At 43.8% G+C, this 72,089-nt stretch overlaps 1 protein-coding gene across 1 annotated transcript; it reads left to right on the forward strand.

The window, feature by feature from the left end:
• Positions 1-18,290: 18,290 nt before the first annotated feature.
• Positions 18,291-18,578, forward strand: LOC308623858 (small ribosomal subunit protein eS21-like; the record flags this gene model as incomplete). The annotated part of the gene is made up of 1 exon (XM_081246628.1): positions 18,291-18,578. One exon carries the CDS (start codon positions 18,291-18,293, stop codon positions 18,576-18,578), a length of 288 nt encoding a protein of 95 aa, XP_081102754.1.
• Positions 18,579-72,089: the final 53,511 nt, after the last annotated feature.

Genomic DNA, 72,089 nt, shown 5'->3' on the forward strand with positions numbered 1-72,089 from the left:
GGGCTGTGGGGGAGGGCAGAGAGGAGCGCATGGGGCCAGGGAGGGGCTGCAGGCAGGGAGGAGGGAGGGAGACCAGAGGGAGGAGGGGGCAGGAAATGCGAGGGGTGGGAGGTGGAGGGAAGGAGGGAAGGAGCCGATGGGGCCTGAGTTCGGATGGAGGGAGGGAAAGAGGAGCCAGCTGGATGCTGTTGGGAGGCTGAGAGGACGTCCCCATAACAGAAGAGCTGGCCCCAAGTCCACCTGCAGCCATAGGCCCCGTGGTCACACTTAGGATGTCCTTATGTCCCCGTCCCCGAGTTCCCCAACCCCTGGGGAGGAGGGTTCCGAACGGAGGGGGAGAGAGGCCACCTGGAGAATTCACCCCAATCAGCCCTCTGAACCAGCCTACTCTGCCTTGTTGACCTCCAGCCGGTAAGGGGGGATGCGGGTGGACAAGGCACTTCACCGAGTGGACCTCTGACCAAGAGAAGCAGATGGGGATGGGGGAGGGTAAGGGACTGACCCTCCTGGACTATAGTCACCTCAGGGCCAGCACCGGGGTAGGTGGGTCTGCAGGTGTGGACGTACCTTGGGGATCCACTTCCACCCACTGAGGCCACACACGCTGGTTGAGGCTGGGACCAGGCCACTGGGCGCTGCGGGCACGATGCAATGGAGCCCTGGGGTGAGAGTCTTGTCTGCTCCAGCCCTGGGGTCCAGTGACTCCAATGATGGACAGCGGCCAAAGCTCAGCCAGTCAGTCAGGTCATCTTCACATCCAGTCCTCTGACCACTGGGCTCCATGGTCACATTCAGGATGTCCTCATGTCTCCGTCCCCTGACCACTGGACCCTGGGGTCACACCCAGGATGTCCTCACATCCCCATCCTCTGACGTCTGGCCCCCGAAGTCACACTCAGGACATCCTCACATCTAGTCCACTGACTACTGGACCCCAAGGTCACACTCAGAATGTCTTCATGTCCCATCATCTGACCACTGGATGCCATGGTCACAGTCCAGATGACCTCACATCCCCTGTAAGGGTCTGGTCCCCGCAGGCTATGGACCCCAAGTCCGGCACTGCTGTCCCCACAGAGCGGCTCCCTCTGGAGCTAGAGGCTTGCTGCCCTGCTGGGGTTTGGGCCGGTCAGCTCCGGGAGGTGGCTCCTCCCACACCCTCACAGGAGTGGGTGTTTCACGTCCAATCAGGACTCAGAGTGTTTGAGGGCGAGCCCGAGGCTCCCGAGGCTCCCGCGGGAAGAGACGCGAGAGGAGGTCGGAGGTGCCGCCGGAAACTCTGCTGGACTCAGAGGTCGCGGTAAGGACCCCCTGCCTGTCTGAATTCAGAGTCTCTGGGTGGGGCGGGGGTCGAGGGTGGTCCACGCTCCCCCAGGCCCCAGCTCCTCCTTCCTTGCCAGTCCCCAGCGGCTGGAGGGGCAGCAGGAGGGGCTGGAGGGCCGGGGCCGCGGGGGAAGCGTCCACTCGCAGACTCCCGTAGCCGCCACACAGAGGGTGGGAGCCCCGCTGGGTCGGAGCCCTGAACCCGCAGGAGCCCCTGGGCTGCAGCTCCCGGAGCTGTAACAAGCCCACCGTCTCCCGTGCCGCTGGCCGACTAGGCAGGCCAGGTTGGGGTTGGGGAAGAACTTGCTGACTGAGGTCTCCTGTCCTGTCCTTACGCTGTGGCGACAGGGCCATCAGGGCGAGTCGGTATACGTGAGCGTTTGGGGGACCCAGTGAGCATTTGGGGGGCCGGTGAGAATTAAGGAGACCCAGTGAGCATTCAGGGATACTGTTGAGCATTTGGGAAGCCCAGCTAGCATTTGGGGGGCCTGGAGAGTGTTTGGGGAGCCCAGTGAGCCCTCTGGGGGGGGGCCTGGTGAGTGTTCAGGGGCCTGGTGAGCATTTAGAGAGCCCAGCAGGCATTTGAGGAGCCCTCTGAGCGTTCAGGGCTGGGGGAGGAGGAGAACAGGAATGTCAGGTGGGTTTGCCGGCTGTGTGCACATCCGTCCGTTCTTTCACCTGAGAACTATGTCCTGAGTGTCTACTGTGTGTGTCGCCACCTTCAGATGTGCATGGGGACGGAAGAAGCCTGCCTGCTTCGTCACAGGTAGGTGGCTTAGGTGTCTCACCTGGCCAGGGTGGGTCAGTGGGACTGGAGCCTTAACTTATCCTAAACCTGTGTGTTTTGTGAAGCCCTCTCCTAGTGCTCACCTGAGCCCCATGTTGACTGAGAAGGCAAAGGGTGGAGTGGATCCAGCTGAGGAAGTGCTCAGTGGGGAAAGGCTTCAGGGTGCGCAGGTGCACGCGGCTTACTCCCAAGGGTGCTGTCTCAGGGCTCGAGGTTGGAGCTGCACCTGGGGAGTGGGGATCGCCTGGGCGGTTCTGGCTTTGCCCTAGTGCTGAGCACACCTGAATCTGTACTTGGAAACCAGAAGGTGGGGTCTGCTGTCAAGGGAGAGGGCGAGTGACCCACACCCTGTGCACCTGGGAGGAGGCGAGTGCCTGGCAAGTACAGGATTGGTGTCCACAGTGGTGGGACGATTTTCCCCTCACCATGGATGAACCCACCACCATCTCAGATGAGGGCAAATGGGAGGATGAGGGACTTGTTACAAAGTGATCCAGATTCTGATGAAACAGAGGCATGGGGACAGGAGTGGACAGGACATTCTTAGTGTCATGTGACTTGTGTTTGGGGCACACGTCTCCTCTGTGATGGGGATGCATATGCACACCCACAGGTGTCCCCACAGTGGTAACACAGACACACCAACAGGTGCCCTACGTGATGGGGGACACACATCCACAGGGGCCTCTAGACCATTCACACCTGGGCCCTGCAATAAGTGTTTTGCTCTATGTCACCTCTGCAGTGACTTTTATTTCAAAAGAATTATTGCAAGGAGGAAGGGGGACTCTTACAAGGGGATGAGAATATACTACTAGGGGGAGGGACTACTACAATAGAGGGGGGACTATGACAGGAGAGGGAAAACTTACTCTAGAGGGTGGACTGTTACTATATAGGGGGACTATGACAACAGAGGAGTATTATTACTCTATGGGGAGACTATTACTGTAGTGATGAGATGTAACAATTGAGGAGGACTGTTACTATAAAGGGGGTACTGTTACTTTGGAGGGAGGATATAAAAACAGAGGAGGACTGTTGCTCTAGAGGGGGGACTATGACAATAGGAATAACTCCCGACAAAGTCTGCAAGCATCTGGAGAGTTGGAGCAAAGGAGGTTTCTCCATGGAGACAAGTAGACAGAAGTGTAAAGAGGCCCAGGCATGGGGTTGGCGAGAAAGGTGGCCTGACGGCACATGGATCAGAGGCCCCGACTCAGGAGGTGCCCTGAGCGGGGCTTCCACCCAGGAGGTGGGCAGTGGCCACAGTTCGGGCTGGGGAGGAGGGGAACGCGCGGGTAACCAGCCCTTCTTCTGACTGATCCCGGGAATGAGTGGGTCAGCTCCTGGCTGATGAGCCCGGGGAGGGACTGGCTCCGTGTGGCCGGGTCAGGAAACAGGGGCTGCTGAATCTCAGCTGAGTCTTTGTGGGGAAGGGTCTTCGCAGGAAGTCGTTGCCCAGACACAGAGGGTGAGGGGGTTTGGACCCTCAGTCACCTTTAACATTGTCCAGAGGGCTTTTGTCCCTCTCACAGGTGGGCAAGCCAAGGCACAGAGGCTCAAGAGCAAGTTCAGGGTCCAGGCAGGGAGACAGGTAAAGACCCAGGGTCGGCAGTGGAGGGAGGCTTCTGGACCCCCAAGACCTCAGCATGTTTGGGAGACGCAACTCTGCTCACCAATCACAGTTTCTGTCTCCTTGGAAATTGGTGATTGTGGTTAAAGCAGGACTCCCTTCAGTGTTGGAGTAAGGGGTGCTCAGTACCCAGTAAGCAAGGTTCCAGTGTCTTAACCCCACCCCACCCCCAAGGACCCTTGGCCTGTGAGGAGAAGGAGGGACCACCCAGACCCAAACACCATTTACTCTGGAACCAGCGTGAAAGCACAGTGGGGCGCGCATCACAGGCGGCATCATGGGTGGCCCACTGAGAGGCTCCAGAGACGGAAGAGTCTCACCCTTCTCCGCCCATGCTCCTGGATAAAAAGTCACTGATTTTTTCATGAAGGAGAGGGTTCTGTGTTTGGAGCCAGGCCCCACTGGAGGCAGGCCTCTACTGCCAGGAGCCAGGAGATGGCATTTGCTTCTCCATCACGTTTCAGAGATATGCCCAGACCTGCAGGAAACATTCTGAGCTGTGATAGTGTCAGAGGCGTGTTCAGCCTTTAAAAGATGTTCATACACTTCGAAGAGACAGAGGAGGAATCCCCACATTTTCTTAAGCAAATGTCTTAAGAAAGGGGAAGGGGAGGAGTCTTCCCTTATTCTCAAGGGGGAATGAAGACCCGAGGTTTGACTTTAGATTTGCTCTTATACTGCCCAGTGTTGAGTCCCAGGTGGGCTGTGTAGGAACTGAGTTCCCCAGCCTGCTTTGTGAATTCATCTGCACTGTGGATGGCTGTTTTCTTTTCTGTCTCAATGTAGATGAGGCCCCAGGAATTATTTTACTTTGTCGAGGATTAAAATTGCAAAGCAGGGCTTCCCTGGTGGCGCAGTGGTTGAGAGTCCGCCTGCCAATGCAGGGGACACGGGTTCGTGCCCCGGTCCAGGGGGATCCCACATGCCGCGGAGTGGCTGGGCCCGTGAGCCATGGCCGCTGAGCCTGCGCGTCCAGAGCCTGTGCTCTGCAACGGGAGAGGCCACAGCAGGGAGAGGCCCGCCTACCGCAAAAAAAAAAAAAAAAAAAAATTGCAAAGCAATATGCTAGTAATGGAGCAATGACCACCACCACTCCCACTTCTGGAACAGCTACGGCTGATATTAGTCACAGACAGATTGACTAGGTGTGCAGCCCTGAGGATGCTGAACAGATCGGGGGGCCTAGGGGAGGTACAAGGTAGGTACAGGGAAGGGGGATCTCTCCATTTTCAGGTTCATGTTTTAGCTGGATTTTCTTGGAGGAACGCTGAATCTTGTAGGTAGAAGTGTCTGTGTGCCTATAAGGTACAGGGGTGACCTTAAATGTAGGGGCTCCTGTGACTGTATCTGGGGGTGATGTTTGTTCATTCACTCAACAGACTCGTGGTTGGGGTCAAGGAGTATGTGTCCAGGGCCTGCAATGCAAGTGTCAAGCGAGCTCCCTATTGGGAGTGACTCTGGAATTTCTCTGGCAAAGGGGCTGGGGTCCCTGTGGACCCCTGCTCGGTCACTGCCCTTCCCTTCCTTCATTTGTTCATTCCTTCATTCACTCAGGCCTGAGTGAGGCTGAGGTCTCTTAAGGTGATCCTTCCTCCCGCAGTGATGGTGCCCAGATGCGGATGTGCTGGAGCACAGCATCCTTGTCTGGTTCTCTTGTGAGAACCACGCCTGGCTTCACCACAGCCCTAACTGTGGACCTGCCGGTTGGACACGCTGTGTTCCTCCTCCTCCGTCTCGTAGGAGCTCTGCCCGCTGCCCTCACTGACATCCGAGTGTGCAAAATGGCTGTATTTATCCAATTCAGCAAGTCGTGGAATTCAGGTGAAAGTCTAGAAAATCCATACCCCTGGACACTTATGTCTTGGGTGCAAGTCCAGCTGATGTTTCAGGGTCCAGGTTCCATGAGGGGTGGTGACAGGGTCAAGGGCAGGGGCATGCTGGCCAATGGTCAGGACCTGGCTCTCCAGGGAAAAGAACCAGCATGTGTGCACAGTTTAAAAGCTGATGTGAAGGACGGTGGTACACAGATAACAAAGATGATAATATGCTGATATCATGTAATAACAGATAACACACAATCCTCTATTGTCAACGGGCTCCCCCAAAAGGGCGTATATGGGCATATATGTTTATTAGCTAAACTGATACACAGGCTGTATAGTACACAATTCACAAAATATACTAGTAGACAGGACTCTGGTGTAGATTCCAGAGAACCTGGGGCCTCACGGATGCTTTTGTGGATGTTTGCTCAGCTCCCATTTCCCAGCCACGCGTGGTCCCCCAGTTGACACACGAGAGTGGTCCTGACGTCACAAACATTCTTTGGTATTTTCTTGTAATTAAGGAATAAGACTACGAACCCAACTGAGCTGAACCTCATTTTTTCCTCCTTGATGTCAACAGCCTCTACTGAATCGCATCCTGGGTTTTGGATGTGGAAGAATATTCTCTCAGTCATTACAGTGCAGCACCGCAGACACACAGCTGTGCATCTGGTCTGCACATGTCACACTTTCCCCATCACTTTCTAAGTCTAGACCATCAACAAAACAGCCAACCAAGACTGTGGCATTTGTGGCATTTGCCATTTCTGTGGTGTAGATATTCCCACGGTGGCCAGTTTCAAGTTTCCAACGTGATGTTCCTGAGAGCGGAGTTGGGAAGATCCCCAGCGAACGTTTCCACCACACACATTGTGGGCGGGAGGGAGTAAGAGCCCGAGCAGAGACAGTAATCGATGCATTACGTGGCCAGCGAAGTCTACAGGGATAGTGGTGAGTTTTTAGAATTTGCTGCCTTTATTCTTCATATAGTGTATTCAATTGTAGGGTAAGTTAGTTTCTAACACTGGCTGTGTTTAACAACCCACTCACGCCATTCTTGAAGATTCCAATATGGCTTTCACGATAGGTGGCAGCCACTTCCAGTGCCCTCTCCCCTTCCGGGTTCAGTGCCTGGAACCCAGAAGTTAAACTGAGAAAAAAAAATACTGAGAAAAGACAGACTAACAAGAGAATGAAAGATCACATGACATATGTCCATGTGGAAGTTGATGAAGAAATGTTACTCAAGGGGGCAGTGAGAATTGAGGACTTAAATACCATCTTGGACTGGACAAAGGAAAGGGGTTTGGGGAGAGTAAGTTATGGAAAGACAGCCTGGAAAGCCCGGTGAACAAGGGTGTTTAGTGGCGGTGATGCAGATTCAAGTCGGTGCTGTGTCCATTGATGAGAATTGTTAAGATGCCTCCTCTTCCAGCTATGGGAGAAGGAGAGGTCGCTACAAGTGGGCATTTCCTTTATAAAGGTGAATTTCCTCTACGGAGAAAAGCTTGTGCCCTGTTCTTTCTTTTTTAACATCTTTTTTGGATGTGCCCTGTTCTTAAAGCTTCTCCTGCATCTGCTGGTTTTCAGTGGCCTTCCGCTCAGAATAATCCTTATGCCAAATGGGCACATTTTGGGTTGATGAGTTCTGGTTTCCTTCATTTGAAACTCAGTGGTTTTCCCTTAAAAAGCAAAATGGGGAATCCCTGTGAGAACCCAGGAGTCACCTGAGCCCCTCGGTTTGGAATCATTGAGACCTGGCCCAACTGGAATAGGATCTAGGAGGGTCAGTACTCCATTTGGCTGCGAAGGAGGTGTGACAGGGTGGGTGGTTGGGAGGGATGCAGACCCACCCCTGTTCTCCTAATAAGGACAGCAGATGTGTGTGTCCCTATGTCAGAGCCGACCACACTCCCACATGGGGGCCCTGTGGTGCAGTCATCCCACACTGCAGAGTCCTGAGGGTGGGGTTTGGGGGTCTGAGCCCTGGCCTGAGACCTGTGTGGGGGAATGTGTGGGCCATCGTGGCTGGATGGCACCAGGATGCAATCACTCCCATGTGTGCTGCGTGGCAGAGTCGAGCTCCAGCCACCTGGACACCTGCTGTCTGAGTGTCACATGCCCCCAGTGGTCTGTGGTTCCATGCTCACTCCTAGGGGGTGGTCATTTATGAGACAGGGCGTGAGCTGAGAGAGCCACAGGACAGGCTGTGAGGGAAGATGGAGGCGGGGTGCTAGTTGAGTATCTCTCATAGATGGGGAGAGGTATGGTCTCTGCTGCTGCTGAGGCAAAGCAAGAACCAACGGGGGGTTGGCTGTTGGTGTGCTCAGTGCCGTGTAGGGGTGGAAAAACTTTTCCTCTACCCGCTTATGTTCTGTACCAGAGATCAGCAAATTAAACTGACAAACGACAGATTAACAGGAGCAAGAGGTTTATTATGTCTGTGTACAGAGCCCTTCACAAAAAAGAAGTGGAGACCCAAAGAGACAGACTTAAAAGACTTATGTGCCATTTTAACCAAGTGTGATAAGTTAGTAGAGAAGTGACAAGACAAAGGAAAACAGGTTTCAGCTTCTAATGGCCGTAAGTTGTGGGACGGTAAATAAATGGGAAATAACGGAAGACAAACATGATTTAGTGAGGTTTGTTCCGCAGACGGAAGTCGGAACCTTCTCAGACGATAAGATTTCTTCTCCCCTTCCTGGTACAGGAGAGGGAGGGGGACATCCTGACAAAGGGATAAGGCAGATGGGGAAGGGCAGAGTTCTTTTCGCTGCTTCTCAATTGCCTTTGGCTCAAAATGACCCTTATGCCAAAGTGGTATGTTTGGGGTGGCAAATTCTGATCCTCTTCAGCTATATACAGAGAGTTTCTAACCGCTGGAGATGGTCCTGGTGCATGGGCCTCCTCCAGACTAGAGGGAACTTTTCCCCCTCAGAGGAGAGGGTCCGAAATGTCGGGGTGATGACCAACACACTGCATGGTTATCATGAACCTCAGTTCTGAGGTCCTCACACGCTTTAGCTCACGGAATCCACCCTCCAACCCTGTGAGACGGGCACTATCACCAATCCCATATTACAGGTGAGAAATCAGGGCATGGATGCTGGGGTGACTGGTGGAGCTCAGATGCAAACCCAGCTCTTCACCGCTTCTCTATAGAGAATGGTGTCTGAGTTTCCTGGGGCTGCCATAACAAACACTGCAGACCAGTTGGTTAAACAACAGACATTTATTGTCTCACAGGTTTTGGAGGCTAGAGCTCTGAGTTCAAGATGTGGGCAGAGTTGTTTCTCCTGAGGTCTCCCTCCTTGGCCTGTAGACAGACATCTTCTCTTCCTCCTGTGTCCTCTTTCGATTAGAACCTGAGCCAGACGGTGATTAAAGCAGCAAAAACAGATTTTATTCAGAAGCTATTGCAATGGGGGAAAAGGAGCCCCTGTATAGAACCGGACTCCATCCTGAATTCCCCGAGGGCAAGGGGTTTACAATTGGTGAGCAGAATGAAGGGGTCACGACGGACACTTGCTAAGAGTAGACATCAGGGGTCATCGGGGATTCTGACTAAACTGACCTACCAGAATCCTTGCGATCAGGCATTACCTAGGGGAGGTGGGGGGTGAGGAACCGATCAGGTATCTGGGGTGACCTGTGTCACACATACGCACGGGGGCAACCGGTGATGATCACCCCAAGGGTGAATAGAACTTGGGCTGGTCACCCATCTTGGACTGTTCAAAGAAAGAGGTTTGGGCTTCTTTTCAGGGGAGTAAATTACAGAAAGGCAGCCAGGAAACCACAGTGAACAAGGGTGTTTAGTGAGGTTTGTTCAGTGGGCATCTCCTCTGTAAATGTGAAGCTCCTTTGCAGGAGGAAAGCTTGTGCCTTGATCTAGAGCTTTTCTTACATCTGCTGGCTCTCAGTAGCCTTTAGATCAAAGTTACCCACATGCCAAAGAAGCACATTCTGGGGTGGTGTGTTCTGGTGCCGTCATTTCCTCACAGACTCGGCAGGATTCTTGCTGAGACTCAGCTGTGCAGGCCCAGCAAGGATGGGACCAGGGTTGAAGCCAGGGATGGGACCTGGGTGAGATATACTTGAGGAGAGTCTTGGTCACCTCGTGTGGTCCTGGGTGTGCATCTTGTGTCTCTGTGTCCTGATATCCTCTTCTGATAAGGACACCGGTCCTATGGGATCTGTTATTTCAGAGTGAAGGGGGATTGTGTACCCCCCAGGGAAAGAGACATCCACATCTTGACCCCAGGGCCTCAGGACGTGACCTCATTTGGAAGTAGGACCTGGTTTTGTAAGTGGGTAATACAAGGGCATTAGGGTGGCCCTAATCCTGTGTGACTGTGTCCTTATAAAATGAGGGGAGACACACAGAGGAGGAGCCACATGAAGATGGAGACAGAGGTGGGAGGGATGCAGCCACAAGTCCAGGGACTCTTGGAGCCCCCAGAAGCTGGAAGAGGCAGGAAGGACCCTCCCCTGGAGCCTCAGTCCTTTCCAAGTAGACAGTCGCCATGAGTGAGACCATAGGGCGCTGGCCCCCTAAGCATGCAGGCCCATCTTGCCCTTCCTACTGGGATCTGGTCACATGGAGTGTCTGTGCACCAGGTAGGGCTGGGCTTTCGGCCTCTGCACAGGACCTCTGGGTGTTGGTTAAAAGTGCAGGTTATGCCCCAAGAATAATGGAAGGTAAACTTCTCATTGGTCCTATGCAGTGTGGGCAGGGAGTCAAAATTAATTATAGAGTTAAAAGCAGAGGGAGTGAATATTACTCAGCCATGAAAAGGAGTGAAGCACTGACACAGGCTATAACATGGATGAACCTCAAAAACATGATGCTCAGCAAGAGAAGCCAGACACAAAAGGACAATTAGCGTGTTGCTCCATTTATACAAAACATCCAGAACAGGCAAATCCATAGAGACAGAAAGTGGATCAGTTATGTCGGGGCCATGGGAAATGAGGGGTGACCTCTAAGGGGTGGGCATTTGGAGGAGACAGTGGAAATGTTCTAAAATGGATTGTGTGAATGGTTGCACAACCCTGTGAATATATAAAACACCACTGAGCTTTATACTTAAAATGGATGAATTGCGTGGTATGGGAATTAAATCTCAACGAAGTTATCAAAGGTGAAAACCTGGAGGCTCCAGTTTTGTGAGGTCAGACAGAACCTGCATGTCTGAAAGCCCCATTACATCCAACCAGGCAGTCTGGGGGCATCTCATGAAGTTCTCCCCATGGCATCAGACACGTGGGCCCTAGCATGGTTAGACCTCAGCCAGTGAGGCTGGATTTTGTGGCCCCGCCGTCCTCTCTTAGAAACGGTGGCATCATCTCCGTAGCAGGAGGTGGGTCAGCTTGAACCCCGCTTCTTTCATCTGCACATTTCTTCTTTCTCTCCCAGCAGTGGTGACAGCCGAACTGTGCCAGAGCAACCAAAGCAAGGGCATCATGCACAGAATGACCGAGAGGTTTGACCAGGAGGGGTGGGCTCCTCAGAGGCCGTGACCCAGCACTGAGGTCCCAGAGCCTCCTTCTGAGTGTCATGGCCCCAGTGCCTCACTCACGGGAGTTGCCATCAGGCTTGATGGTTGAAGAAGCCACGGCATCGAGATTTCACTGGTAGAAACCATCCTACTTTGCTTCCCTGGGAGAAGCAGGCCTCCGTCTACTTTGTTGGGGAGGCCCCTGTTCTTTATAAACAAAAATGATAAACTTTAATATTAATAATTATGTTATATACATGTAAGGAATTCCCTGGTGGTCCAGTGGTTAGGACTTGTGCTTTCACTGCTGAGGGCACAGGTTCAAGCCCTGGTCGGGGAACTAAGATTCCATAAGCCATGCAGTGTAGCCAAAGGAAAAAAAATTTGTTATATATACAAGTAAAGAATAATCATAAAGATCAAGAGATAGAACATGACGAGTGGGCACCCAGGAGTACCCTTCCCTTGTCAAGCCTCCTCCCCACACTGAGGCAGCTGTTCTCCCAATCCTGTGACAGTAATCTTGTCCTCAGAGTTTACCCCCAGGCACACATCCATAAATAACGCAGCCCAGCTTTGCCTAGTTCCCAGCTCTGTACACACGTTTACTGCACGTGTTGCTTTGTTGCTCGTGGTGGCTCAACATTGTATCCATGAGATTCTTTCATCTTGTGGATATAGTTTTTTAAAATAATTTTTATAGTTTTTAATAACTTTAAATTAAAACATAATTGCTGTGGAATATTCCTTCATATGAGCGTGCATAGTTCATTTCTGTATCCAATTGTGATGGCCTTCAAGTTGGTTTTGGCTCTGGCTCCTGTGGCTATGTGTCCTGGTGTGGTGCTCGTGGGTGTGTATTTAACTGGGCGCAGCACTGTGGGTCCCTGTGTGCACGGATTTCACTATCTGAGGCCGGATTGTTTCAGAAGTGGGTGCATCCTCGCCATGTATTAGGCTTTCCATTGCTCCACATCCTGCTGATATTTGATACAGTGTCTTTCATGTTTGCCGGTCTGGTACGTGTGTGCATAGTTTTTTCTTATGGTTTTAATTCCCTGGGTTATTAGTAAAGTTGTGCATCTTGTTGCATTCATGGACTATTTCCTGTTGTTTTTTTAAAAAGTTTTAAAAACTGTGGTCAAATACACATAACTTACAATTTACCATCTTAACCATTTAAGTGCACCTTTCAAGGTCATGAAGTAATTCATACTGTTGTGTAACCATGACCACCATCCATCTCCAGACTTTTTCATCTTGCAAAACTGAAACTGTTCCCATTAAACACATGAACTCCCCATTCCCCTCCCCCAGCCTCTGGAGCCCACCATCCTACTTTCTGTCTCTATGGATCCAACTGCTCTAGGGGCCTTGTATGAGTGGAATCAAACATCATTTGTTCTTTTGTGTCTGGCTTACGTCACTGAGCATAATGCCCTCAAGGTTCATCCCTGCTGCAGCCTGTGTCAGAACTGCCTTCCTTTTTAGGCTGCAGGACATTCCATTGTATAGATGGACCATGGTTTGCTTCTCCATTCATCCGTCAAGTGGACACAAGTAATATGTACATTAATTTCTCACATCATAAATATTTGTGGAATAACTTCAGAAAGTCCTATGAATCAAAAGTTATTTACCATTAACTTTTTCTTAAACTTTTTATTTTGAAAAACATCAAAGCTAAGAAAAAGGGAAAAATACATATGAGCTTCACTCGTTTTTGGGAATTAATACTTTATAGTATTTACTTTATTCCCTGTGTGTGTGCTGTGCCTGTGCATGTGTGTATACATGTGCTGCGCATGTGCATGGGCATCTGTGCGTTTGCACACACTCGTTAGTATGTGCATGGGCATATGTGTGCTATGTATGCGTGTGCACGTGTTTTCATGTGCTAGTGTATGCATATATTTGTGCTGTGCACGTGCATACGTTAGGGTGTGTGCCTGTGCATGCATGTGTGTACACCTGTGTGTGTTTGCCAGAACCACTTGCAAGTTGATTACAGGCTGAATTGGGCCCCAAATAACGTCAGCACGCATCTGCTCAGATGATCCTATGTAGCCATGTAAAGGTCATGGATCTCGGGCATTTAAATGAATGGAGCAGAATGTCCTAACACAGAGTCTGTCTTCTGATGGCTGTAACTGTCTCAGTAAAGTCCTTCACACCTTCATTAAGTCCCATTCAGGGTCCACCTGAGGCCCCCATTACATTCAGTCATCTGCCCCAGGTCCCCTTTAAGCTACAAGTCACAGTTGGAGAACCCGGCCAGGGTGCACCCCTCCTGTTGCCCTGGCCTCCAGGGCCTGAACTTAGGTCCTGTGTTCCCATCGCTCAGTGTGGCCCCAACTTGGATGGGGCTAGCGCCTCTTTCCTGGGAGGGTCCTGATGCCCAGACAGGAGGGTTTATCCATTCGTCCTCCACTTGGATGGCCTCTGTGCCCCAACCTCTTCCCCCTGTTCTTCCTTCAGAGACAGCGAGGTACACGCTCTGGGCATCATCCCTGGTACACGAAGCCACCTGACCAGGAGCCATCAGCCCTCCCTGCTGCTGGGAAGCAGGACCTGAGTGTGATGCTCTTGGCTGCCCTGAACGTGCTCCACCTGAAATCAGATGGCGGGATGGACTGTCCTGCCTGGGCTTCCAGTGCGGCCGCCTCCTGATAGGAGCCCGGGGCACTGGAATCAGGCCACTGCTGGTCTGTCCTTGCAGGAGACTGGGCCACACTGTAAGAAGTTCCTGGCTTACTCCAGGATCCTGGCCATCACGTGGCCAGAGAAATTGGTATCGTTTTTGTTTCACACGTTGAAATGTTTGATGACAGAAAGATTTTGTTCAGTTTCCTGATGTGGGTGAAGTGTGGAGTCTGACGTTTTCCAAGATGTGTACATCCTGGTTCCCACAAGAGGGTGAGCCCCTGTCTAGAGATGAGAGACCCCACGTGTGTGACCTGTGCCTCCTGGGAGAGCAGCCCTAAGCTAGTTTAAAGGTGGCCAAGTTCTGTCTACACGGTAGGTTTAGACCTTCCCATGTTCTGTGTATACTGAATATGCTTAGATCTGACCATATGCTGTCTGCAACGAGAACATTTAGACCTGACTGTGTTCTGTGTGCACTAGGACGTAGAGACCTGAGTAGACACCAGGCCTGGCCTCAGTCCTGGGAGCTTCAGGGCAGACATGGAGACCTGGGTAGTCAACAGGCCTGGCCTCAGTCCTGGGAGCTTCAGGGCAGACATGGAGACCTGGGTAGACACCAGGCCTGGCCTCAGTCCTGGGAGCTTCAGGGCAGACGTGGAGACCTGGGTAGTCACCAGGCCTGGCCTCAGTCCTGGGAGCTTCAGGGCAGACGTGGAGACCTGGGTAGTCACCAGGCCTGGCCTCAGTCCTGGGAGCTTCAGGGCAGACGTGGAGACCTGGGTAGAGACCAGGCCTGGCCTCAGTCCTGGGAGCTTCAGGGCAGACGTGGAGACCTGGGTAGACACCAGGCCTGGCCTCAGTCCTGGGAGCTTCAGGGCGGACGTGGAGACCTGGGTAGTCACCAGGCCTGGCCTCAGTCCTGGGAGCTTCAGGGCGGACGTGGAGACCTGGGTAGAGACCAGGCCTGGCCTCAATCCTGGGAGCTTCAGGGCGGACGTGGAGACCTGGGTAGAGACCAGGCCTGGCCTCAGTCCTGGGAGCTTCAGGGCGGACGTGGAGACCTGGGTAGAGACCAGGCCTGGCCTCAGTCCTGGGAGCTTCAGGGCGGACGTGGAGACCTGGGTAGAGACCAGGCCTGGCCTCAATCCTGGGAGCCTCAGGGCGGACGTGGAGACCTGGGTAGAGACCAGGCCTGGCCTCAGTCCTGGGAGCCTCAGGGCGGACGTGGAGACCTGGGTAGAGACCAGGCCTGGCCTCAGTCCTGGGAGCCTCAGGGGGGATGTGGAGCTCTTAGGTAGACACCAGGCCTGGCCTCAGTTCTGGGAAGCTCCATGCCTGTGTCTGAATGTCCGTGCTCAGATGTCTGGGGTCTGGAGCTGAGGCGGGCTTGTCTGGGTAACAGCCTCTGCTCTGAGTGTGGTTCACGGCCCTCCCCGGGGTCAGTGCTGTGGTGAGGGCCTTGGTCCTTAGCCCTGTGAGGTTCACCTTACCTGGGGCTCATGGAGACTCCTCAGGTGGGCTCTGTGGTAATGATTCCAGTTCACCAGCACATACAGGGTAAGGAGAGAGTCAGGGTCACCTGGCGAGTTGATTGCTGGGCCCGTGGATCGCGGCTTAAGGCCGAAGCGCAGCAGATGAGACGTGCCCCTGCGGTCGCCTTCCAGCCGACCGTCTCCGCTCCACAGAGTCCGGACCTGCCCCTCCTCTTTCAGTGCCGCTGTCTCGTGAGTTTCTCAACACCTCAGAGAGGGGGGCAAGGGCCGAGCCTGTCTGAACCAAGGTAGTGTGTTCAACTGTAGCATGAAAGTTTTAAAAACAATGAAAATCGCACGGAACCCAAATGAAAAGAGGAGGGGACTGACTTCTCTGGGACTGGCGTGGGGGGAGGAGATGGATCCTACACTTCTTTCTACAGTCCCAGGAGGGCCCGGGGACCCAGCTCCTTCCCATGTTGGGGGCTCAGCCAGCACAGCCATGGTGTCCTGACCAAGGGGACGTGTGACCCCAAGGTGTGGGGTCCGAGGAGGTGGGGTCACCCTGGTGAGTGTGGACGTGTGACCCCAGGTACAGGGTCTGCAGAGGTGAGATCACCCTGGAGACTGTGGTTGTGTGTCCCCAGGTGTGGGGTCGGGATTGTGTGGGTCTCACCCCATCTGTATGGGTCAGTCTCGTGTGCAGGGGGAGACCCCATATCTGCTGTTTGCCTGCAGTGTGTCTCTTCCCTTCTGGGATTTCTAACAACTTAATAGAGGGTGTTGCCCTGATTAACCTATGGACCCTTTTCTCCTCTTAATCTTGGCACGTTCATATGGAGACGGGTACCTTTGAGTGGGTTGCTGCTCCATGTTCTGCTGAGTGACAGCCCTTAGTGGTATCATATTAATATCACAGCATATCATATATCATATCTAAACCATGGGGATCACCACTGTCTGGGTTCCCCTGGACACAGCTCAGGTAGCACAGACTAGGCCCCTAAGAATGGTCCCCCCACGTGCCATGTGAGGGTACAATGATGGCCCCAGAGGTGTAGGACGGTGCTTGGGCCTCACACATTTGTGTAAAGGGGAGTCAAATTGGAATCTCAGTTAATAAGACATCACTTTAGAAATTTATTTTAAGTGAAATTAAACATCACATACCCTTTACCATCGTCACCATTTTAAGTGCATGTTTCCAAGGTATCAGCTACATTCACCTTGTGGAGCCATCACCTAGAACTTTTCATCTTATAAAACCAAAATTCCACAACCATGAAAGTCTCACTGCCAGCCCCCTCCTGCAGCCCCAGCACTGCCGTCCACTTTGGTCCATGAGTTGTCGACTCTAGGGCCCCCATTTGAGTGGAATCCTGCAGTGTTTGCTGATAGGTCATTTTGGAAGGGCTGACTTTCAGTCTGAAGGTCTGCCTGTTTGCATCTGAAGAATCTGCATTTAGGGACAGGGTGTCCGGGGCACAGATGAGCTGGGACCTGACCAGTTGCCTGTGGGGCCCTCTGGTCCTGTCCCTTGAGCTGTGCCTCATCTGTGTCATGGCTGTCCCCGCTGGCACCCCTGGGATGCTGGTGTCTGAGTGAGATTCCTCTGGTGCCCTGCTCCCCTGCCCTCTTCCTGCCTGTTGGGGAGGGGGCTGCTTGCTGGGGGGTCTCTGCTTCTGTGGCAGGAAGGACCCTACAGGGCAGACCCACAGTGTGGGGCATGATCCCAAGAGCATGGGGCCCTCATAGGACACAGCATCAGGGCCATGACTAGTGCTCGGACCACCTCATCACTGACACGGAATGTTCCCAAGATCCCGCTCAGGAGGGTGTGGCAGGTGGCCTGGGACCCCAGAGGCCCCATTCCTATCCTGGGGCTTGGAGAGCGCATCCACCATGGGCTCTGAATTCACCACACATCTCAGCCGTCTCCCTCTGTCCTGTCTTTGAACAGAGGAAAACAACTTCTACTGATTATTGTCCACAGCATAGGCCTGGTCCTGTCGAGATTAGAGTTCTTTAATTTAGGTGCCCTGGGATAGCAGCTGTTTTTAGGCCTAAAGAAGGTATAGCTCATGAGTGTAAAACATTTTCCGTTGAAACTAATACTTGATGACTAGCTCTATACTACTCGGTTGTTGACTTCTATTAGTCATAATTCTCCTGGTTTTAGATCTGATGTGGGAATTGTAGAGGAGTCAGAATTAAAATCTTCATAATCTGTGTATTCATAGCTTCAGAATCATTGATGGCCCATAGTTTTTTACGGTTAGGGAAGGGTTACTGATTTCATGTATCATGAAAAGGATTCATACTGATAATAGGGCAATTATAATGATGGCTGATAAATGGTTCAAATTGTCTTGTGCATCTGGTGTACGTGTATGAGTCAGTTTAGTTGTCAATATTAGTTAAGTTCTATTTTAAAAATGCATATTAATGTGGGATCATGAAAATGTAAAAGTTCTTCCATGACAGGTAACGTTGCATCTTGAGAGCCTAGTTGAAATGGATGTGCCATAGTGATATACAAGATTTTTGCCTGTGATTTAACTTTGATGCAGTTACATAACTTATTTTTATCTCATTTATTGAGAAAGACAATTGTCATGGTGTTGGCTTGAAACTGGTTGAAAAGAATTCGATTCCTTCCTTCCTTATTTTAAACTTACATAACTAGGATCTTCAAACATAGGATATGGTGGACAGCATCCATGTAACCATTGTAGGTTAGTAGTTGTTACTCTACTGAGACTTCTCATTTGAATGCAAGGGCTTCTCAAATTATAAAGATTATTAGCATTACTGCCGTTAATGAGACGCATGAGCCTATAGATGAAAGATTTCATGTTGTGTGTGCATCAGCATAGTTGGAGTAATGTAGTGACATCCCTGAAAGGCCAAGAAAGTGCTGCGGGAAGAAGATCATATTTACTACTGCTGATATAACAATGAAGGGAATTTTTGCTCGTGTTAAGTGTATAACCTGAGAATAGTGGAAATCAGTGCATGAAGCCTCCTATAATAGTGAACACTGCTGCTTTTCTTTCCTGCGCTCACACTCATTGTGGTGCCACCAGACGCTCCCTCAACATGCAGAGCAATGCCAGCGAGTTCGTGGACCTGTACATGCTGCGGAAATGCTCCGCCAGCAACCGCGTCATCAGCGCCAAGGACCATGTGTCCATCCAGATGAAAGTGGCCGAGGTTGACAAGGTGACAGGCAGGTTCAACAGCCAGTTTAAAACCTACGCTATCTGCGGGACCATTCGCAAGATGGGTGAGTCAGATGACTCCATTCTCCGACTGGCCAAGGCAAACGGCATCGTCTCAAAGAACTTCTGCCTAGAGAGGAAGCTGGATGTGGAATGTTTGTCATAAATAAATAGTGAACACTGCTCCCATTGACATTACATAATGGAAGTGTGCTACTTCGTAGTATGTACCATGGAGGACGATGTCCAGGGATGAATTAGCTAAGACCATTCCTGTTACACAACCTACTGTAAAAAGAAAAAGCCTAAAGCTCATAATAGAGTGGGAGATCATGTAATATTACCTCCATGAAGAGTTACTAATCAGCTAAATACTTTTACTCCTGTCAGGATAGAAATAATTACTTTAGCTGATGTAAAGTATGTTCATGGGTTGACATCTATCCCTACTGTAAACATATGATGGGTCCACAAGATAAGTCCTAAAAAGCCAGTGGACATGACTCACACTATTCCCATATATGCGAAAGGCTCTTTTTGTCCTAAATAGTATGTAATATGTGAGATTATTCCAAACCCTGGTAGGCTACAAATAACAGACTTCAGGGTGACCAAAGAATCAGCATAGGTGTTGGTATAGGATTGGGTCTCCTCCTGCAGGGCCAAAGAAAGTAGTGTTTATATTTCTTTCTGTTAACAATATGGTAGTTTCGGCTGCTAGAACTGAGAGTGATAATGATAGTAATATGGCTAGAATTAGGGCAGCTCAAACAAATAATGGTGTTTGGTACTGAGATATGTCTGCTGGCTTTATAGTAAAGATTATAGTTGTTGACTGAAAAAAACGCACAGTGTGAGAGTTCTGTGTTAAGTTTTATTTTGGGGCAAAATGAGGACTATAGCCGGGGAGACAGCATTTCAGATAGCTCTGAGAAACCGCTCCAGAGAGGTAGGGGGAAGGTCAGTATATATGTGATTTGGGTGCAGGGGGAGTACATGCGATCAAGCACATATTTTTTTGCAGAAGGATTCTGCTAGTCACGAGGAGCGAAGTCACCCATGAAGGATTTTAGTGCTTTTCTAGATACGAGGAGATGCAAGAATTGGACTCATAAAATCTTCTCCTGAAAATATCTGTCTGAAGACCTGTTCTTCCAGTTTTTCCCAGGGCATAGAGTGCCTCATTCCTATCTTCACCCTGAAATCCTTTCAGGTATTAAAGGTCAGCAGCTGCTGCGGCTCATAATCCTTGTAGAGGTAGACGGCAAGTGCCAATTTGTAGTTGTCATAGTGATAAAATTAATAGCACCAAGAATTGAAGAGACATCTGCTAAACCTAAGGAGAAAATGGTTAGGCCAACAGAGGCTCCTGTGTGGGTCAGATTGCTGGCTAGAAGTGGATATGCACTTCAACCAGTACCAGAACCAGCTTCTACTGTTGATGATGGGAGTAGGAGTAAGAATGATGGGGGAAGTAGTCAAAAGCTTATCTTACTTTTCAGGGAAATGCTATATCAGGTGCCCCAGTTATTAGTGGGACAAGTCAATTTCTGAACCCTCCAATCATAATGGGTACAACTCTACAGAAAATTATTACAAATGCAGGGGCTGTTACGGCTACATTACAGATTTGGTCATCTCCAAGGAGCGCTCCAGGTTAGCAGAGCTCAACATGGATTAATAGACTTAAGGTGTTGCCTACTATTCCAGCTCAGGTACCAAATAGTAAATATAAAGTGCCGATATCTTTGTGCTTTGTTGAAAATGGTCAGCAGTTTATGAACATAAGTAAAGAGTTAGCATTAGACTATAAATCTAAAGAAAGAGATTGAGCCCCCTTTTTGCCAAGCCCTGTGTTCAGTCAACAAATTGAATTGCAAATTCAAAGAAGCAGCTTCAATTCTGCCTGTGCTTCTCCCATCTTTTTTTTTTTTTTTTTTGGCGGGTGGGGGGAAGGCGGGAGAAGTATTCAATAGATTGAAGCCAGTTGATTACAGTATTTCCCTGTTAATTAACATTTCGTGGGGTGGAAGCCCATCAATCTAGTGAGGATTTAGCTTAATTAAAATGTTTTATTTGCATTCAATTGATGTAGGATAGAGTCTTGCAATGCTTATTTTCAGGAATTAAGAAAATTATACTTGCTTACGGTTCTGAAAGCTCTTGGTCTAAACTAACCTAAATTCCTAGCCCAGCACTGATAGAAATGTGTGTTACAGGTAGTAACAGTGTAGATATTACAATTAGTAATGATAGGAAGGTTATTTGTTTTGTATGTTGGAATTGTCATTTTATGTTGTTTATTGAAGGGAATATAGTTGGTGATGTGGAGTATATTAGCTGCATGTAGAAATATATGTTAAGTAGTGCTCTGATGGCTATTAGTGTTGGTAGAATGTTCTCGTTTTTTATCTCCTAGTAATTATTCATTTGGATAAAAACCTTGATAGTGGTGGGAGACCTCCTAATGATCCTTTAGTGGTGTGGGTAAGGATTGTGATGGAAACTGTTTTCTTTCATGTGTGTGATAATGATAGTTTCTGGTACATGAGCTGGCCATAAATGGTAAGAAGATAGTGTTATCATGATATAAATTAGTATGTTTAGAATTTCTGTTGTTGACTTATACATTATAATAACAATTATTCATCCTATATGGGCCATTGATGAATGAACAGGCTATAATTTTGGGGGTTTTTTTTCGTTTTGTTTTGTTTTTTGTTTTTTTGCGGTACGCGGGCCTCTCACTGTCGTGGCCTCTCCCGTTGTGGAGCACAGGCTCCGGACGCCACAGGCAGGCTCAGCAGCCATGGCTCACGGGCCCAGCTGCTCCGCGGCATGTGGGATCTTCCCGGACCGGGGCACGAACCCGTGTCCCCTGCATCAGCAGGCAGACTCTCAACCACTGCGCCACCAGGGAAGCCCCAGGCTATAATTTTTGTAGTTGAGTTTGGTTGAGTCCCCCTCAGCCTCCAATTATGATTCATAATATAGCTATGATTAATAGTATGTTTAGGGTTATGGATGGTGAGACGTGGTATAAAACTGATAGGGGTGCAAGTTTGTCATGTTACTAGCATCAGGCCTGCTGTTCATGGAACGCCTTGTGTTACTTCACGCACTCAGAAGTGAAATGGGGAAAGCCCTAATTTTGTGACAAGGGCTATTATTATGATGGTGGATGCTTTGGATTAAAGATTTTTGTAATGTCCATTGACCACAGTATATTGGATTAATAATTATAGCCATTATAGTAGTATTGGTGCAGTGGGTTGTTTTAGAAAATATTTGTGGGATGTTTCTATAGCTTATGGGTTAATTTTTTTATTAGAATGGGGATAACATTAACCAGTGTGAGCTTGTTACTACAACTATGGTTCCTGAGATGACGGTCAGTAGAATGAAAGTAAAAACAATGGGGCTTATTAGTTCTGGAAGGATATAAACCAACATTCTTGGGGTCTGGGCCTAATAGCTTACTTAGCAGACCTTACTATAAAATGTACTATAAGGTGGTAGTATGAGGAAAGTAAAATTCTTTTTTTTTAACATCTTTATTGGAGTATAATTGCTTTACAATGGTGTGTTAGTTTCTGCTTTATAATAAAGTGAATCAGTTATACATATACATATGTTTCCATATCTCTTTGCTCTTGCATCTCCCTCCCTCCACCCTCCCTATCCCACCCCTCTAGGTGGTCACAAAGCATCAAGCTGATCTCACTGTGCTATGCGGCTGCTTCCCACTAGCTAGCTATTTTATGTTTGGTAGTGTATATATGTCCCTGCCACTCTCTCATTTTGTCACAGCTTACCCTTCCCCCTCCCCGTATCCTCAAGTCCATTCTCTAGTAGGTCTGTGGCTTTATTCCCGTCTTGAAGAAGAAAGGTTCTTCATGACCTTTTTTTTTTTTCTTAGATTCCATATGTATGTGTTAGCATGCAGTATTTGTTTTTCTCTTTCTGACTTACTGCACATGTATGACAGACTCTAGGTCCATCCACCTCACTACAAATAACTCAATTTCGTTTTTTTTATGGCTGAGTAATATTCCATTGTGTGTATCTGCCACATCTTCTTTATCCATTCACCTGTTCATGGACACTTAGGTTACTTCCATGTCCTGGCTATTGTAAATAGAGCTGCTATGAACATTGTGGTACATGACTCTTTTTGAATTATGGTTTTCTCAGGGTATATGCCCAGTAGTGGGATTGCTGGGTCGTATGCTAGTTCTATTTTTAGTTTTTTAAGGAACCTCCATACTGTTCTCCATAGTGGCTGTATCAATTCACATTCACACCAACAGTGCAAGAGGGTTCCCTTTTCTCCACACTCTCTCCAGCATTTATTGTTTGTAGATTTTTTGCTGATGGCCATTCTGACCAGTGTGAGATGATATCTCATTGTAGTTTTGATTTGCATTTCTCTAATGATGAATGATGTTGAGCATTCTTTCATGTGTTTGTTGGCAGTCTGTATTTCTTCTTTGGAGAAATGTCTATTTAGGTCTTCTGCCCATTTTTGGATTGGGTTGTTTGTTTTTTTGTTATTGAGCTACATGAGCTGCTTTTAAATTTTGGAGATTAATCCTTTGTCAGTTGCTTCATTTGCAAATATTTTCTCCCATTCTGAGGGTTGTCTTTTGGTCTTGTTTATGGTTTCCTTTGCTGTGCAAAAGCTTTGAAGTTTCATTAGGTCCCATTTGTTTATTTTTGTTTTTATTTCCATTTCTCTAGGAGGTGGGTCAAAAAGGATCTTGCTGTGATTTATGTCATAGAGTGTTCTGCCTGTGTTTTCCTGTAAGAGTTTGATAGTTTCTGGCCTTACATTTAGGTCTTTAATCCATTTTGAGCTTATTTTTGTGTATGGTGTTAGGGAGTGATCTAATCTCACACTTTTACATGTCCCTGTCCAGTTTTCCCAGCACCACTTATTGAAGAGGCTGTCCTTTCTCCACTATACATTCCTGCCTCCTTTATCAAAGATAAGGATGTGCGTGGGTTTATCTCTGGGCTTTCTATCCTGTTCCATTGATCTATCTTTCTGTTTTTGTGCCAGTACCATACTGTCTTGATTACTGTAGCTTTGTAGTATAGTCTGAAGTCAGGGAGCCTGATTCCTCCAGCTCTGTGTTTCGTTCTCAAGATTGCTTTGGCTATTCGGGGTCTTATGTGTTTCCATACAAATGGTGAAATTTTTTGTTCTAGTTCTGTGAAAAATGCCAGTGGTAGTTTGATAGGGATTGCATTGAATCTGTAGATAGCTTTGGGTAGTAGAGTCATTTCCACAATGTTGATTTTTCCAATCCAAGAACATGGTATATCTCTCCATCTATTTGTATCATCTTTAATTTCTTTCATCAGTGTCTTATAATTTTCTGCATACAGGTCTTTTGTCTCCTTAGGTAGGTTTATTCCTAGATTTATCTTTTTGTTGCAGTGGTAAATGGGAGTGTTTTCTTGATTTCACTTTCAGATTTTTCATCAGTGTATAGGAATGCCAGAGATTTCTGTGCATTAATTTTGTATCCTGCTACTTTACCAAATTCATTCATTAGCTCTAGTAGTTTTCTGGTAGCATCTTTAGGATTCTCTATGTATAGTATCATGTCATCTGCAAACAGTGACAGCTTTACTTCTTTTCCGATTTGGATTCCTTTTATTTCCTTTTCTTCTCTGATTGCTGTGGCTAAAACTTCCAAAACTATGTTGAATAAGAGTGGTGAGAGTGGGCAGCCTTGTCTTGTTCCTGATCTTAGTGGAAATGCTTTCAGTTTTTCACCATTGAGGACGATGTTGGCTGTGGGTTTGTCATATATGGCCTTTATTATGTTGAGGAAAGTTCCCTCTATGCCTACTTTCTGCAGGGTTTTTATCATAAATGGGTGTTGAATTTTGTCAAAAGCTTTCTCTGCATCTATTGAGATGATCATATGGTTTTTCTCCTTCAATTTGTTAATATGGTGTATCACGTTGATTCATTTGCATATATTGAAGAATCCTTGCATTCCTGGGATAAACCCCACTTGATCATGGTGTATGAACCTTTTAATGTGCTGTTGGATTCTGTTTGCTAGTATTTTGTTGAGGATTTTTGCATCTGTGTTAATCAGTGATATTGGCCTGTAGTTTTCTTTCTTTGTGACATCCTTGTCTGGTTTTGGTATCAAGGTGTTGGTTGCCTCGTAGAATGAGTTTGGGAGTGTTCCTCCCTCTGCTATATTTTGGAAGAGTTTGAGAAGGATAGGTGTTAGCTCTTCTCTAAATGTTTGATAGAATTTGCCTGTGAAGCCATCTGGTCCTGGGCTTTTGTTTGTTGGAAGACTTTTTATCACAGTTTCAATTTCAGTGCTTGTGATTGGTCTATTCGTATTTTCTATTTCTTCCTGATTCAGTCTTCGCAGGTTGTGCATTTCTAAGAATTTGTCCACTTCTTCCAGGTTGTCCATTTTATTGGCATAGAATTGCTTGTAGTAATCTCTCATGATCTTTTGTATTTCTGCAGTGTCAGTTGTTACTTCTCCTTTTTCATTTCCAATTCTATTGATTTGAGTCTTCTCCCTTTTTTTCTTGATGAGTCTGGCTAATGGTTTGTCTATTTTGTTTATCTTCTCAAAGAACTAGCTTTTAGTTTTATTGATCTTTGCTATCGTTTCCTTCATTTCTTTTTCATTTATTTCTGATCTGATTTTTATGATTTCTTTCCTTCTGCTAACTTTGGGGTTTTTTTGTTCTTCTTTCTCTAATTGCTTTAGGTGCAAGGTCAGGTTGTTTATTCGAGATGTTTCGTGTTTCTTAAGGTGGGATTGTATTACTATAAACTTCCCTCCAAGAATTGCTTTTACTGCATCCCATAGGCTTTGGGTCGTCGTGTCTCCATTGTCATTTGTTTCTAAGTATTTTTTGATTTCTTCAGTGATCACTTCGTTATTAAGTAGTGTATTGTTTAGCCTTCATGTATTTGTATTTTTTACAGATCTTTTCCTGTAATTGATATCTAGTCTCATAGCATTGTGGTCGGAAAAGATACTTGATACAATTTCAGTTTTCTTAAATTTACCAAGGCTTGATTTGTGACCCAAGATATGATCTATCCTGGAGAATGTTCCATGAGCACTTGAGAAGAATGTGTATTCTGTTGTTTTAGGATGGAATGTCCTAATAATATCATTAAGTCCATCTTCTTTAATGTATCATTTAAAGCTTGTGTTTCCTTATTTATTTTCATTTTGGATGATCTGTCCATTGGTGAAAGTGGGGTGTTAAAGTCCCCTACTATGAATGTGTTACTGTCGATTTCCCCTTTTATGGCTGTTAGTATTTGCCTTATGTATTGAGGTGCTCCTATGTTGCGTGCATAAATATTTACAATTGTTATATCTTCTTCTTGGATCGATCCCTTGATCATTATGTAGTGTCCTTCTTTGTCTCTTCTAATAGTCTTTATTTTAAAATCTATTTTGTCTGATATAAGAATTGCTACTCCAGCTTTCTTTTGATTTCCATTTGCATGGAATATCTTTTTCCATCCCCTTACTTTCAGTCTGTATGTGTCTCTAGGTCTGAAGTGGGTCTCTTGTAGACAGCATATATATGGGTCTTGTTTTTGTATCCATTCAGCCAATCTGTGTCTTTTGGTGGGAGCACTTAGTCCATTTACATTTAAGATAATTATCAATATGTATGTTCCTATTCCCATTTTCTGAATTGTTTTGGGTTCGTTATTGTAGGTCTTTTCCTTCTGTTGTGTTTCCTGCCTAGAGAAGTTCCTTTAGCATGTGTTGTAAAGCTGGTGCTGCTCAACTCTCTCAGCTTTTGCTTGTCTGTAAACGTTTTAATTTCTCCATCAAATCTGAATGAAATCCTTGCTGAGTAGAGTATGGTTGCAGGTTTTTCTCCTTCATCACTTTAAATATGTCCTGCCACTCCCTTCTGGCTTGCAGAGTTTCTGCTGTAAGATCAGCTGTTAACCTTATGGGGATTCCCTTGTGTGTTATTTGTTGTTTTTGCCTTGCTGCTTTTAATATGTTTTCTTTGTATTTAATTTTTGACAGTTTGATTAATATGTGTCTTGGTGTATTTCTCCTTGGATTTATTCTGTATGGGACTCTCTGTGCCTCCTGGACTTGATTAACTATTTCCTTTCCCATATTAGGGAAGTTTTCAACTATAATCTCTTCAGATATTTTCTCAGTCCCTTTCTTTTTCTCTTCTTCTTCTGGAACCCCTATAATTCGAATGTTGTTGCGTTTAATGTTGTCCCAGAGGTCTCTGAGACTGTCTTCAGTTCTTTTCATTCTTTTTTCTTTCTTCTGCTCTGCAGTAGTTATTTCCACTATTTTATCTTCCACATCACTTATCCGTTCTTCTGCCTCAGTTATTCTGCTATTGATCCCATCTAGAGTATTTTTAATTTCATTTATTGTGTTGTTCATCATTGCTTGTTTCATCTTTAGTTCTTTTAGGTCCTTTTTAAATGTTTCTTGCATTTTGTCTATTCTATTTCCAAGATTTTGGATCATCTTTACTATCATTATTCTGAATTCTTTTTCAGGTAGACTGCCTATTTCCTCTTCATTTGTTAGGTCTGGGGGGTTTTTATCTTGCTCCTTCATTTGCTGTGTGTTTGTCTTCTCATTTTGCTTAACTTACTGTGTTTGGGGTCTTCTTTTCACAGGCTGCAGGTTTGTAGTTCCCGTTGTTTTTGGTGTCTGTCCCCAGTGGCTAAAGTTGGTTCAGTGGGTTGTGTAGGCTTCCTGGTGGCGGGGACTGGTGCCTGTGTTCTGGTGGATGAGGCTGGATCTTGTCTTTCTGGTGGGCAGGTCCACGTCTGGTGGTGTGTTTTGGGGTGTCTGTGGCCTTATTATTATTTTAGGCAGCCTCTCTGCTAATGGATGGGGTTGTGTTCCTGTCTTGCTAGTTGTTTGGCATAGGGTGTCCAGCACTGTAGCTTGCTGGTCGTTGAGTGAAGCTGGGCCTTGGCGTTGAGATGGAGATCTCTGGGAGATTTTCGCTGTTTGATATTATGTGGAGCTGGGAGGTCTCTTATGGACCAGTGTCCTGAAGTTGGCTCTCCCACGTCAGAGGCACAGCACTGACTCCTGGCTGCAGCACCAAGAGCCTTGCATCCACACGGCTCAGAATAAAAGGGAGGAAAAATAGAAAGAAAGAGGATAAAATAAAATATAGTTATTAAAATAAAAAATTATTATGAAAAAAAATTTTTTAAGTAAAACAAAACAAAAAATGGATGGACAGATCCCTAGGATAAATGGTAAAAGCAAAGCTATACAGACAAAATCACACACAGAAGCATACACATACACACTCACAAAAAGAGAAAAGGGAAAATATATATATATCTTTGCTCCCGAAGTCCATCTCCTCAATTTGGGATGATTCGTTGTCTACTCAGGTATTCCACAGATGCACGGTACGTCAAGTTGATTGTGGAGATTAAATCCGCTGCTCCTGAGGCTGCTGGGAGAAATTTCCCTTTCTCTTCTTTATTCGCACAGCTCCTGGGGTTCAGCTTTGGACTTGGACCCGCCTCTGCATGTAGGTCACCTGAGGGCGTCTGTTCTTCACTCAGACAGGACGGGGTTGAAGGAGCAGCTGTTTCAGGGGCTCTGACTCACTCAGGCCGGGGGGAGGGAGGGGCACGGAGTGTGGGGCGAGCCTGCAGCGGCAGAGGCCGGCATGACGTTGCACCAGCCTGAGGTGCGCCGTGCGTTCTCCCGGGGAAGTTGTCCCTGGATCCCGGGACCCCGGCAGTGGCGGGCTGCACAGGCTCCCGGGAGCGGAGGTGTGGATAGTGACCTGTGCTCACACACAGGCTTCTTGGTGGTGGCAGCAGCAGCCTTAGCGTCTCATGCCTGTCTTTGGCGTCCATGCTGTTAGCCGCGGCTCACACCCGTCTCTGGAGCTCCTTTAAGCAGCGGTCTTAATCCCCTCTCCTCACACACCAGGAAACAAAGAGGGAAGAAAAAGTCTCTTGCCTCTTCGGCAGATCCAGACTTTTTCCCGGACTCCCTCCCGGCCAGCCGTGGCGCACTAACCCCTTGCAGCCTGTGTTCACGCCGCCAACCCCAGTCCTCTCCCTGCGCTCCGACCGAAGCCCGAGCCTCAGCTCCCAGCTCCGCCCGCCCCGGCAGGTGAGCAGACAAGCCTCTTGGGCTTGTGAGTGCCGGTCGGCACTGATCCTCTGTGCGGGAATCTCCCCGCTTTGCCCTCCACACCCCTGTTGCTGCGCTCTCCTCCGTGGCTCCGAAGCTTCCCCCCTCCGCCACCCGCAGTCTCCACCTTTGAAGGGGCTTCTAGTGTGTGGAAACCTTTCCTCCTTCACAGCTCTCTCCCACTGGCGCAGGTCCCGTCCCTATTCTTTGTCTCTGTTTTTGCTTTTATCTTTTGCCCTACCCAGGTACATGGGGAGTTTCTTGCCTTTTGCGAGGTCTGAGGTCTTCTGCCAGCGTTCAGTGGGTATTCTATAGGAGCAGTTCCCCCTGTAGATGTATTTCTGATGTATCTGTGGGGAGGAAGGTGATCTCTGCGTACTACTTTTCTGCCATCTTGAAGCTCCCCCGAAAGTAAAATTCTTAAGGGTAGGTTCAATTCCTATGATTCTTGGAATAAGAGAGTTTAAACCTCTATTATTTACTGTATCAAAGTAACTCTTTTGTAAGACATGTTTCTTATGTTTGTGGTGGGATGCCTGATGTGATGACAGGTAGAGAAACCTCTCATATAGATAGGGCTAGTATTAGTGGTAAAAAAATTTTTTTATGAGATAAGTTGATCATATCAAAATTGTGGATAGGACTCATAGAAAGGAGATTGTTAGGAGTGTTTTTTTGTTTTAATTATTTTTATTAAAATTTTTTTTATTTTGTACTGGAGTATAGTTGATTTACAGTGTTGTGTTTCAGGTGTACAGCAAAGTGATTCAGTTATACATATACCTATTCTTTTTCAGATTCTTTTCCCATATAGGTTATTACAGAGTATTGAGTAGAGTTCCCTGTGCTATACAGTAGGTCCTTGTTGGCTATCTATGTTATATAAAGCAGTGGCTATATGTGAATCTCAAACTCCTAATTTATCCTCCCCCCTTCCCCTTTGGTAACTGTAAGTTTGTTTTCTATGTCTGTGAGTCTGTTTGTTTTGTAAATAAGTTCATTTGTATCATTTTTTAAGATTCCACATATATGTGATATCATATGATATTTATCTTTCTCTGACTTACTTCACTTTGTATGATCATTTCTGGGTTCATCCATGTTGCTGTAAATAGCATTATTTCATTCTTTTTAATGGCTGAGTAATATTCCATTGTGTATATATACCACATCTTCTTTATCCATTCATCTGTCAATGGACATTTAGGTTGATTCCATATCTTGGCTATTGTAAATGGTGCTGCAGTGAAGGTTGGGGTGCATGTATCTTTTCGAATTATGGTTTTCTCCAGATATATGCCAAGGAATGGGATTGCAGGATCATATGGTAGCTCTATTTTTAGTTTTTTAAGGAACTTCCATACTGTTTTCCATAGTGGCTGTACCAATTTACATTCCCACCAACAGTGTAGGATGGTTCCCTTTTCTCCACACCTTCTCCCGCATTTACTGTTTGTAGACTTTTTGATGATGGCCATTCTGACTGGGTGTTGGGTGATACCTCATTGTAGTTTTGACTTGCATCTCTCTAATAATTAGTGATGTTGAGAATTTTTTCTCATGCTCTTGGTCATCTGTATGTCTTCTTTGGAGAAATGTCTATTTAGGTCTTCTGCCCATTTTTTGATTTGGTTGTTTGTTTTTTTTTATATTGAGCTGCATGAGCTGTTTGTATATTTTGGAGATTAACCCCTCGTTGGCAAACATTTTCTCCCATTCTGTGGGTTGTCTTTTCATTTTGTTTATGGTTTCCTTTGCCGTGCAAAAGCTTTTAAGTTTATTGTCAAAATGACTATACTACCCAAGGCTATCTACAGATTCAGTGCAATCCCTATCAAATTACCAATGGCATTTTTTGCAGAGCTAGAACAAAAAATTCTTAAAATTTGTCTGGAAATACAAACAACCCCAAATAGCAAAAGCAATCTTGAGAAAGAAAAACAAAGCTGCAGGAATCAGGCTCCCTGACTTCAGACTGTACTATAAAGCTTCAGTAATCAAAACAGGAGTGTTTTAATGATGACATTGGCTGTATATAATTGTGGCATGTAGGGATTGTGAAATGCTCCTAAAAATAGATGGTTGTGAAAATACTTACTATAATGATATTGACATATTCTGCTAGAAAGAATAGGGTGAACGGCCCTGTTACATTTTCTACACTGAAGCTGAATACAAGTTTTAATTCTCCTTCTGTTAAATCCAGTGGGGTTCCGCTGGTTTCTGCTAGGGTAGAGATAAAACAATTTCCGGCTAGGGGTCAGGATGTGAAAAAGTCATAGGTGTTCTTGTGTAATAATTACTGTTGAAAGTATAAACGATCCATTTATCTGTAGGAATAACAACAGAATAATTGCTAATGTTACTTCATATGAGATTGTCTGTGCTACTGCCCATAGAGCTCTGATTAATGCATATTTTGAATCTGAAGCTCATTCAGAGCAGAGGATGGAATAAATAGCTAGGCTTGATATAGCTAGTATAAATAGTATGCCTTGGTTCATATTAATTAGTGGATAAGATGTGTTAAAAGGAATTCGTAATGTGACAGCCAGGGTTAAGGCTAGCATTGGTGCAATAGTAAACATATAAATTGATGAGATTGATGGTTGTAGTGGTTCTTTAATAACTAATTTGCATCAGCAATGAGTTGTAATAATCCCTAGAGGCTGATGATGTTTGGCCCTTTCTGAATTTGCAGGTAGCATAGGATTTTCCATTCAGTTAACGTGAGGAATGCTATGGTGAGTGAAACTGGGTAATTAGTGAAAGAACGTTGATTATAAACATATTCTTAGGAAGAGGACTTGAACCACTGTGGATAAAGTTTTAAGTTTTATGCAGTTACCATGCTCCGTCACCCTAACAGACACTGTTCTACAGTAGGGTATGTATAATTTAATTGAATGTAGATTATATAATCATTTAGCTTGAAGACATTTTGTAAAGCAGGCCTTATTTCTCTTGTCCTCTCCCTCTTTACTGGGAGAAATCTATAATAGATAAAAATCAACTGGGATTACTCCAGTCTGAGCTCAGATCACATAGGACTTTAATTGTTGAACAAACAAACCATTAATAGCAGTTATACCATTGGGATGTCCTGATCCAGCATCAAGTTCGTAAACCCTATTATCAATATGAACTCTAGAATAGGATTACGCTGTTATCCCTGGGATAACTTGTTCTGTTGATCAATGTTTTAGGTCAATAGGTGTAAAGCATTTTGACTAGTTGGTTTAAGTTTTAATCACTCAAAGGTTGTTTTACTCTCCAAGGTCACCCCCACCAAAATTGTTAATCCACTAAAAGTTATGTTATCCCTTAAAGTTCAGTTATTATTTTTTTGGATTAATTAATTAAAGCTCCATAGGGTCTTCTCATCTTACGTTATTCCCACCTTTTCAGGGCAAGGTCAATTTCACTCTTTAAAAGAGACAGGAAAACCCTCGTGTGGCCAATCACACAAGTCCTTATTTAGAGAAAAAGTGATTATGCTACCTTTGCACACTCAGTATACCCTGACTATTAAACAGATGTCATTGGGCAGGCAGTGCCTCTAATACTAGAAGTGCTACAAGTAATGTTTTTAATAAACAGGCAGGGTTTGTGATTGCCTAGTTCCTTTTACTTTTGTTAATCTCTCCTGAAATGTGTGCCTGTGTTGGGTTAACAAATGTTTTAATAAATAATGAGGTATTTGTTTAGGTTTATTTATTTAGCATGCAGGCTCTCTAGTTCTGGTACGCAGGCTCCATAGTTGCCCTACGGCATGTGGGATCTTAGTTCCCTGACCAGGGATTGAACCTGCATCCCTTGCATTGTAAGGTAGATTCTTAATCACTGGACCACCAGGGAAGTCCCGTGTTTAGGTTCATCTTAATGTTAACTATCAGTAGGTTACCCGTCTGATGTAAGTTTATGCAAGGAGAAACATTTCTTGTTACTCATATTGACAGTATTATTGTACTTCTATTAATTAATAGATTAGTCCAGTATTAAATTAGGAGTTGGTTTGTTTACTGTTAGTATTAAGATGAATGTGTGGTTGACCTTGAATGCTTTCTTAATTGGTGGCTGCCTTTAAGCCAACTATGGTATTGTTAATGCTTACTCTCTAGGGAAATTTGTATCCCGTAACTAAAAGCTGTACCTTTTTTGCATAACTTTTACAATTATGTTAAAAGTTATGTTTTTAAAGTAATATTTCAAGTTGAACTAAAATTCTTTTCTGGACAACCAGCTATCATCAGGCTTGTTAGGTTTGTCACCTCTACTCATAAATCTTCTTGCTCTTTTGCCATATAGATGAGTTTGTTCCTATAAACTGTTCATAAATAACTCATCTGATTTCAGATTATTTAACTTAAGTTCTCTATGTTAAAGTTTTCTAGTTAAACCATTATGCAAAAGCTAAAAGAGGTAAACTTTGCTTTTTGGTACTTCCAGTGATTTTTCCATCATTCCCTTATGGTACCTTATCTACAGCCCCTGATTTAAATTTCTATCTCCTATACTTTATTGTTTTTAATTTTGATTGAAATATAGTTGATTTACAATGTTGTGTTAGTTTCAGGTGTATAGCAAAGTGATTCAGTTATACATATATATATATATATATATATATATATATATTCTTTTTTTACTTTCCCTTCCATTATAGGTTATTGAGTATAGTTCCCATGTGCTATATAGTAGGTCCTTGTTGGTCATCTATTTTATATATAGTGGTGTGTATATTTTAATCCAAAACTCCTAATTTATCCCTCCCCCCACCCTTTGGTAGCCATAAATTTGTTTTCTATGTCTCTGAGTCTATTTCTGTTTTGTAAATAAGTTCATTTGTATTATTTTTTTTAAGATTCCACATAAGTGATATCATATATTTGTCTTTGTCTTATGTAACTTAATATGATAATCTCTGGGTCCATCCATGTTGCTGCAAATGGCATTATTTCATTCTTTTTTTATGGATGAGTAATATTCCATTGTATATATATACCACATCTTCTTTACCCATTCATCTGTCAATGGACATTTAGGTTGTTTCCATGTCTTGGCTATTGTAAATAGTGCTGCTGTGAACATTGGGGTGCATGTATCTTTTTGAATCATGGTTTTCTCCAGAGTGGGATTGCAGGATCATATGGTAGCTCTAATTTTAGTTTTTAAGGAACCCCCCATACTGTTCTCTGTAGTGGTTGTACCAACTTACATTCTCACCAGCATTGTAGGAGGGTTCCCTTTTCTCCACACCCTCTGCAGCATTTGTTACTTCTAGACTTTTGATGATGGCCATTCTGACTGGTGTGAGGTGATACCTCATTGTAGTTTTGATTTGCATTTCTCTAATAATTGGCAATGGTGAGCATCTTTTCATGTGCCTTTTGGCCATCTGTATGTCTTCTTTGGAGAAATGGCTTTTTAGATCTTCTGCCCATTTTTTGATTGGGTTGTTTGTTTTTTTGATACTGAGCTGTATGAGCTGTTCGTATATTTTGGAGATTACCTTGTCAGTCTCATCATTTGCAAATATTTTCTCCCATTCTGTAGATTGTCTTTTTGTTTTGTTTATGGTTTCCTTTTCTGTGCAAAAGCTTTTAAGTTTAATTAGGTCCCATTTGTTTATTTTCATTTTTATTTCCATTACTGTAGGAGACAGGCCCAAAAAGATATTCTGTGATTTACATCAAAGAGTGTTCTGCCAATGTTTTCCTCTAGGAGTTTTATAGTATCCAGTCTTACATTTAGGTCTTTAATCCATTTTGAGTTTATTTTTGTGTATGGTGTTAGAAAATGTTCTAATTTCATTCTTTTTTTTTTTTTTTTTTTTTTTGGCTGCCCATGTGGCTTTCGGGATCTTAGTTCCCCAATCAGGGATCGAACCTGTGCCCCCTGCAGTGGAAGTCAGGAGTCCTAACCACTGGACAGCCAGGGAATTCCCCTAATTTCATTCTTTTACATGTAGCTGTTCAGTTTTCCCAGCACCACTTATTGAAGAGACTGTCTTTTCTCCATTATATATTCTTGCCTCCTTTGTCATAGATTAATTGACCATAGGTGCGTGGGTTTATTTCTGGGCTTTCTATCCTGTTTCATTGATGTATATTTCTCTTTTTGTGCCAGTACCATAATGTTTTGATGACTGTAGCTTTGTAGTACAGTCTAAAGTCAGGGAACCTGATTTCTGCAGCTCCGATTTTCTTTCTCAAGATTGCTTTGGTCTTTAATTTATGAATGTGGTGTTTCACACTGACTGAATTGCAGGTATTGAAAAATTGTTGCATCCCTGGGATAAATTCCACTTCATCATGGTGTATGATCCTTTTAATATATTGTTGGCTTCAGTTTGCTAGTATGTTGTTGAGGATTTTTCGTCTATGTTCATCAGTGATATTGGCCTGTAATTTTCTGTTTTTGTGGTTATCTTTGTCTGGTTTTGGTATCAGGGTGATGGTGGCCTCATAGAATGAGGTTGGAAGTGTTCCTTTCTCTGCAGATTTTTTTAGAATAGTTTCAAAAGGATAGGTGTTATCGCTTCTCTAAATGTTTGATAGAATTCACCTGTGAAACCACCTGGTCCTGGACTTTTGTTTGTTGGGAATTTTTAAATCGCAGATTCAATTTCAGTATTTGTATTTGGTCTGTTCATATTTTCTATTTCTTCCTGGTTCAGTCTTGGGAGATTGTACCTTTCTAAGAATTTGTCCATTTCTTCTAGGTTGTCCATTTTATTGGCATATAGTTGCTTGTAGTAGTCTCTTACAGTCCTTTGTATTTCTGTGGTGTTGGGTGTAACTTCTCCTTGTTCTTTTCTGATTTTATTGATTTGGACCCTCTCCCTTTTATTCTTGATGAGTCTGACTAAAGGTTTATCAATTTTGTTTATCTTTTCAAAGAACCAGCTTTTAGTTTCATTGATCTTTTCTATTGTTTTTGCTAACGTCCCAAGCAAGATGTCAGCCTTCAGATGCGTGCTCTTGTGTATGTTTGCCACCAGCCTTTATGTCCCAAGAGAAAGCCACAGCTGCCTCCTGCCTCCCCAGGAGACCCTCCAATACCAGCAGGCTGGTCTGGCCCAGGCTCCTATGAAGTCACTGTTTTTGCCCTATGTCCTGGTGTGCACATGACCTTGTGTGCATCCCCCAAGAGTGGAGTCTCTGTTTCCCCCAGTCCTGTGGAGCTCCTGCGATCAAGCCTCATTGGCCTTCAAAGCCAAATGCTCTGGGGGCTCCTCCTCCTGATGCTAGACCCCCAGGCTGCAGAGCCTGACGTGGGGCTCAGAAGTCCCACTCCCATGGGAGAACTGCTGCAATATAATTATTCTCAAGTTTGTGGTTCCCCCACCTGGGGATGTATGGGATTTGATCATATGAGTGTGCCCCTCCTCCCATCTTGTTGGGATTGCTTGTCTCTGTACATAGAATTCCCTTTTGGTAGGTTCCAGTCTCTGTTACTGATGGCTGTTCAGCAGGTAGCTGTGATTCTGGTGTTCGTGCAGGAGGAGGTAAGCTCCAGGTCTTCTGCTCCACCATCCTGTCTTCTCTCTTATCTCCTATACTTTAGATGTTGGATGAATGTTTTATTTACTTATGATAGCTGAGTTTGGTAGGGTAGTTTTAGCACCGAGTGTTCATGCAGTATGGAATCTCCTGGGTGTAAACTAGGTGCTTTTCTTTAAGCTACGCTTTGATTCATCACACTTTCCAGGATGCTCACCTTGTTACGACTTACCTCCTCTTATATGTTTGAATATTCATAGGGACTGGAATCTAATGTGACTTGGAGTATATAATGTGTTATGTAAGATCAAGAGGCTGATGTACATGCTTATACACATGGGATAGATAATACCTGATATGTATAATTGTGAATTAATTATGTATGATAAAGCATATGTATGTACTTACATATGTGGAAGGGCACATAATGTACAAAGTACACAGTAATGTTAGTTTTTAATGATGTCGTTTTTTTTTTTTGCGGTATGCGGGCCTCTCACCGCCGCGGCCTCTCCCGTCGCGGAGCACAGACTGCAGATGCGCAGGCTCAGCGGCCATGGCCCACGGGCCCAGCCGCTCCGCGGCATGCGGGATCCTCCCGGACCGGGGCACGAACCCGCGTCCCCTGCATCGGCAGGCGGACCCTCAACCACTGCGCCACCAGGAAAGCCCTTAATGATGTCATTTTTTAATACAACTAGCTGTGTCCACCTCAGATCAACTGAATTAAAACCTCTGGGAACCTGGAAAACTGCATTGTTTACAAGTTTTTCCCACTCCCGGGGATTCTGATGTCCTCTCAAATTAGAAAACCTCCGTCCTAGAAGCAAAGGATGTGGTCCACTGTCCTGGAGAGACAACAAGCTCTGAGGGAGGGCAGAGGGGGAGGGACCACCACATACCTGGCTCCACATACCTGTTCTCCTGGGTGGTGCAGGAGGTACCTGAGAGATTGGCCCAGAGAACCTTTCTCCCAACTATACGTTGCCTCCCTCTTCAGGAAGTACAGAACTGACCTTTACTTAATGCTGAAACTATTGAATGAGCATGGGAACCCCCCAAATTCAGGCACATGAAGCTCAAGGTCTGAATCTATAGAAAATTAACTTGTCTTAAATTAGAAAGATACTGTAGGGGCTTCCCTGGTGGCGCAGTGGTTGAGAGTCTGCCTGCCAATGCAGGGGACACAGGTTCATTCCCCGGTCCGGGAGGATCCCACATGCCGCAGAGCAACTAGGCCTGTGAGCCACAACTACTGAGCCTGCGGGTCCGGAGCCCGTGCTCCGCGACAAGAAAGGCCGCGACAGTGAGAGGCCTGTGCACCGCGATGAAGAGCGGCCCCCACTTGTAGAGAAAGCCCATGCACAGAAACAAAGACCCAACACAGCCAGCCAGCCATACATACATACATACATACATACATACATAAAATTCACCTCTTAAAAAAAAACACACACACACACAAAAAGAAAGCTACTGTAAACAGAATTTTCTAGGATTAACTTTTCTCTACCCCTACAGCTTGTTATTGAGGGGGGGTGGTGCTAATTGGGAAAAGGAAAAGTGTCAATGCATGAACTATGACTTAAAGTTTCAGGGGTCTACAGTCTTGTACCCTCTGTCAAAGAAGTTTCTCAGAGCATCTCGGTATCTGTGCTGATGTGCACATACCAAACTTTATAGATTTTCTGTGGATGCACGTCTGAAATTCCAGCAAACCACAGGATAATAGCCTAAGAAGTCATTTTTTAACTCAAAAATTCAGTTCTCTACTTATCTTCCAGTCTTCTCACTGGTTAAATTTCTCCAGTCCCTGCCATCCCCGCTGGCCATCAGCCCACCCGATGTCAAAACTGGGCAGAAAGCACTTTGGTCAAAAGCATATCTCTTTCTTCTTCCTTTGTTAGAGGGATATAAAGGCTCAGCTTTTAAACTGTTCCCCAAGTTGAAAAATGTGATATATAAACTCAGTACCAAAGGAATGAAACTTGTCTTAGAATGGATTTAGCCATTTTTTTACAATTTGTGGGAAAGGCAGAAGAAAAACCCGTATTGAATTTCATACAATTTTTATCATATCATAAAGTGAAAAGCTACTTTCCATTTATAAATTGTCTTACAGGTTGTCAACTGATCTGAGATGGTGATGCTTGGATTTTCTTTTTTCAGGTGAGTGTTGATCATTTAGGGATGGGAAGGTGACCATAGCAGGATTTTTTGGTCCTGTGGTTCCTCTGGGACAGAGCTCCTAGGGCTTCACAAATTGAGCTATTTGCCAGGACCTCCACTCGGGGATAAAGAGCAGCTCTGTCATCTCTGGAGCCATGCTTTGTTGGCATGGGCTGGAAGCTTTGAGAAATGAACTCCCGCTGGGCACATGTGCTGGTTTCTATGGCAACAGTCATCGAGGTTTGGGCCAAGGTTATTGGACTTAGTGAGTCCCCACAGAGACTAAAGACAACCTGTCTGGTGCCTTCCCAGGAACGATTTTTTTTATCTTCCTCAGCCTGGCTTCTGATAGTCACTGACAACTCAGTACAATATTCATGCTTCTGCATCCCAAATACATCCCACAAATTCCAGCTTCTGTCAGGCTGTTGCAAGTTGCAACACAGCATGTTCAGTCTAGCAAGTTGCAAAGACAGCATGTTTTATTTAACTTGGCTTTCTTGCAACAGAACGTTACTTACGTCAGTTATTATTGTTAACTATAATTTAGTGTGTACCTATGATCTGCCAAGCACTATCCTATGCACTCAACATAATTTCATTCTTCAGAACAGTACCACAAAATCAGCGTTACAATCCCATTTCATATTGTTTAGCCTCCAAGTGTTTGTGTTTTTTTGCATTTTTTTTCCTTGTAGTTGACTGCTAATCTCAGGGTATTGTGGTTGGAAAAGATGGTTGATATGATTTCAATTTTCTTCAGTTTACCAAGGCTTGCTTTGTGGTCCACATGTGATCCATCCTTGAGAACGTTCCATGTGCTCTTGAAAAGAACATGTGTTCTGCTGCTGTCTGATGGAATGCTCTATAAATATCAATTAAGTCTGTTTGGTCTAATGCATCATTTAACCTGTGTTTCCTTATTGATTTTCTGTCTGGATTAGCTGTCCATTGATGCGAGTGGGCTGTTAAAGTCACCCATTATATTGTTTTACTGTCAGTTTCTCCTTTTATGTCTGTTAACGTTTGCCTTATATACTGAGGTGCTCCTATGTTGGGTGCATGTATATTTACAATTGTTATATCTTCTTGGATTGATCCCTTGATCATTATGTAGTGTCCTTCTTTGTTTCCAGCTTTCTTTTGATTTCTGTTTGCACAGAATACCTTTTTGCATCCCCACACTACAGTCTGTATGTGTCTCTAGATCTGAAGTGGGTCTCTTGTAGACAACATATATATGGGTCTTGTTTTTGTATCCATTCAGCCAGTCTGTGGCTTTTGTTTGGAGCATTTAATCTGTTTACATTTAAGGTAATTATCGATATGTATGTTCTCACTGCCATTTTGTTAATTGTTTTCTATTTGTTTCTGTAGGTCTTTTTTCTTCCTTTCCTCTTTTGTTCTCTTGTAATTTGATGACTATCTTTAACGTTCTGTTTAGTTTGCTTTTTCTTATTTGTGTCTGTATCTATTACAGATTTTTGGTTTGTGGTTACCATGAAGTTTTTATATAGCAGTCTATAAATATACAGGATTGTTTTAAGTTGATCTCTTAATTTCAAATGCATTTAAAATATCCTGCATTTGTTCTCTCCTCCTCTCATGATTATTGGTTTAGATATCATATTCGTGTGTGGATGATTTCCTACCTTTACTGTATGTTTACCTTTAAAGGGGAGTTTTCACATTTTGTAATTTTCTTGTTTCTACTTGTGGTCTTGTCTTTTCTGCCTAGAGAAGTTCCTTTAGCGTTTGTTGTAAAGCTGGTTTGGTGGTGCTGGATTCTTTTAGATTTTGCTTGTCTGTAAAGCTTTTGAATTTTCCGTCAAATCTGAACAAGAGCCTTGCTGGGTAGAATATTCTTGGTTGTAGGTTTTTTCCTTTCATCACTTTAAATATATCATGCCATGCCCTTCTGGCTTGCAGAGTTTCTGCTGAAAAATCTGCTGATAACTTTATGGGGGTTCCTTTGTATGTTGTTTGTTGCTTTTAATATTTTCTTTGTCTTTAATTTTTGTCAATTTGATTACCATGTGTTTCATCATGTTGATCCTGCCTGGGACTCTCTGCACTTCCTGGACTTCGGTGACCATTTCCTTTCCCATATTAGAGACGTTTTCAGCTATTATCTCTTCAAATATTTTCTCAGGCCCTTTCTCTCTCTCTTCTCCTTTTGAGACCCCTGTAATGCCAATGTTGGTGCATTTAATGTTGTCCCAGAGGTCTCTTAAACTGTCCTCAATTCTTTTCATTCTTTTTCTTTATTCTGTTCCACAGCAGTGATTTCCACCACTCTGTCTTCCAGCTCCATTATCTGCTCTTCTGCCTCATTTATTCTGCTATTGATTCCTTCTAGTGTATTTTTCATTTCAAATATTGTATTCTTCAACTCTGTTTGGTTGTTCTTTATATTTCTAATTCTTAGTTTAAAATTTCCTGTAACTTCTTGCGCTGTGCATTCATTCTTTTGGATCATCTTTATGATGATTACTCTGAAGTCTTTCTCAGATAGATTGCCTATCTCCACTTAGTTGTTCTTCTGGAGTTTTGTCTTGTTCCTTTGTCTGGAAAACATTCCTCTGCCATCTCATTTTGTCTAAATCTCTGTTTGCAGACTGAGTTCTGCAGGCTGCCAGCTTCTAGTATTCTTGATTCTTGTGTCTGCCCCCTGTGGGTGAGGCTGGTCTAGAGGCTTGTCCAGGCTTCCTGGTGGGAGGTACTGGTGCCTGCCCACTGGTGGGTGGAGCTGGGTCTTGGCCATCTGGTGGGCAGGGCCATGTCAAGGGGTGTGTCTAGAGGCAGCTGTGGGCTCAGGAAGTTTTTAAGCAGCCTGTCTGCTGATGGGTGGGGCCAGCTATGGTGCTGATGACCCAAGCAAGATGTCTGCCTCCTCAAGAGTTCACGTAGCTGAACACTCCCTGAAATATCCACCACCAGTGTCCACATCCCCAGAGAGAGCCACAGCCACACCTCACCTCCCCAGGAGACCCTTCAAGACCAGCAGGTAGGTCCTGTCGAGGCTCCTGTGAAGTCACTGCCTTTGTTCTGGGTCTGGTATGCATGAGACTTTTTGTGTGCCCTCCAAGAGTGGAGTCTCCACTTCCCACAGTCCTGTGGTGCTCCTGCACTCAAGCCCTGCTGGCCTTCAAAGCTGGGGAGCCTGGCATGAGGCTCAGAACCCTCACTCCTATGGGAGAACTTCTGCAATATAATTCTCTAGTTTGTGGATTGCCCACCCACGGGGTATGGGATTTCATTATATTGCAAGTGTGCCCCACCTACCATCTTGTTGTGGTCTCTTCTTTATACCCTTGGATGCAGAGTATCTTTTTCGGCAGATTCCAGTCTTTTTTATCAATGGCTGTTCAGCAGTAAGTTGTGTTTTTGGTGTGCTCGTGAGAGGAGGTGAGTCCAAGGTCCTTCCACTCCACTGTCTCCACCAAAGAGCCTTACTTCTGCTGCTAGGATTGGGGAAGATGTATTTTGAGTTTCCTGAGGTCACCCACAGATGTACTCACACTGCTTGCATTTCTGTTTGGTCCATCACCAGGGACAATGAACTCAGCTAGCCTCTGCTTCTTTCTTGTTTTGCCCCAAAGGCAGTGTTCCATGGAGTAAAACAGTAGCCTTGAAAATAGTCACAGTTCTAAGACAGATTTTTTTTTTCCTTTGTGCTTTGTCGAATTTCACTTGCTCACAGGGGGGCTTCATGCAGGGGCCTTGCACCTGGCTTTTCAGACCAGAGTTTCTAGTGTGAAATCACAATCCCTATTTCACAGATAATGAAACTGAGGGCCAAATAAGCCAAGTAGCACGTCTGATGTTCCACAATTATATGTGATGGATTCTAGATGGGAACCCAGCTCTTCTTGATTTCACCAAACCCATTCTGTATGTCCATTACTCTGCTACCTACCTTAGACAACAGGTTACCTTTACCATTCTTCTTAGAAGGCTTAATAACTTAAGTCATATGTTGTTTCCAAGCTTCTCCTCTGTGCTTTAAACCATCGTATCTCCTTTAAGCAGTTCTTTCTCTACCATCCTTTACTGAACCATCTTAACTTTTCCAACTCTCTCGGTAAAGGCCTAAATGGGAAAAATTGTCTTAATAAGACTAACAGCAGTTTCCAAATATGTACCTTTTAATGCCACAACCTGCCAAGATCATGGCCTTTGGGATGTCTCATGCAGATTTCTTTGGGCTATGTTTGTTCTGACTATTATCTTCTGGGTTTCAACCTTCTGAAGGAAGCAGTCATGGGGAGGGGCTGAGGAAAGATGGGTGAAAGAACAGAGATAACTTGTTTGGAATAATTAAACAATCTGATGTATCAACATGTAGTAGAAATAACAGGACACCATCTTATAAACTACTCTAAAGCAATGGATGAAGAATGCTCACTGAAAATCTTAATTCAATGCTGATCTATCATTTGGGATAAAGGCTGGCATCTTTATCCACTTGCAAAATTTCGCCAAGTGCCAGCATCCCAAGCCAATGATCACAGCAAATAGCCTGCCTCCTAAGTAAATTTCACATCTGCAAACTTGATTATTGCATTTTTTCAGGCATTAACATGCAAAAAGGCTGAGAATATTGCAGCCATCTCTCAGTGCGGTGGTTTTAGTGACAGGGCTGGAGCTGGTTTCCTCAGTTTATAGGGTTTACCTTTCTCTAGGCAGGGGGTTTATTTATTAGCCCATATACTTTTTATTGGGCTTCTTAGGTTTTGCTTTTGCTAACAGGTTGGCCTCCATTTACTGGGCCTGAGCAAAGGCTGTCATCCAAGACCCCAGAGAAACACCACACTCCTGGACATAAAATCAGGAACATAGAAATTATCCAGTAGCTTGGGACACTCAAGCTCCTTCTGAAAAAGGCCAACTTTTCAATTCACAATAAGTGAGGAATGACACCAAATCAGCAACAATTTAGTCCTTGTCAGAATCATTCAATTTTTTTAAGTAGAAAATAAAATTTAGATTCATTACTCTGCTTTCTAGACACAGGGTATCCTGATCCCATCCTATCTTCCCCACTCTTCTCTTCACTCCAGATAGAAGAAGTGCTTTGCTCTGGTCTAATGACAGCAAATATTTATCCAACTATTATTGTGTGCCAGGCACTGTGTGAAAAGTCATTTGCGTGGATTATCTGGAACTACTCCCAGCTGCCCATGAGAAAACTAAGGCACAAAGAGGTTGGCCCAGCATCACACAGCCTCCTAGATGCAGAGTCAGAATTTGAACCCTGGAAAGTTTGACCCCAGGGGCTGAGCTATTTACTGTGACATCACTCTGCTTCTCAAGCCACCCAGGACAAACTGAACTTTCCCTCCAGCCACCCAAATTTTGACCTTCAAAGCCCTGCTAAAACCCTACTGTTTCATGACACCTTCTTTGACCACTTCAAGGCCACAGGAAATTCTCTCTCTTTGGATCTCAGCCATTTGCTGTTACCACACTGATCCTGGCAGTGACACGCTGCTGCCTTCTGCTCTGTGATGGTGGAGGATGGTGGAAAGAATTGCTCCTGAATCCCACAGACTTGGATTCCAAACCCACCTTGGGCACTTTTAGCTGGATGACTGTCCATTCATTCACCATCAAGTATACATTCAGCACCTAACATATGAGAGACTCTGGGGTTGCAGTGGTGAGCACAACGCAAACCACTCCCTTGTCCCTTTAGAGCTTTCCTAGATCTTGGGCAAGTGACGTCATCTCTTCGAGCTTCAGTTTCCTCATCTCTAGAATGGGAATAATAATACCAATCTTACATGCTCTGCTCATAACAGCCAAAAAGTATCAAAGTACCCTGTAGAGTGCCTGGCACACCATAGATGCTCAAAAAATGGCAGCTGTTGTAATAACTACCATTATAACTGTTCAGTTCTTTTAGCTTCAGTCTTATTCCCCAACAAAGCTCCACTTGCTGTATGGTCCGACTGCATAAGTCATTCCCTCTCTCTCTCTCTCTCTCTCTCACTCTCTCTGTCTCTCTGTCTGTCTCTCCCTGTCTCTCTCTGTCTCTCTGTGTCTCTCTCTCTGTCTCTCTCTCTCGTTGTTATTTCCAAATGGCAAATCAGGATTTGGTGAGCTGAAAGAGACAATCATGGAGACAGCTGCAAGGGTGAGGTGCCCGTGGCTTCCAGTAATCAAGAGTTGATTGCAGCCCATGGGGCTGCTCTTCCTTATGGGTAAGGCCAGCCCAAAACCTAAAATCTTGGGGCTGATCCAACCTGATTAGCATTTTCCATCAGCTTCTGTTGGGCAGTAAGAACTCCCCAAGTCATCTCTTGTTGGCATTGTTCAGACTTTCTGCATTAAAGGAAGATGGCTCTCCAAGCCCCAAACATTAACCATTTAATTCACCCTTAAATTCTGGGCCCCTCGCAGTGACCCTTCCATGATACAGAAGTTCCTTGCAGCCACAGCTAAACAGCTTAGAAGTAAGAGCATAGCTGTCTTCCCTTCCATGCTTGTTTCTTTCCAGCTCCCAACCCTGAACTCTGCACTCCAGTCATTCCAAACCTCTGACTACCTCCCTAATACGCTCTGCTGCTTCTCTCCCCTGTGCCTTCGTCACTCATCTCATTTCCTCATTCCTTCCCTTGCCCACCTGGTAAATTCCCTCTCAGTTCAGGCCAACCTCATAAATGAAATCTTCCCACATTCACCCAGGTGGAGTTGACTACACCCCTCCTTGGTCCTGTTCCTCTGTAATGGTTCCTTCCATCCTTCAGGACACTTAAAGAAGATAAGGGAGAGGGTGCCCACAAATATATCTGATGTCAGCCACGTACCTGACACACTTATGGGCACCCTGTGTAAGCTCACTCTGTTTGCATAATCTTTCCCCCATTAGATTATAAGAAAGTTGAAGACATGCATCACTTTTTTAATCACAGCATCCCTGATGCCTGGCACTTTGTAGGTGCCCCCCAAGGATGTTTATAAATTTAAATTCAACTCACACAATAGTTGACAATAATCAATGTCTACTGTGTAAGTGTCCAAGTGGTTAAGGTTTCATGTAGTAAGACCAGCAACAGAGCAGTTTCTATGCCTTCATCATTAGACTGAGCCCAGGAGGCCCACATTTAAGGTCAGCTTTACGGGCTGGAAATAACAAAAAGAAGGGAGAAAAAAATAAAAAGCTCTCACTTACTGAAGTAAACAAACATCAACTGCAAAAAGAAGGCAAGAAATAAGAAAGGTATATAAAGATTATAGTGATATCCTGGAGAATTCCATCCAGGCAGTCTCACTGCTGTGTTCTCCTGGCTGGATGGGTGGAGGTATAATTTATATGCCCAGACTTCATCATCCTGATTTTTTTTTAAAGGTGATAAGTTGTTTTAATCAACCTGGCTTTCTTCCCCATGTCTGACACAGTTGTAAGCTAGAAGGCCATTTCCTGCAATTCCTCCTTCTATTTGGCTGATATATTATGTTCTCTTCCAAGTTTTTCTCTTGAGAGTATCCCCCTTTTATTATTTTTCTTCTCAGTTCTTATAATGAAAGTTTTGCAAAGTATGACAACTGTTTTTATTTCTGATCTAAAAGGGAGATGGTACAAAATAGAAAGAATATGAGTACAGCTGGAATGATTTTTGAGCAAAATGTGTTCTTAGCAGACACACATCATGCAAATTATAGAAGCGGGAGGTCACTACAGTTAGGGCACAGCCTCTCAGTTGTGAGAAGGCCCTAAGAAGAAACGAAATGGAACCTGCCTTGCCTCACTGAGGTGACCTGTCTTCTCCTCCTGCTGCTTTATAAATTACTGTCTCTTTTTTTTTTAATGAAGACTGCATCCATGTTTATGTTGGGCACTGTGCTAGCTACAGTCTCAGCACACAGTAAGGTTTTATCTTGATTAATAGTAATAATAATCATGCAACGTGAGAAAGTTTCAATTTCCCACAGCTTTATCTATCAGCTCCTTTGCACCTTCCCTGAAGTTGCCAAAAAGAAAAAGAATTCATTTGTACACACATCCACCCTGTGCCTCAACCATCCCCTTTTCTTTATATGCCAGATGAATTTCTCAGGGATGCAGGGTGCCAGGAGGAAAGCACTGCAATCCTGAAGCTCTATTCAGAACACTTCTCTAACTCTGCTGCATGTCCTTGAGCAAGTCACCCAGTGTTCTAAGATGGTTCTGCCTCCTTGCCTGCAAACATTGGGGCCTCCACCTCTGGTTGTCTGCCCTGTCACATGGCACTGCCTTGGGACCAATCACACTGACCAGTGAAATAACGCTGCCCTTCATGATCTCCCACAGGGTTTCTTATACTTGTCTCTTGCAGGGAAGGGGTTTACAACAATGCTGATCATATTTGCTCATCGAATGATCAACCTGAACTGAACTGATCCTCTATGGTTTATCTATTATTCATTCCTAAAGGCTCAGCCCAACAGTCATCTCGTCTCAACTTCTCTCACGGGACCACCTTGTATTACACACACACAGACACATGCCTTCTGTGCCATCAACAGCCCAATGTTTAGACTTCAACTTCATACTTGCTTCCTGTCTGGATTCACCCCAGGTTCACAAGGATGGTTCAACATAGACAAATCAATCAATATGATATATACCACATCAACAAAAGAAAAGACAAAAGCTACATGATCATCTCAATAGATGCAGAAAAAGCATTTGATAAAATTCAACATCCATTCATGATAACTCTTACCAAAGTGGGTATAGAGGGAACATACCTCAACATAATAAAAGCTATTTCTGACAAACAAACCTACAGCCAATATACTATTCAATGGTAAAAAGTTGAAAGCCTTCCCACTAAAATCTGGAATAAGACAAGGATGCCCACTCTACCACTTCTATTCAACACAGTATTGGAAGTCCTAGCCACAGCAATCAGACAAGAAAAAGAAGTAAAAGATACCCAAATTGGAAGAGAAGAGGTAAAATTGTTATTATCTGTAGATGGCATGATACTATATATAGAAAACCCTAAAGATTCCACACAAAAACTACTAGAACTGATAAATTCAGCAAGGTAGGGGGATACAAGATTTACATACAGAAATCTGTTAAATATCAGAAAGGGAAAGTTAAAAATACCTTTTAAAATCACATCAAAAAATATATATACTTAGGAATAAACCTGACCAAGGAGGTGAAGTGAAAGACTTACATGCTGAGAACTATAAAACATTGATAGAGGAAACTGAAGATGATTCAAAGAAATGGAACAACATCCCACGCTCTTGGATTGGAAGAATATTGTTTAAATGGCCATACTACCCAAAACAATCTACAGATTTAATGCTATCCCTATCAAATTACCCATGACATTTTTCACAGAACTAGAACAATAACCCTCCTAGACTTCAGACAATACTACAAAGCTACAGTAATCAAAATGGCATGGTATTGGCTCCAAAACAGACATATGGATCAATGGAACAGAAGAGAGAGCCCAGAAATAAACCGACACACCGGGCTTCCCTGGTGGCACAGTGGTTGAGAGTCCGCCTGCTGATGCAGGGGACACGGGTTCGTGCCCCGGTCCGGGAAGATCCCACATGCCGCTGAGCGGCTGGGCCCATGAGCCATGGCCACTGAGCCTGAGCGTCCAGAGCCTGTGCTCCGCAACGGCAGAGGCCACAACAGTGAGGCCTGCGTACCACAAAAAAAAAAGTCTGCAAATACATAACATGCTGGAGAGGATGTGGGGGAAAGGGAACCCTCCTACATTGTTGGTGGGAATGTAAATTGGTACAGCCACTATGGAAAACAGTATGGCAGTTCCATAAAAAACTATAAGAGTTGCCATATGCTCCAGCAATCCCATTCCTGGGCGTATATCTGGATAAAACTCTAATTTGAAAAGATACATGCACCCCAATGTTCATAACAGCACTGTTTACAATAGCCAAGACATGAAAGCAACATAAATGTCCATTAACATGAATGGGTAAAGAAGATGTGGTACATATACACAATGGATTACTCAGCCATAAAAAAAGGATGAAATAAGCCACTTGCAGCAACATGGATGCAACTAGAGATTATCATACTAAGAGAAAGAAATACTGTATGATATCACTTATACATGGAACCTAAAATACGACACATGAACTTATTTACAGAACAGAAAGAGACTCACAGACATAGAAAACAAACTTATGGTTACCAAAGGGGAAAGGGCTTGGGAGAGGGGTATTTAGGATAATTAGGAGTTTGGGATTAGCAGATACAAACTACTATATATAAAACAAACAACAAGGTCCTACGGTGGAGCACAGGGAACTTATTCAATATGCTGTAATAAACCAAAATGGAAAAGGAAAAAAAAAATAGATCACCAGGTTTAGAAGCAAATAACTGAGGAGACCCAAGGAAAAGAGATTCTTCCCGTTAGCTTCAGCAAAAATTCTGAGATTGAGCCTCATTGGCTAGCTTAGGTCACATGATAATCCCTGAACCAATCACTATAGTGACATGGATAGAGTGTCCTCATTGATGATATGTCAGAAGAAGGGAGAGTGGATGTAACCAGGTCAGAAAAAGGAAGAGTGGATGAACAAACAAACCTACACAGTTATCTCACCAGTATTTAACATTCATTAGGCACCTCTGGTGTCCTAGGCACAGCCAAGAAACAGCAGTCTTTTTAGCAGTTGGGTTTTTATAAGCACTCAGCAAAGAAAGCCACAAAGAAAAGCTTTCTCCTCTGATACAACCCCCTCCCCTCAAAGTCATTCCAAGAAAGGAGAGTAATTTATTCCAAGAGCAGTGTGACTTAGATTTCCTAGTCATTGTGATTGAGACATTTTAGGAACCAAGATCAAAATTCAGCAGTAGGGCCTCCCTGGTGGCGCAGTGGTTGAGAGTCCGCCTGCCGATGCAGGGGATACGGGTTCGTGCCCCGGTCTGGGAGGATCCCATATGCCGCGGAGCGGCTGGGCCCGTGAGCCATGGCCGCTGGGCCGGCGCATCCGGAGCCTGTGCTCCGCAACGGGAGAGGCCACAACAGTGAGAGGCCCGCATACCGCAAAAAGAAAAAAAAAAAAAAAAAAAAATTCAGCAGTAAAAGTTGGAAGAAAGTAGGTAAAAATACCTCTACTTGCAAATGATGAAACTCAAAAGAATTATGGGTAAAACTACTAATAAATATTAAAAGAATTTAGTAAAATAACCAAATAGAAAATTAACATACTTTGCCAGCTATTAAAGTATTGTCCTTCAGCTCCAAGTCCACCCATGTATACTCAGCTTTGTGAAGCAGAAATGGGATTCTACAAACCCAATTTCAGTTTTGTCAGTTAAGTGAATAATGAATTTATTATTACTAGAATTATTACTAGATCTTACAGGTCATGTAAATCTGTGAGATCTCTTTATTAAGTGTCAGTACTACAGATTTGGACAGATTTTTCTGTGTAGCTTTAACAGTAGGGGGCCCTAGAGGGAGACCACAGGGCTGGAGGAGGGAGAAGGGACTCGCTTTTTCCTGTTGGCTTCCTGCCTACTTCCTATGCCTGTGAATGTCTCCAAGCAATGAGCCCTCACTCTAGTAGCAGCAGTGGGATCCAATTTTCAGTTTCTCCAAGAATTACAGAACCAGCCTCCTCATGTACCCTTCAAAGACACCAGCTCCAGCCAGTCCATGTCCTATCCTCAGAAGTCCACTTCCCATAGGCCCTTTCTCTGAGCTTGGAGAGGCCAGCACCAGCCCAGCAGACCCCTTCTCAAAGTCCAAGTGTCAGCTCTGCAGGACCCCACCCCAAACTTCTAGATTTAATAACTTCATCCTCTTCCCCTTTTACCAGTCCTATGGGCAGTAGCCACTTCCTGAAGTGCTTTCCTCTGTGACACCTTGGTGTTCTCTTTTCACCTTTTCAGTTACCACTTAAAACCTTTATATCAGCAATTAGTTGTATGAAATAATCTGTGTTAAAATAATTGTTACTATTTCTCTCTTCTGACCCGACCTTAATTGATACCTATTGCAGAAAGCAACAGACTTCACATGTACAAAATAACCTATTAGAAGATATAAGGGAAGAGAAGATAAAACCCCATTCACAATAGCAAAGGGGATTAAAAAGTAAGATAAAAAAAAAACAAACTAGGCATTAACCTCACAAGAAATGTGCATAACCTGTATGAGGGAACCTATAAAATACTCCTGAAAACACAAAATTTGTTTGAACCAATAGCAAGACATGTTCTTAGACAGGAAAACTCAGCATCAAGGACATCTATTGTGATCCCAATAAAGATTCAGTTAAGTTTTTTTTTTCTGAAGCTAAACAAGTTGATAATAAAGTTCATATGGAAGAATAAAAAAGCAAGAATATCCAAGAAAGCTCCCCAAAACAAAGAATAATGGTGAGGTAAGGGCTAGACCTACTGGATATTAAAACATAAAGCCTTTATGAATAAAACAGTGTGCTATTACACCATTGATAGACCAGTGATCCAACAGAAAACCCCCAAATCTAAGCATATATGGCAATTTAATACTTGATGACGGCAGTATCTCAAATAAATGGTAAAAAAGTTTTAATAAATGATGTTAAGACTACTAGATGACCATATGGAAAAAACCCAAATATTCATTTCTCAAATTCCAAATGGAATAGAGATTTAAAAGTTTTAGGATAAATTCCAAATGGAGTAGAGACTTAAAAGTTTTAAATAATAAATGGGGAAGGGACTTCCCTGGGGTCCAGTGGCTAAGACTCCGTGCTCCCACTGCAGGGGGCCCAGGTTTGATCCCTGGTCAGGGAACTAGATCCCACATGCTGCAAATAAGCATTCACATGCCACAACGAAAAGATTCTTCATGCCGCAACGAAGATCCCGCACGGGGCAATGAAGATCCTGCATGCCACAACTAAGACTCGGCACAGCAAAATTAAATTAAATTAAAATAAGTAAAATCTGTCCTAGCTATGACTCAAAACCTAAAAGCAATAAAAGGAAAGATATATACATTTAAGGACATTTTTTAAAAAAGGTTTTGCACAACAAAAACAAATCCTATAAAGTTAAGAAAATGGCAAGCACGGAAACTATTACAATGAATATCATAGACAAAAGACTAATATTCCAAATATATGAAAATCTAAAATTAAGAAACAGACTAAACCAAATTTAAAATAAGCAAAGTATATGAACCAACAACCCAAAACCTTTAATTAAATAAAAAGATATTTGACCTTGTTCAAAATAAGAGCAAATAAAACTACATACATATGACAAAAATCATATCTAGAATATAAAAAGAATTTCTAAAATAATTAAGAAAGAAGCAAAACAATCTAATATAAAATGGAAAAAAAAACTTTAGCAGGCATTTCACAAAAGAAGATATTCGAATGACTATGAAAAGGTATTGTACTTAACACCACTAGTCATTAAGGAAATAGATATAAATCATAATGAACCGTCATTACATACCCACCAGAATGGCTAATATTTTAAAAGACTAATAACAAATTTTGGCAAGGATGTGGATCAGTGAGAGCTTTCATAGGCTGCTGATCAGGCATAAATTGGTACAACTATGTTGGGAAACTATTTGGCAGTGTCAGCTAAAGATAACGTGAGTCTACCCCATGACCCACAAATTCCACTTTTAAATAAATACCCAAGAGAAATAAGTGTAGATGTCCAAAAATGACATGGACAAAAGTTCTCATACTAGTGTTACTCAAAAAAGCACCCCCCCCAAAAAAAAACCCTGGAAAACCTAAGTGCCCATCCACAGAATAACTATAATTTATTTAATCATACAGTGAAATACTACACAGTAGTAGAAAATAACCAACATGCTACATATAACCACATGGATGAATCTCACAGATGCTCAATGAAAGAAGCCAGAAATAAAATCATGCTGTGTGATTTATTTATATGAGGAAAAGGTATCCATGGTGCTAGAAATCAATACTAGTTAGTTCTAGCAGCACTGTTGATGAGAAATAGCAGAAAGAAGGTTTCCAGGTTCTGGAAATATATCTTGATCATGATGATAGTTACAGATGTGTATGTAAATAAAAGTATATCAAACTTTACACTAAAATTAGTTCACTGTACGTACTTTGTATGTTAGACCTCAGTGAACTTCAAGGATACCAGAAAAACTGAAATACTATTTCTCACCTATTAAACTGGCAAAAATTTAATAAGTTTGACAACACTCTCTGTTGGTGAGGTTATGGTGAAATGGGCACTTCATACATTGCTGGATTGCCGTTACAACTTTTATGGAGGAGAATTTGGCAATGTCTAGCAAAATCACATATGCATCTATCCTTTCACCTCACAATTACACTTCTAGGAATCATTACTGTCAAGAATACAAAATGATCGTGTATAAAAATACTTATTGGGGCATTTTTTGTCATGACAAGATTAGAAACAAGATCTATGCTCATCAACGGGGGATTTGTTGAAAAAACAATGAAATTTCCATATAATGGAGGATCATGCAGTATAAAAGAGGATATAGAATACTTTCCTGGTTATATTCTTCAGTGACAAAAGGTGCAGAATGTTCTTTGGAGTATGTGATTTGAAAGGGCAGGGAGTGTAGTGGTTTAAAGATAGCTATGAATTCTTTTACACTCCTTTTGTCCAGTACCGTGACCTCTTTTCCTTCCTTTTGAACCTGGGCTGGCTTACGACTACTTTGAACAATAGAATATGGTGGAAAGGACACTCAATCAGTCAGACTCCAGCCTTTGAATGGACTGTCAGCTTCCCCTTTACTCTCTTAGAACCCTAAACCATCATGTAGGAAGTCCTACTACCCTGCTAGAGAGACCACTGCATAGCCCTGAAACCACTTGGAGAAAGAGGAGGGCCCAGCTGAGCCCACATTTCCAGCCATCCTTGCCAAGGCACCTGGCATGTGAGTTGTCTTAGATCCTCCTGGCCAGCCCAGCCCAGTCAAGCCCAGCCACCACAAAAATATCATTGACACCACATGGAGCAGAAAAATTGCATGCAGTAGTAATATGCATATTTTTATTTTTAAAATGTTACATGTATTTTGTAGCAAATAATTGGACATCACTAGGAATCAAAATGTCGAAAATAAAGAAGTATAAATCAAAGAAATTAAAGACCCCATGAAGTTAAATTTGAATGGAAAATATCAGTATGTACTCATATTTTTTCTGTTTCTAAAAATATTTCCTAGTTCTGTCCATTGAAAAGGCGTAGAAGCAATGACAACCCAGTGGCAATGAGCAACACTAGGGCCCAGATTGCACTCTCTAAATATCATTACCCACAAAAAGGCACCAGGACTTCTCATAGAAATGACTGAATCCAAGTCTGAGGTTGGAAATACACAAGATTAGCCTAAGGTATCTTGTACCAGGAAGGCAGAGAAGCTATCAAAGACAAATAGAGTCATGCCAAAAGGTCATAGGAGCCAAATCAAAGAAACACAGTGGCCTAAGATGACATCATGTGAGAAAAAGAAATAATGACTGCACTGGGTTGAAACATATCAAATATATAAAAATTCATGAATTCGTCATGATACTAAAAAAAAATAAAATCTCTTTCATCACCACTGGAGGTTGCTAAGGCACCAACTTACTACTCTAAAATTTGATAAAGTGAAAAGATCAAACACTTACTTTGCCTTTTCTGTATGAATTCTGTTTCAGAGTAATGAAAAGATTACTGGGGGAAAGTTCTTCCATACAGAAAAATCCCAGGTAATAAAGGCAGAAGGAGTGGTGAAATTTGAATATCACCATTTGGCAACAACCCCACTGAAATAACAGATTTAGGCAATAACTATGAATGGATGCTAAAAGTCATTAGCTGTAAGATTGATGGAGAACATCACAATGGAGAGATCAGGCTGACATCACTTAAACATATAAGGTCTATCTTTGCAACACTAAAAATGGGAGAAGCACACATATGCTTCCTGATGTATTACAATACAAAACATATAGCTCCACCTGTGAACCTATGAAATGCTCCTTTCAAAAAAAAAAAAAATGAACCTGAATCTGCTCAATCTCTAGATACAGCTGCAAGATAACAGGAAATACCAGGAATAGAGTAACAAGCTAAATGACATAATGAGAAAGTAATCAACCAAATCCAGAATGTGGAATATTTTGCAAGCCAAATGTTCTACTACCTCCAGCAAATAAAATGGCATAAGGGGTGGGAGAGATGGGTAAGAGAGTCTGACAGAGATACGAAAACCAAATGCAATATGTAGACCTTTTTGAGATCCTACATAACTAACTGCAGAGTGACTCGGAAAAAAAACTCTTTTGAGTTTATCAGTTTCTTAGTTAACAGGTGAAAGTTAAACATTTACCTACCTTATGACCTAGAAATTCCATTCCTAGTTATTTACCCAAGATAAATGAAAACATATATCCACAAAAAGATGTGTACAAGAAAGTTCATAGTCATTCATAATAGCCAAAAAGTTGGCATCGGGGGGTGGGGGAGATGCCCATCAACAGAAGAATGGATTAAAAAAGAGGGTGGTATGTTCATACAATGGAATACTAGTTCTTAACAAAAACGAATGAATTACTATATACACAACATGGGTAGATCTCACAGATATTATGCTAAATGGAAGAGTCTAAACACAAACCAACATAGTATGATTCCCTTTATATGAAGTTCTAGAATAGGCAAAACTAATTTATGGCGGAAAAAGTAAGAAAAGTGATTGCCTCTGAAGGAAAGTTGAGTGGGATAAAAGTTGACTGGACTTTCTAAGGTGATGGGAATGTTCTATATCTTGATAGGAATGTGGATTACAAGAGAGTATGCATTTGTCAAAACGTGTGGAAATGTATACTTATGATTTGCAAACGTCACTCTAAGTAGTTTTTTAAAAAGAACTATAAACAAATGCTAACTGTAGTCAAGAGGTTTTCTTTTCACAGTGGTAGGTATTAACAATTCTAAAACCACTTTCTGTATATTCTAGGCTTGAACAAATAAGTAAATACTTTGAGGATAACATACATTGAGGGCCAGGTTTCTTAGGACTGGAGGATAGAGATACAAATGTGGAAAGGGGAACAACTAAAATGTACTGATTGAGACTAGAGGCATCAATGTTAATTTATAAGTTTTAATAGAATTTTAATACTTTCTGGTTTTATAAGTAAAATACATGTGTATACATGTATTTCCTATCTCTGTCCACTGAGGCATCACCAAAGGAATAACAGTAGCAGTGAGCACACCTAGCATCCAGAGCTTGGCTTCTGAATACTATTCTCCATTAAAAATAGTAAGAACTTTTGGAAAAAGCTGAATCCAGATCTAGAACAGGGAAAACACAGGGGATCCTGGAACACCTTTTTGCACCAAAAGTTAAGGAAGAGAGAACAAGGAGCTTCCCACTAGTTACTTATTAATTAACTGTACAATGGAGAAACCTGGGGACACTATCTTAACCATATGAATCTTAACCAAATGATCAAAGTCAACATCACCAAGATCCTCCTGATATGATGCACTGAGACCAACACATCACTGCTTTGGCATTACTGTCAAAAAGGCATAACTTAAAACTAATCATAAGGAAGCTTCAGACAAACCCAAATGGGATATTCTACAAAATAACTGGCCTGTACCCTTAAAAAACATGACAAGGTCAAGAAAGACAAAGAGAGATTGAGGAACTTCTCCATATGAAAAAGACTACAGGGACACAACAACTAAATGGGTGATTCTGGATTGGGCCTGGACTGGAAGAAAAGACTTAGCCAAATTTTGCATGTGGACTGAGGATAGATAATAGTGTTATATCAGTGGTAACTTTCTGGCTCTTGATAATTATACTGTAGTTATATACGAAAATGTCTTTGCTTTCAGAAAATGCACACTGACGTGTTTACTAGTAAACGGATATGATCTGCAATATACTCTTCACATAATTCAGAAATACATATATATATAAGTAGTAAATCAAATAGAGCAGAATGTAAGCATTTGGCAAATTTAGGCAAAGGGTATAATGAGAGTTACTTGCACTATTTGTGCAACTTCGTTGTCAGTTTTAAATTATATATTTGTTAAATAACAAACCCCCAAAATAATCCTTTTGTAAATCAGAGAAATGAATACCAACAGGGTTAGATGATCTTTAGCATTCCTGGTAATTCTGAGTGCTGTGATAATGACACGGTGATTATGTTTAAGTCTTTGCTAGTTAGAAATACTGAATTATTTGTGGGTGATACGACATGATGTCAAAATCTGCTTTAAAGTATTCCAGTAAAAACAAAAAGTGAGGGGATAGATAAAAAGAATGGTTGAATACTGATAAATCTGGGTGATGGGCACAGGGAACTTCAATACACTATTCTCTTTCTTGTTGCACATAACTGAAATTTCCCATTAAAAAAAAAGTTTGCCAGATACATCAGGAAAGCATTCTCCAAGTAATGGAGAGGGAACCTTACCACCTGGGTCCCAGTTTCCACTGTGCGGTGGCCTCAGCAGGAGCCTGGGCAAGGTGAGGTCCGTCTGGTTAACTCTGCCTGATCATCTGCAAAATGAGGCTCAAAGCTGCCTGTCTGTCTCACTGCCAGGGCTCTTCCGAGGTGCAGAGTGAGAAGGATTTGCCAAGTCTCCCTGGCAGTGGCCACGTGTGCAAGGGCGGAGCTCTTGTCGCGTGGCTGCCCCCTGCCTGCCATTCAGCCCAGCCAGGTGGGTTGTCCCCAGCCATGTGGACCCCGCTGGCCGCCTGAGCTGCTGGCCTTCAGGGTCCCCTGTAGGCGGGCTGCATCCCACATACACACCTTCTGCTTTTCCAAATACTTTGGCAGCAGCACACCTGGGGGTGGCAAGTGAGGGGGGGGAGCTGCAGTAAGCCTGCCTTCATTACGGAGGAAATACGTCAAGAGTGATTTTCCTCTCAGGAAGAAATTAATTTCTAAATGAAATAATGAGTTTCCTGATAGTCATTTGCAAGGCTTGGGACCTCGGAGCCGGGCCCTCTCCCTCTCTCTGTTCACTCCCCCTCAACCAGCTTGCTCTGCCTTGTCTGTGGATTAATGCCCCTTTCCCTGGCTGAGCTCGCCCTGGTGACACATGAGCGCTTCTCGGTCTGAGAAATGGGATAATGAGACGTCCAATTAAGGTGAGGTTCCGTGAGCGCTGGCTCCAGAAACACAGCCTGGCTGTGGGAGAGGGCTTTCAACTGGCTTGAGACAAGGAACAGATGACTTTGGGGACCACAGTCCTGAACACACCATTCTCAGGGCAGCTCTGGACAGGCACAGCTGTGAGGCAAACCAAAAGTGGCTCCCTGGCCCCTGGCAAGTGAGGGAGAGGACCTGGCGAGGTGTCCTCGGAGAATTAGGGTCACCTGGGTAACTAGATCTCTTACTGCTGTGTACCCTGCCACTGCTTACCTTTCAGACTGCTGCTGGCCCTGCCACTGAGGCCACATGGAGTGAGGCGTGAGCTGGGTGGCTCTCAAAGCAGAAGGAGTACCCCTCCCCCAAAAAACTAGAGACAGAAGAGCTGCATCCATAATAAAAGTAATGATGGTCATCTATCATTCATTTAGGGTTAAGTGTTTGAAATGTATTATTCATTTAATTTTCCTTAAAAATATGTTTATTATCTCCACTTTTGTTAAATATTTTTAAAATATTTAGATACATTCATTACCTCCACATGAGAAACCTGAAACTGAAGATAAAGTGACTTTCAGAGACCACAAAATAACAAGTGGGGAAGTAAGATTTGAACCTAGAACAAGTTTGAGTCTTAAGTCCCAACTCTTAAACTCTGTGCTACACTGCTACCGACTCTTAGGAACCAAAGCCCAAATCAGAAAGGCAATTACCCAGGGGCCACCAGCTCCAGGAATGGAAGGCTCAATCAAGGGGAGTCTGGAATTCTGGGGCAAGAAATGTACCCCTGAGCCTGGAGCAGAAGGCTGACCTGCAGTCTCTTCGAAGGTCACCAGGCTAAAAGCCAGGAGAACAGATCCCACATGACACCCTTCCTGGTCATTCAACCCCAAGAGAGGGTTTCTTGGATTCACAAAGGAGGAACTGTCAACCTGAGAGGTGATCTGAACTACCCAAGATTACCCAACTAGAACAGAACCCAGGACTCCAAGATTACCCAACTAGAACAGCCCAGTAGCCCAGCACTCCCTTTCCTCCACAGCAGACCTCTTCCTGGGGGAGCCAAGGGATAACATCACCACTAAATGCCTCTCAGGGCTTCATGCAGCCTTTCATAAAACAAGACCCACAGTCTAGTGACGTATTTCACATTCTTTATTCAAAATCGATCTTAAACAGAGCCTATTAACCAGTAGTCCTTGTGCATTATCCCCATGGGTGGATAATTTAATAAGCCCATGTATGAGTTTCCTATTGCTGCTGTAACAGATTTATCACAAACTAAGTGGCTTAAAACAATGTAAATATACCCTCTTAATTTCTAGTCTAGAATCCATTTCACTGGGCTAAGTCAAGATGCCAACAGGGCTGGCTCCTTCTGGAGACTCTAGGGGAGAATCAGTTGCCTGTTTCCCACTTGCAAAGGCAGCCTAATATGTCCAGACAAAACTCTAATCCAAAACGATACATGTACCCGCTATGTTCACATCAGTACTACTGGCAATAGCCAAGACATGGAAACAACCTAAATGTCCATCAACAGATGAATGGATAAAGATGTGGATATCATATGATATCACTTATATGTGGAATCTAAAAAAAAATGATACAAATGAACCTACCTACGAAGCAGAAACAGACTCACAGACATAGAGAACGGACTGGTGGTTGCCAAGGGGGAGGGGGTTGGGGGAGAGATGGAGTGGGAGGTTGGGATAAGCAGATGCAAACTATTATATACAGGATGGATAAACAACGAGGTCCTACTGTAGAGCACAGGGAACTATATTCAATATCCTATGGTAAACCATAAGGGAAAAGAATATTTTTTAAAAAGAATGTGTGTATGTGTGTATATATATATATATATATATATATATATATATATATGTATGTATACCTGAATCGCTTTGCCATACAGCAGAGATTAATGCAACACTGTAACTCGACTATACTTCAATAGAAAATGAAATAAAAATAAAGGCAGCCTGCATCCCTTGGCTCATGGTTCCTTCTTCCATCTTCAAAGCCAGCAGCAGAGCATCTCACTCCCATGGTCACATCGCCTCTTTCTTCTACAGTCAGATCTCCCCCTGCCTCCCTCTTATACGGACACTTGTGATTACCTTTTGGGTCCAGGTGGGTCCCCATCTCGAGATTCCTAACTTAACCACATCTGCAAAGTCCCTTTTGCCATATAAAGTAACGTGCACAGGTGCTAGGGATTAGGACCTGGATACCTCTGTGGGCCATTATTCAGCCTACCACAGCTTATCCACAGTGAGGGGAAGACAGGGCTCAAAACCTTCCAGAAAACCTTCCAGACAACCTTCATAGGGCAACTGGGTTAATATTAAAATTACTGAGTTTGCCTCAAGTAAAGACAGGCAGGAGAGGAAATAGGAAACAGAAGATGACTTGAGAATAAACCAAGAAGACTAGCCTCGTGTTGAACCAAGGATGGATGCCCACCCTTTCAGAGGCCTCAGACACCCCTCCCTCTGGGAATAGAAGGAAAAGTTTGACCTTCTCCTCAAAAAATGCACAGACCCCCAAACATACCATTCAGTATATAATGTTTGATGTTTCGCAGACCCACTGCAGCCCATCAAGGCTAAATATTTGCTGTGTTACAATCAAAGCAGACCTAACAGACTCAACTGGGTGTTCAGGTCGGAGTCTTACATCCCTAAGTCACTCCTCCTTAGCTCACTCTGTTTATTTGCTGACCCTGTCCTGGGTAGCTGGGGTTGGCACACTAACCAAAATTAGCCATCAAGCAAGTGATGTCTTAGGGCCTCCGCTGGTAAAGGCTCAAACTAGAATACACCACCAAAAACAAAAACAAAACTAACAGAAATTCTGGAAAATCTAGCTTCACTCATAAAAGTTCAATTTTCATAAACAGTACAATAAAAATTTATACATTTGAGTGGTTGGGGGAATTTTATTTTCAGAATCCACCATGCTAGATGATAATCAGACACCTAGGATAAATAAATTTATGTACATTAGGAGAAAAAGAACCCAATAGGAGAAAAAATGGGCAAAGACGTGAACAGATAGTTCAAAAAAGAGACTAAATAGGGCTCAATGTCATTAGTCATCAAGGAAAGGCAAATTAAATCCAGGATATAACACTACACATCACCCAAATGGTCAGACTAACAGAGATGGTTCTCTCTTTGAGAGAGTGTCGGCTAGGATGTGATGCAAGAGGAACTCTCGCATGACTCTGCAAGGCGAGAGGTGTACATTAGTACTCAACTAAAGCTGAACGTATGCATGCTGTATGACCCAGTAATTCACACAAAAATATATTGTTAATCAAAAGGTATACATTAGAATGTTTATAACAGCACCATTACTTTTTACTTAAATTGTGGTAGAATGTACATAACATAACATTGACTTGTTATCCATTTTTAAGTGTGCAGTTTGGTGGCATTAAGCATTACACATTATTGTGCAACCATTACCATCATTCATCTCTAGAACATTTTTCATCTTCCCAAACTGAAACTCTGTACCCAAATAACTCCCCATTTCTTCCTCTCCCAGCCTCTAGCAACCACCATTCTACTTTCTGTCTCTATGAATTTGACTACTCTTGGTGCCTCACATAAGTAGAATCATACAATATTTGTTCTTTTGTGACTGGCTTTTTGCACTTAGCATAATGTTTTCAAGGTTTATGTGTCAGACTTCTCATACTTTTTAAGGCTGAATAAGATTCCATTGTCTGCATATATCACATTTTCTTTATCCATTCATCAGTGGACATCTGGGTTGCTTCTACCTTTTGGCTATTGTGAATAATGATGCTATGAACATGAGTGTACAAAAATATCTGTTTTGTTCTCTGCTTTCAATTCTTTGGGGTATATACCCAAAAACAGAATTACTGGATCATATAGTAATTCCATTTTTAATTTTTTGAGGAATCTTAGTATTGTTTTTCATAGTGGAAGCACCATTTTATCTTCCTACCACCAAAAGGGTTCCAATTTTTCCACATTCCGACACTTGTTATTTTCTGTTTTTTTCTTAGTATAGCCATCCTAATGAGTATGAAGTATATGTCATTGCAGTTTTGATTTGCATTTCCCTAATAGTTAATGATGTTGAGCGTCTTTCATGTGTTTATCGGCCATTTGTACATCTTCTTTGAAGAAATGTCTATTCAAGTCCTTTGCCCATTTGTTAATTGAGTAGTTTGGGGTTTTGTTGTTGAATTGTAGGAGTTCTTTATATATTCTGGATATTTGGATATTAACCCCTGAGCAGATATATAATATGAAAATATTTTCTCCCATTCCATGTGTTGCCTTTTCACTCTGCTGATAGTGTCCTTAGATACACAGAATTTTAAAATTTTAATTTAGTCCAGTTTATCTATTTTTTCTTTTGTTGCCTGTGCTTTTAGTGTCATATCCAAGAAATCATTGCTAAATCCAACGTTATGAAGTTTTCCCCTACATTTTCTTTGAAGAGTTTTATGGTTTTAGCTCTTACATTTAGGTCTTTAGTCCATTTGAGTTAATTTTTGTATATGGTGTAAGGTAAGCATCCAACTTCATTCTTTTCAATGTGTATATCTAGTTTTCCCAGTACCACTTGTTGAAAGACTATCCTTTCCCTGTTGAATGGTCTTCTCGAAAATCATTTGACCATATATGTAAGGGTTTATTTCTGGGTTTTTTTTGTTCTATTCCATTGTTCTATATGTCTGTCAACAGCACCATTTTTAATAGCCTAAAAGTAGAAACTACCCAAACTTCCATCAATAGCAGAATAAATACATAGTGAGATAATTGTACTGTGGGAATACTATACAGAAATGAGAATAAAAGATTTATAACTAGTAACACTAATTACTAGTGTTTGTGAGAATGAATCTCACAAACATATATTGAACAACAACAACAACAAAAAGCCAGACACAAAAGAATACTTACTTTATGATTTCATTTACGTAAATTACAAAAGCAGGCAAGTCTAATGCTTCTAGAAGTCAGGATAGTCATTACTCCTAGAGGAAGAAAGGAGTGACAGGAAGGGCGTGTGGCAAGGACAAGAGGGGCTTCTGAGCTGGGGGTGATATTACATTTCTTGATCTGAGCGCTAGTTTCCTGAGTTTACTGAATTAGTAAAATTCATGAAACCATACATCTATAATTTGTGGATTTTTCTGAATTACATTGCAATAAAAAAAGTTTCTTTTTAAACACATATTCTATAGACATAAAGCCTAGGAAATATTATTTCACTGCAAGAACCATTGTCACAGCCTTTGGTCTATCAAACAGCTCAGCCAATCAGAACTCAGCAACGCCCAGCCTGTTCCAATCACATACACGGAGTAGTGGTCAGCTGAAAAGAGCTTATGAAGTTCCCAGCATCAGCTACTACGGTTCATGTTCTGAGTTCATAAAACCGATATAAACCAAGTGCATTATCCATGATCAGTGTCTAATAATAAAACAATAAGATTATACCTGTTGCTACTACGTCTACGACTGGGAGACGGCATGACAAGGGCAGACAATTAAATCAGGATAAGCAGTAAGTTAATCCTGCGAGACTTGGGAAAATGAGACGTGCCTCATCTCTTACTGTCACCAGGAGCCTTGTGAGTCATTCCAAAGCACCGCTGGCCACAGGAGCCTCAGGAAAGATGTTTTCAACCTGTTTTGCCCCTTTGTACTGCTTCATGCAAGGCTGTGTTGCCTTTGCTCCCCTCATGCCTTTCAAATGGTTCCCTCTGTCGCTTGTGAGCACTCATCATATGCCAAACCCTGTGCTGAACACTCCCTGTATCATCTCCTCTACATCTGCACAACCACCCTGGAGGTGAGGGCTACGCTACCCTCATTCAAAGGGAAGAAGATCGAGGCTTGAAAAGTGTAACCCCTTAGGGAGGCTGTGCATACGTGGCGGTACATGGGAAATCTCTGTCCCTTGCTCTCAATTGTGCTGTAAACCTAAAACTGCTCTAAAAAATAAAGTCTTTTAAAAAAACACGTAAGCATCTTTCCCAAGCATAAGCAGTAAGTGGCAAATGTGGATTCAGAATGAGGCTCTCAGACTCCATACCCTGCCTCTTGCTCAGAATCCCACAGCACCTCTGTATCCTGATCTGTCCCCAGCCACAAAGAGCTTGGAGCCTTGCTGAGAAAATAAGACCTATCAGGACAAAAGGAGAATCCCCAGTGCCCTCAGTGATCAGGGGGCACCTGCTGTCTTACCCACCAAGCAGGGACTGTGTACTGTTTATCTCAGAGTCCTCATGCAGAGGACCAGAGCACAGAGTAAGCCTAGCAGAGTAGGTGCTTCATAAGTGTCTGTTGACTGAGAGGGAGAGAGGGAGGAACTGTTCCTTTGACAGGAGACCATAGAACAGTCTAGAAGCCATCACCACTCCCAGAACCCCACAGGGCTGGAGAGTCACAGTCTCCACCCACCCAAATATAGGAAGTCAAAAGCGGAGTTTAGGGGGTAGCTTGGTGCGATTCAGATCCTGACTTTATTTAAAATTTCGATATTTTGCTCAACACGATTTTTTTCTCTAATTTTGATTTTTTTAAAATATTGCTTTAAAATATTCCTCTTCTTGATTTTTGAGTCTTTTGGCACCCCCTTACATTTCGCTCCGGAGGCAAGTGCCACTCTCTCCTCATCCTCATCCCAGCGCTGCACCATCTTCACACTTGAAGAGAAAGCCACACTCAGGACACAGCAGTCTTGTGAGTGCAAGCAGTGGACTCTCAGTCCACAACCACAGAGTTTGTGCCTGGACTATTCCAGCTCCGCCATCCCCAAGCAGTGCAAATGCGTGTGCTGGCAGCGCCTAACCACTGGAGGACAATTTGAACAATGTTTCGGTCTTTAATTAAATTTCAAGAACACCTGTTTCATCAGGTTATAAATTCCAAGTGAACTTTAAGAGGCATCTGTTTGGCACACAGAGCTTTTATTTTCTTGGCTGTAACCACAGCAACATTTTTGCTTGATTATCCATCCTTCATTCCTGCCACACACACCCCACCCTCTTCGTCCGCCTTTGGTGGCCACAGGGAGCTTATGGTGGCTTTTCACACTCCCTATTCAGCTCTCCGGCTGGCACAAGAGCAGCACAACAGCATTTCATGCTGTTGATTTGCCTTTTCCTGATGGCTCACCTCAAATTGGGATACTTGTACAAGAAAGCACAGTGCTGTAAAGGGAACTTCCTTCACTACCTAAAACCGAAGAACTCAAACAACTGCCCCTTTTTTCAGCATCTCTAGCGCATAATTCAAGCCCTAGGCTGGCTGTCTCACATGTATGTGCCCCTCTCTCAGCTTCAGTTTCCTGCTCTGTGAAAGAAGGTGATGACAGTCACCCCCCAGCGCTGTAAGGATTAGGGGACTTTCTCTGAGGTCACACATCTAGTAAAGCAGGGGTCCCCAACCCCCAGGCCACGGACCTGTTAGGAACCAGGCCGCACAACAGGAGGTGAGCTGCGGGGAGCAAAGCTTCATCTGTATTTACAGCCACTCTCCATCGCTGCATTACCGCCTGAGCTCCACCTCCTGTCAGATCAGTGGCGGCATTAGATTCTCATAGGAGCTCAAACCCTGCTGTGAACTGTGCACACAAAGGATCTAGGTTGCGGGCTCCTTATGAGAATCTAACGCCTGATTATCTGAGGTGGAGCTGAGACCGTGATGCTAGTGCTGGGGAGTGGCTGCAAATACAGATGATCATTAGCAGAGAGGTTTGACTGCATGGAGACCATGATAAATCAATTGCTTGCAGACTCATATCAAAACCCTATCAGTGAGTGGCGAGTGAAAACAAGCTCAGGGCTCCCACTGATTCTGCATTATGGTGAGTTGTAGAATTATTTCATTATATATTACAGTGTAATAATAATAGAAATAAAGGGCACAATAAATGTAATGCACTTGAATCATCCTGAAACCATCCACCCCCCACACCCGCCCAGTCCATGGAAAAACTGTCTTCCATGAAACCGGTCCCTGGTGCCAAAAAGGTTGAGGACCATTGTAGTAAAGGGTAGAGTAGGGAAGGCCTAGAAGCCAGCCCTTCAGATTCCCACATCTGCCCACCTCACCGACTTCTGGTTCTAGGACCGCAAAGTGACTCTATGAAGGGTCATCTAGGGGTAAAGCAAGGAACACATGTCAAAAATGGCAGTAGTGAGGAGGAAAAACTTAAAGAAGACCGTCACCTGCGTGAAAGCTTGACTGGGAGGGTGGGAGAGGCGGCGTTAGACCGTCCCCACCTGAACTAGGGTTAAGCCCAGACAGAAGTCGGGAGATAGGCTGGGTGACGGTAATGACACTGGGGTTGCTGTCAAGCACACTCTACACCGACTTGCCTAACTTCTCTATGCCTCGGTTTCCTCTTTTAGAGAATGAGGAAGTAGCGTCCAACTCACAGGCTTGAAGTATGATCTAGAAGAATTAATGTAAAATGTTTAGGGCCTGAGATACAGTAAGAGCTCAATAAGTGTTAAATTATTATTACTGTTATTGTTGTTGCTAAGTACCATATAAAGTGCTTTTTCCATGCATCCCCCCTTCCTACCATCTCCAAGATAACGTTTCAAACTCCTGGTGGTTTGGGCCATCATCACTCACATCCACCGTGTGCTCTTCTGTACAGCGTGGGCTTGCCTTCCCTCATTCTACCAGGTCCCCCAGGTGCCCTCTGCTACCCAGCACTTCAAGAGCACACTTGAGGCTGTCACCTCTGTCAAGGCTTCCCTGACCACTCCCGTCCTTGGGGACCTCCCTGTCCTCTGTAGCCTGGCCAACACATGCTGCCTTGTTTCCCCATTCACATGACACATCTGAAGGCACCCTGGCCTTGCCTATCCTTCCGCTGATGGAGACAGACCGTGGACCATCCCAGGGCCTGTGCTCAGAGCCCAGCTCAGCCCTGCCCAGTCCCGATGCTCGTTCATTCATGCCTCCCTCAGATATCTATGTGTGCTTTGTGCTAGAACATGAGGCTACAGCAATGAGCAAAGCAGAGGCAGAACCGGTCCTCGTGGAAGATGATAACACACACGTTATTAGAGAAATAACTATACAATTCCAAACTGTGATCAATGCAATGAAGAAAAATAAGAGTAAATGAACTATCTGGAGATGGATAAGTATCCTGCGGCTCAACATCAACTTAAAACTGAGAACATTTCACAACCTTTTCCTTTTCTAACAATCACTCTACTTGACACATCATACACTATCATCTCTAAGCACAAAATCCCCAAATCATTGAGGTAGGAAGAAACCAAATGGGCCTTCCCAATTTTTCCTTGCCTTGGCAAAGGGCTGGCTTGCTCTGTGGCACAGAAGTTGCAGGCCCAGGCTCTGGGGCCTCTTGGTTTGGCACTGGCCTCTGGTTTGCAACTGAGCCTCAGGGTGGGAACAGCTCATTTGGAATTCTGGCAAGGCCTCCAGGAGGGAGCAGCATTCAGATTCCCTTCAACTAATTTTTTTTCCAAGCATAAATAGTGGTTGGGTTTTTAAAAGCCACCAAAGCAAGAGAATGGTGAAAAATAAGATGCTGCAAGCAGGAAATGATAGCTAAAACCCATGCCTGGGGTCCGACCTGTGCAAACATCCAGCCAGTTGTTAGTTCTAAATCTGAATGGAGTTTTCCAGGTGCTTTCAGGGGATCACGGGATTTTATTTTTCTATCAGAGCACTCTCTAAAGGGATTTTGGGCTGAGCCTGGCAGTTCTCCCCTTTCTTTCCTGGAATAGAAGGCAGCCAACTTTCTCTCACCTTCAGTCTTAAGTCTAACTTGAACAGTCCACTCATTCATTCTGGTTGCCTTTCTAGGGCCTGCAATTACTGTGTATGGAGGCCACAGCCGACCCTCCTCTACCAAGCCAGCCATGCTCATGCTGGGAAGGGCTCATTTCCCACTCAGCCTGTCCGCCTGCAGTGATTCCTGCTGGGGTCAGGCTTTTCCTTCCAGCCTCTCATTTCTTTGCAGCCTTTTCCCCTCCCAGGAAGTACAGGACCTGAAGCAAATACTCAGCTTCAGCATCACCTGCTTCCGAGCGCCACCACTGTTGACTGTTCTGACCCGTGGACTCCAGAATTGTTTTCCTACCACTGTGATACCTGCTGCTTTCCCTGCCTTAGCTGACTGTCTTGGACCTGACTTCATCCATTCCTGTTTGCCAAATGCTGTGCCATCTGCCGGGCAGGTCAGATTCTTGGTCATGGCCATGGGGTGTACCTGAGCTAACCTGGCCTTTGAAATCAGGCAAGGTTGGGTTCCACTCCCAGCAGCCCCATTCCCAGCTGAACTCCACTTTCTGCATCAGCAAAATATGGAGTTCCATACAGTCAGAAAACAGAAAAAAATTAGTTTATCACTTTGCAGATTGAATGTCCTTAATGACATTACGTATAATCATCTGGTCTTCCAGGCTTAATGGCCATCCTATCGTGATAATACCAGTCCCATGGGACTATCCTGAGGATTAAAAGGGTTAATATGTGCGAAGTGCCTGAATTCCTGCCAGACCCTTGGAAAAGACTAAATAAATATTTCACCCTCTCCCCCTTTAGTTCAAACTGGTCCTTTTCCCACCTATACCATTCTAACATGTATTATATCACAACTGCCTGTTACATGCCCTCTAGCCCCATACTGAATGGTCCTTTTTTTTTTTTTTTTTTTCCCGGTTCGCGGGCCTCTCACTGTTGTGGCCTCTCCCGTTGTGGAGCACAGGCTCCAGACGCGCAGGCCCAGCGGCCATGGCTCATGGGCCCAGCCACTCCCCGGCACGCGGGATCCTCCCGGACCGGGGCACAAACCCGTGTCACCTGCATCGGCAGGTGGACTCTCAACCACTGCGCCACCAGGGAAGCCCTGGATGGTCTTAATTACAGTACTCTCCATCTTTCTATGCAACTGTCAATCAGAAACATCCAGTTGCTCGGAGGGGGACAAAACTGGGTTGGCTGTTGTCATCTTCACCTTGTCTTCTGGAGTCCTGTGGAGCTTAGGATTTTTACAGAAGTATATCATGGCAGCTGCAACTGTCTCATGCTAAAATTAAGAAGTCAAGATGCTTATTTCATAGAAGCCCACATTTCTGGCAACAACCTGCACCTTGTCTATTAGGAGAAATGAGTGGGTCTATACATGACTTACTGCCTCTGTGGAGGTTTGGTTTAGATGGTCTCCAAGTACGTGAAAAGGTATAGCTTCCAAGCCCAAGAATTGATCAGCATTACCTACATCTGCAAACCTGTCCTTTATGTATGCTGTACATTACTTGGGAAAAAAAAAAAAAACACCTCTGCTTTGTAACTAGAATTTTCCTTTTGCTTGATTGTGGCTGTGGGCTGAATTAATGTGACAAAGGGGGTTGCTGGAGAGAAAGCCTGTTACAAAGGTGTGGTAACAATTGCTTTCCAGGGGAAGTAACCAAATACACTCCAGTCTTGTTGAAAAGTACACATCTGATAAATATACATGTGATTTCAATGGAAGAACAGTTCAAACTTACTTAGGTTTTTATGCAGCAAATACAATCTAATTCATCCTCTCCCCACTCCGCAATAAGAAGCTTATAGACTGTTCCAGCACCTTGTATCCCAAAGATAAGATGCATATACATCTGTGAATAAGTTTGTCTACATGTGCATGCACTGCCCACGCTGTTCCATTTTAAACCTCTGCTTTTCTCTGCTTGGGAACAAAATCAGCCACCAGGTGATGGCTCCTAAGCACAAGGATGGGAACATGGCACTTGTTTCATAAGCACCAATAAGCCCATAGGAAGCTGCCTGGCAGGGAAGACTCAGAAACCCTTCTCCTGCTATCCTGTAAGTCTATCCATCTTAGGCACAAAGAAAACACAGCCAAATAGCAAAGGCTGCTCAGTACTGCCCCCAGAAGCCCCACCAAAGTTACACAACTCACTTCTGCAAGGGAGACTAGCATACAACAGCGTTCCCCAAATGTGTTCATCTCAGGATGTCTTTTGATGAATCATCTCATAGGATTAATATTTTGTGAACCAGTCTGGGAATCATTGCTTTGCCAAGAATGCCTTGGCAAAGAGGATGATTTGGAACAGAAAGAGAGGTCATCTCAATAAATTCTTACCGCTCATCATTTGGCAAACTTGACTGACTCCTGGCGTTTCACTGAGGGCAGAGACATAGAGATTTTGATGGGCTTAAGCAAACTCTCCTAGGGAATTCAAATTCTCTAGAAAATAACTACAAGACCAAATGGCCTCCCAGAGATAGAGGCTGGAACACTCCCTCATTTGTGGTCCCCATAGCTAGGACACACTACTACACAGCAGTGGACGTCCAAGTACGTGTTGGATTCCTTGATAGGAGATAATTCATTTATATGAGAGGAAATCCATCAGCCATCTTACCCCTCCAACAGGGCTCCAACAGGCATGCATCTCTGGCCTGAAGCATGAGCACTAAGTTCCATTTTGTGGCCCAATTGTGACCCAGGGCAGGCCAAGGGGAACCACAAACCTGTGCCCCTGGCCATTCCTGGAAAAACAGCCTTGACACTGAGAGAAAGCTTATCAGGATACCTGTGACAAAACCGAACGCCTTTTTTACCTTTGGGGAATTAAATGGTGAAGTGCCAAACAGGAGCTTGCCTTCTTTCCACTGGGTTCTCCTAGACCAGCTACAATGTGCTCCAACTGCTCTGACTTTAACACCAATTTTCGGATTAATTTAAATTCTGATTCCACACCTCCCTGGGCCCCAAATCCCAAGAATAATAAAGGTTAAGACTTTTCAAGGCCAATACCAGTTGAATGCATTCATCCCTTCCTCACCCCTTCAGGGACAGGCTCAGGGCTAAATGTAGAGATTAGGGAATTCAATTAGAAGCTATACTAACTGATAAAACTAGCTGATCCACCCAGATAAAACTAGCTGGGTTAACAAAGGTACCTAACAAAAGGAAAGTTTGCCAAATTTCAAGTCTAAAAAAATGTGGTGAGATTTAAAATAAAAGGAAAAACATCACCCTGGCGGGGGGAAAAGCTCCTGGAAGCAAGTACGCTAAGTTAACTGATACAGCTATGTCTATCTTCCCTCTTTCTGGGAGGCTAAGCTAACCCATGACAGAACAAACCCACTGAAGTAATAATTACAAAGTAACAATATGAAAAAGTTGAATTTTAGAACACTTTCTTTGGGCAAAGCACTCTGCAAAGCATTCTTTATGGACTATTTAATTCCCACAATGATTCAGTGATGTTCATGGTACTTTATCCTCTTCGACATGAAACACTGAGGCTTAGGGATGTTACCCAGCTACTAAGTAATGAAGCTGGGATTTGAATGCAAATATGTTGGAACCCAGAGTCAAAGCTCGCAACCAATATACTCAATAAGGCATAGGCTATAACGTCTCCCTGGAGCTGTGGCATTTAGAAGGGCTCAAACCAAAATTCCAGCCTCCTTTTTCCACAGCTAGTGAGTATCATGTGCCTGCTGTGTTCCAAGCACTACCTTGGGTACTCTACCTCCATCATCACTGAATCCTTACAGTAGTGCTTTGATGTGGGCCATACCTCCATTTTACATACAGATAACTGGGGCTCAGAGAGGTTAAATGTCCCATGTCACCCTGTTAGGAAGAAGCAAAGCCAGTACTCCACCCCAAACCATGTTTCATTCCAAAGTCCGTAACCTTCACCTCCAGACCCATATCTCCATATCAGGAGTTTCCATTTACAAATTTGGAAAAACTTGAGATGTGTGGAACTATCAGAGTGCACAGAGAATCATGACAAACTTCTCTTATAAATTCCAGAGTAATCTCTTGGTCTCCCCAGATTTTGAAAACCAAGCAACCGGCCCCAAACAACCAGTATCAACTCAATACGCAGTCCATCATGCTGAAATTTTGTAAGGGGAGATTGGTGATAAATGTTTCTCAAGTTATAAAAATTCCCCTAGTAGCGTCATGGATCATGGAGGCTTTTATGTGAGTCTGGGCCTCCCTCCAGTTCTTCCTAGGGTTCCTGCTTGGATTCCTACACTTACGGATTGTTAGCTTTTGGAGCAGGGTTAGCGGAGCTCTGCAGAGAGCTGTGATATCAGGTGCCAGTTGTCTTAGCAACTAACAGATGTGTGCCCTCCCCACTTCCCTCTCCCTACCACCCAATGCACAATGAGTTTTAAACCCTTCTCTCCAGTTCCCGCTCTTAATAGCACAGGGTATTTCAGGATCCAGCTTGGGGCCCAAGTGGATACCTTGTAAAGACTTGGGCTAGTTTTCTAAGAATTTCTTCTCCTCCTCTCCCAGGCTGCTTCATCTGCCTGCTGGAGAAGTTTCAGCAACTCTCACCACAGCATCGGGCTTTCATCTCAGAGGACATCTTCCCAGTGAAGTTGATCCAGCCCACTTTCCATCCTGGGTGCTTGTCATTATCAAATATTCAAGTGGAACTAATGAATGCCTTTAACTTCCCTTGAACATAAGAAATCAAACCACGAGATTCTTGAAGAAATTTCTTGAAGAAATCAAACCACGAGAGCCTGCTGACTTCAGGAAATTAGTCTGGTCTTTGAGAACATGTATTTGCCATATCCTCTCCCCCACAAAATACTTCTCAGTTTCTCATCACCACTGAAAAGGATAATAATA

This window comes from Mesoplodon bidens (genome assembly GCF_964165515.1).
Source record: "Mesoplodon bidens genome assembly, chromosome: 1".
NCBI lineage: Eukaryota > Metazoa > Chordata > Mammalia > Artiodactyla > Ziphiidae > Mesoplodon > Mesoplodon bidens.